A 72089-nucleotide genomic window follows, 5' to 3' on the forward strand; every position below is an offset into this window, starting at 1 on the left:
GATCATGAAATAAATGATGGTGTGGAGAATGGAAAGGCCACTAGTTTACTTTCTGTGGCAGAAGATGCCAAGGATCAGAAACAGGCTGAAATCATATGGACTAAGTACTCTCTGGAGACTCCGAAAAAGAAAAATCAACGCAAGAAGAAGTTCTTCTCCAAGTACTTGTGCAATTTGTATGGTTTATTTCCTACCGAAGAACCCGACAATGAGCCTCATTCTGCCACCGTAAAAACGGGAATTACCGGAATTACTCCTGGTTCTTTGGCAACAGAACAAGAAGGCGAAGCTCCTCTAAAGACTCCGGTAGTGGTGATTCTCATTTTCCTGAAGATTACAGCTCAATTTCTCTCTTTTGATTGTAGATTACAAGCATCCCGAGACATTAATATTTTTTGTTTTTAATTGTAGGGAACCATTGACGGGGTCTCAAAAAATCCTGCTTCTACCCCTCCAAAGAACAGAAGGTGCGCGATGGAACGAACTCTTCTCCATAAATCGACATTGCATATTGAAAAAGTGATCTGAAAGTGTTTGTTTTACCATGTCTATATTGCACAGAAAGAAAACGCCAACCAGTCCCTCAGCTCCTAGATCCAAAACAACTCACCGTAAATGGCTCATTTTCTCTTCAGTGTAAGCATTACATGTGTTGAGATATGATGATCTGTTGCCTGGTTTTCAAATATGCCAATAGTTGTTGGATCTAGTATAATTGTCTTAAGTTGTTCGGCCTGAGTTGCTTACAGAGGTTCTTGTCTTTGATTAGCCCCAAGTCATCAAGAAATCATCGGTCGCAAACTTCATCCAAATGATTCAATCCAAGAACAGAAGAAAGAGTTAGCAAACTCAGAAGCGTCAGACTCAACCACCTGCTATCCTTCATCATGTCCCTGTGATCTGTTCTAGGATGCTAGAATCTTTTCAAGCAAGAGTACTACTACTGTCCCAATCTTGTCTACCCCAGCAATTGCTTTTACAATCCATGATTAATGATGGCATTCAAAATCAATAATCCAATGCCAGAGAGAGTCTTTATCTTACGAGCAAACGACTTACAATTAGTACATTATATATGGAAGGTATCATCTTTACATATGATGTAAACAACTCTTGTTCATTTTGTGCATTCCGTCGTTGAAATGTGGCTATTTGTATATGTCCATGGTTGTCTCTCACGCCTGGGGTCCAGGCTTCGTATCTATGTTCGTTCTATAAAAATGGTTAACCTAAATTGTCATAGTAGTCGATTGTTGTAATCTATTTTAAGCATTTATTTTAAAATGCTGTGAGATATAGGGGTACTGCATACAATTCACGTGTATTGTTTATTAGTTGGCGTTCTATCATCTATTCAACTAGCAATCATTAAAAGCTTGCTGAACTATGAATCTCGGGCGAGTTTGGATATAAACTTGTAGCTTAAAAAAACACTCATTAAGTTTGGTGTTTGGATAAATGTTGGAAATTATTTTGTTTTATTTTTAAATAAATGTAGAAAATGTCCGGAAGCCATAAATTCTAGCGCTTTTTTAAATAGTTTTTGTAACAAATAATATACTTATTAAGTTTTTTTTAAAAAAAATCTTCGTCGACTTCTCCAGTCAAACGAACATTCCCCACAACTAAATATATATTGAGATCCAAATTTATATTTAGGGACATTTGGATCTGCCACTATGCCTCCCTGAAGAGTTCAATTATTTGTCCGGCGTGTTATTTAATGTAACTCAGAAAATTCAGTCACTTGGTCTTTGTTTGATCGACATTTTGTTATAGTATCTCAGTTTAAAAAAAATTTCTAGTTTAATGTTATATATATCTATGACTGCTCAATTTCAAGTATTCTCCTACCCGTTGAACCATGTATATATATATATATTTATGTTTATAACATTCTCATTTGCAAATATATTTATATATATATACATATATATATATATATATACATATATATATATATATTTTTGCAAATGAGAATGTTATAAACATAAAATTATTCAAAAATATATTATAAATGAAAAGAAATATTTGATCTGTTGTATTTCTAACAACTAGGTAGGTGCACGTGAGGATATATAATGAGATATATGTGTCGATAATTGTGTAATAATTATTATGATACATTTGTCCCACATCGTAAAAATTAAAGATTTAAAATGAGTTTATAATGGGCTACGATGGAGTTCTATAGCAACTTGAGTTAATCATTTTCGTAAAGCGAGGACGAACACGAATTAGTTGCTATAGAGGCCCATTGTGCAGTCACGCAGGCGTGAGTCTGGGCTCTGGGTGTGACAATTATTATAGATATGTAAGCAATTCATAGACAAAAGTTTTCAGACTAGATAACAGAGAGATAAATCTAAATTATAATAAAACATCATGTCTATATAAGATATTATCATCAGTTTGTTCAATTCCTCTGCCAACTCTCAGAAGGAACTCACAGAACTACCATCTATAGTTTGTTACACAGTAGCCTTGGGGGTAACAGGTAGAATTTGCATGAAATTCCCTCCTAACACAACTACTTTGCCACCAAAAGGTTCTTTATTTCCAACAAGATCCTACAAAGTGCGGTCCACGGTCTCGATAGCAAACCGTTTGCACATAGGAGCCTCATCCCAAATAATAATAGCCGCACGCCGCAACAGTTGAGCTAGACCACCCTGTTTAGAAATAGAGCAGTAACTTTTGGCATGTAAATATATTGGGATTTTGAATCTCGAATGTTCGGTCCGACCCTCAGGTAAAATTGAAGCTGCAACACTTGAAGTAGCTGTTGCCAAAGTAATCATACCTTGGGATCTAATGGTTGCAAGCAAAGAACGATACAAAAATGTTTTTACAATCCCACGAGAACCATTTATAAAGAAGGCAACACCATTTCTCATTTTTAGACTTTCAATAATCATATTGCTTGTCAGCCGTTGGTTATCATTAAGATCAAGATGTGCGACCAAGTCTCCTGGAGAAATTGAAATGGACAAATTATCCATTATTTCTCTAGAATCATGTGGCATAGATTCTGCATATGAATATGGCAACCTGGGAAGATTGTACATATCACAAGTTTTACCCATACTTTCCAAAAAAGATCCAACTGATTGGAGTGTCTCAGACAGAACTTCGTGATCTTTAAGAAACATATTGTGAAGACTCAAAATTTTACTCTATAAATAGACAAAATACCAAGTTGTTTTTTGTTCTGCATTGAAGATAAATTATGTCATGGAGGAGAATAAATACATGCAACATTTGACATGGAGGGGGAAGGCCTAAAGTCACATTGGTTATTACATGCCATAAACCATGCAACCTTTGACATGGAGGGGGAATGCCTAAAGTCACATTGGTTATTACATGCCATAAACCATGTAACATTTGACATGGAGGGAGAAGGTCTAAAGTCACATTGGTACCTATAAATAGTGGCAAAAGAATGAGTGAAATCACACCAAAACAACATCAAAAGTTCTATCCAAAAGTTGCAATTTTCGAGTACAAAAAATTCTGCCCAATTTCAGAAAGTTTTTATCATTGTTTTACACTTCCAAATCCGATCTCCGCCGTTCATAATACAACTACACGTGTTTTGTGAAACATATCAAAAATTCAGATCGATCCAACTGTTCAATTAGGCGCAAACATTTTTGCAAAGTGACTGGTTTTTCGGTGTCAAACTCCAACTTGTTCATTCCAAGATTTTGAAACAATCTTTAAAGTAAATGAGTTTTTGCTATACTCTTACGTACACTTGCATTTCATAAGTGTTTTACTTGATATATATATCGACATACTTGTTCTTCGTAAGTATGTCCACATTTGCTTAAAAATACCTTATTTATGTTTTTTTTGAAATTCGATCGGCATGGTATATTCGTTCCTATTTGTTATGAACATTATTGAACAATTTGTTGGATATTAGTTATAATATTTGAAATCATGTTTGAAATCTTTGAAATGCACTGTAATGATTCGAATTAGAAATGGCAAGGAAATTTCGATATTTGATATGTTTTGACCCTGATGCGGTGGGATATAATAACCGTTCTTTTGGCCTCGCCCCTTAGAGGAGTAACATATAGGAGACTGATTAGTAAACCATGAAAAAAGAGATGATTTTCAGTGCTATGTTTGTATCTTGTTCATATTCGATTCAACATGCTTATGATTGAGATTATGATAATATATTCTTAAAATTATCATCTTGATATTTGTTATGCCTGATCGGCCTCCATTTACTGAGTATTTCTCAAGTACTCATCCCTTACATTCCCATCCCAGATAAGAACGATGAACAAATCGAAGATAAAAAACAAGAATACTTTTGGGGATGATAATCTGATTCAAGACTAGTCTTGTTATTTTATCTTTTAGTTAGATTATCCTATTTTACGCTTCCGCATTTCGTTTCAATCGCATTGTAAAGAATATTATTGATTTATGTAATAGAATGACTTTTGATTATTTGATGTACTACGTGACTTGTTGTTATACGATTTTAAATTGTTAAACAACGCTGATGACACGTCTCGGTTTTGGGGCGTGACACATATTGTTTCGGAAATCTTCAGAAAGGTGTGTGTAATATGTATCCCACAAATTGTGTACATCGAATGGCTCATAGTGTACTAAGATCGTAGCAAACAACCTACGCAAAGCAATGGGCATGTGAAAACTTGTTGCCTCATTCAAACACTCAAAAGTACTCTTATCACTTTCTAATAGCCCTAGGTTGTGTTGCCTCCTTGAAAGTGAAACACAATCTCCTACCAACAGTGAGCATATCAAAGTAGGACTCAGAGCCTCGAACATGAAGAGTTAATAAGCGCCGATGATATCTCTCACCTTCTTCTGTCAGATTTGCCGAGTTAACACGGCCGTTAACATCTCTTTGTTTCCTTGGTTTCCAAGTTCTAGTCGGTTGATCCCAAACAAAATGCACATGGAATTCAAAATATAAGAACTTTGTTGCTTCCAAAATGTGCGAACAAGTCTTAAAAAATTCAGTCAATATAGTTTTAGAGACACATTCGGCTTCAAAACCATTGCCCAAGTTCTGGTAATTTGATAAGGTGATCATGTGTCTGTCCAATAAATGTAGAGACAAATTGATTACTGCATGAGAGATTTCATTCAGATCAAATTTAAAAATGCTCCACACTGCCTCCGGAGCAGACACCCAGCAGGCATCCTGAAATGCCAGTATTTCATCTACAAATGAGTTAGAACTATGTGGTGATAAATGAACACTCATTTTGTCACGACCCTTGTAAATATATTTGTATAAATATTTTACAGCCGTTAGCCCAGAAAAACTTCAATATTGATATGAAAATCACAGAGATAAAATAGATAAGGATTACAAAGAACAACCCATTGAGGATTCAATGTACAATTCCGAACCTCAACAGAGCAACCATCGTTTCTCCTTCTATACATAGGGTAACCGTCATATTGTTGAACAACATGTTCTAAAAAGGGCGAGAATAATAGTTTTTCCATTTTCCATTAACCATACATAGGCATTTTAAATTTAACGTGCTACAAGGTCCATGCATCATATGTCGTGAAACCAAACCAAACAATCGAGGAAAAAAATCTTTATTTGGAAGCTCAACAATAACATAAGAGTCAAATTTTTCGGGCGAGTTAATCTTATAATTAGATCGCAGGATAAGAAGCATATGGCAACGAGGTAGACCTCGTCTCTGGAACTCAATAACATAAACATAAGCAGCAACAAGATCAAATATAGACTTTTTAACAATCTGGTCCTTAAGATCAAGTAGTTTTGCACGAAACACTCGAGAGACTAAATCTGGATGATCATGAGCAAGCTGACCTTGAAATAAATTTTCTTGAATCTATTTCCAATCCGGATTGCAAGTCACCGTAATAAACAAGTCAGGTTTTCCAAATTTGCAGACCAATTCAATTGCATCAAGATATCGACGACGCTATCTCTTGGACCACCTATGAAAGATGCGGGCAGAACAACACATTACCCGACCTCACTCCCACGTGATTCACCATTGGCCACTCTGATGACGTCATCATGGTACAATTACGACCTTATCTCGCATTGGTGTCTCTTGTAGTAATCTAAACCCGTTGTTTGCTAGTTTAATGTATATATCTACAAAAAATTGCTTCAATAATCGACCACCATACAACATTACCAAAGCTGCCACGAATTTGCTACCTGTAACAATAGTAGTCCATATAAGAAACCGTCCTATTATGTTTTCCACGAACAACTGCAGTAAACAAATAAAAAAAAACACAAATTATTTGCATGACAAAAATAAAATATCTACAGCCGATCATTCCTTTTTTTGTTTAGTCCAAAAATTTAAGAAATAATTACTATTAGAAACAGTTTTAAAGTTACAACGAAATTAAGTTTGAGGAAAAAGAGTCAAAACACACAAATTTCACCAGCAACAATACGATCGAATGAATCGAAATCTGCAATTGGTAATAAACTCCCAATCACGTCAACAGGAGCAGAAACATTTTTAACCTTGGGAATATTCTGCTGCCACCCATTGTCCTCATACATGAAAAAAGCGGATGAGCTATTATAACATCTCTGGTCAATAGGTACATTTTTTAAAATATGCAATCTTAAGTTTTTGATTGAATAATATTGATAGTTACATTTTTTGAAATATGCAATCTTAAGTTTCTGATTGAAGAATATTGATTTATCTTCTTTAAAAGTTATGCATAAGGGTTTAATTTCATTATCTCCATCAACAAAACATACAAAACATATTGAAGTTGATTATCACTTTGTTTGTGGCAAGATTACGCATGGAACTCTCAAATTTCTCCATGTTCGTTCTCAGCACCAGCTCCCCGACATGTTCACTAAGACATCACCGTCCACAACTCTCCTTCTATTATCCAATTTGGCCGTTCGAGATCTCTAACGTCCTTCTTGAGGGGGAGTAACTAAGAATGTTAATTAGTATAGTAAAATCCAGTTGACACAATTAGTTTAAGATATTTTATCAATAACTTGTTTGTATTTATATACATATAGCCATGTAACTTCTGATATTTTCAATGAATGAAGTATAAAATTTCTTCCCATCTATGATAACTCTCTAGAAGTAATACTAACCAGCCCAAATTATCGTTACCATAGGAAAAAAAACCGATTCAATCATATCAATTATGTCCAGCTCTAATGTAGTTCCAAATTGCCCAACCCTTGAACTCAAAGATTTGAACCTCTTCAAATCGAAAATTTGCAACCCATGTTCAGATTTGTGACAATCGAAATTAAGGCTTTAATGGCATTAAAATTACAGTCATTCAGCTCCTCATTTCATCCTATAAATACTCTCCCATTCGGCTCAAAGAAGCTACACCAAAGCTACACAAAATTCACATATTTTGTAGCAATATAAGCGATAAGAACTAGGCGGAACTCTGCTGAAATTTCTTCACATCGTCCAGCAAGAAACAACACATTTTCGAGCAGAAACCAGGTAACAGCTTTCGTTAATCAACCACAACCGAAATTCTTGTTAAAAAATTTTTTGTAAGTGGTTTTACTGTTTTTAAAAAATATGAATGTTTTAAATCTATCTGAAACGTCTATTATTTTTTTTGAAAGCTAAATCTCGAAATAAACATTTTTAAGCATGCATTCAATAACTGCTGCAAAACACACATTTTAAAATAAGAGGAATTCAATAGTGGATAAAAGAAAAATACTGCAGTTAAAAATATTCCAAAAAGTCCTGTCAATTCATCGACATCATAAAATGACAGAGTATGAAAATATCCAATATCACTCCTAACTCATAAACATAATGTGTGGAAAAATATGGTCCTCGGGTTAGCATGCGCACATCCAGCCCCGCCTACTCAGTCTTCGGCGCCTCCAGGCTCCTCATCAATATGCTCACCTGCATCATTCACGCTAGTGAGTCTAAAGACTCACACACCATAAACGTTATAACAAGTACATATACATAACATGCAACAGTGAAAAGTACTGTAATCAACATACGTTTCATGAACTTAAAAACGTGAACTTAAACATATCATAACGTGTCGAAACACGTCTCATCATATCGTCATATACGTGTTCATTTTTTTAATTGAATTCAGTTCATTAGCTTGTGACTATCGTATCAGCTTTATTCGATGGATCCATCTACGTTTAACAGTGGTACCCGGCGGCGAGGACATCAGCGACAATATTACCCATCCACCGAGCCTTGGCCTTACATGTCATCGTATTCGTATTAGTCACAACCTGAAAAGTCTACCCTTTTTATTGCTTAAAAAGTAATAGAAATTTTTTTTATTTTTATTTTTTAACTTAGCTTAATTAAGCCGATCACTCATACTACATAAAAATATTTCTATAAACTATTTTACCCATTAAACTAAAACATCAACAAACTAATATTTAAAAATCAAATGAAATAGTCATAAAATGAAATCGTCAGATGTTTTACCAAACCTAAAAAGCAATAAATTTGAAAAGTATAGCTCATACTAAACCTCTCAAAAATCTCTCAAAGGCATAAATAAATAGTCTTAAAATCTTTAACGTAAATCATAAATCATAAATCATAAATGCGGAAAAGTAGAAGCGCTGGTCCTCGGGTTGTGTGCACCTTCAGTCCAGTCAGGTCAACCATCAAGACCTCCATCAGACTCACCTGCATCCATCACACCTAGTGAGTCTAAAGACTCAACACACCATAATCTTTATAACAAATAATACGTATAAAAAAATCATAAGCAACAGTGAAAATACTTTTACGTAAAGATAACATTTTCATGACATGCAAACATGAACCTTAATCCTTTTCTTTTTCCTCAAACATAACATAACATAAAACATTTTATCATGATCGTAAACATTTTTCCTTTTCTTTATTGAATTCAGTTTGTTAATTGTGATTTTCCTCAAACCTCAAAAGTCGATGGATCCATCTACATGAAACCGCAGTACTGGACGGCGGGGGACACCAGCAACACTCTCACCTGTCAACTGGGCCCTGACATATCTTCATCGAATGAAAATACGATCGTCGGGCTCCCTCTGGGGTCTTTTCCCATAAATGGGCCCCCTCTGGGGCCTTTCCCATCACGACATTCTCATTCTCACCTCAAACCTCATAACCTCAATAGTCACAATTACTACACTTCTTCAATGTTTTACATTCTCATTACTTTATAAAAATCATGCATAACATGTCATATTTGTTTTTGAAACCAGGCATGCAACATATCTTTTAAATGTCTTCCTTAAATCATAAAAATCTAATAGGCATTTAAACCTCATAATTTAATCATGTAAAATTTCATAAACATTTAACAATAATCATAATATCATAAAAACAGCATTTAGAGTACTGCCAAGACGTTTACTAATTTTTAGGTGTAAAAAGATCATTTTACCCCTAGACGTAACATTTTATGTTTTTGACTTTTTCTTGATTTATTTGCCTCTAACATGTCCCAATTAATTATTTAAGCTTAAATTAAAATTATCATAATTTTATTTAGCTTAAAAGCTAGGTTTTTTAATTAATTCGTAACTAGTCATTTTGAAGGCATTTTAATCCCGAAAAATTTCAAAATTTAGTATAAAATTCCTAAATTCAAAAATTAGTCTTTTTATATTATTTTAGCCCTCGTGAACCATGACTTCCTTCGGATTGAGCTGACATCCGTTACGGACCCCCCTGTGAGCCTTTTTTTTATTTTTAAACCAAAAGGAAACCCTAATCGAACCTTATGTGTTAACCTTGAGCCATATGTGTTTTTCCATGAGCCACGCCCGAACCATCCTAAACCAACCATGAGCCAGACCCCCTATGGAACCTACTGGACCCTTAGAACCCCCTAGGACTCACCCCAAGCTCGAAACCTAAGTTGCATATCAAGTAGCAAGCCATGGCCGAGAACTTTACTTGACATAGGACACTCCCAACTTGCTAGGACTCTAACCAACCAAGTTAGCCCCTGGACCAACCTGTCGTGCACCCTCTTAGGACCCTAGTGAGACACCTTAGCCCAGCCCAGTGACCCCTGGCTGCACCGCAACGTTGCCTGCGCGCTGCTGCACCAAGGAATGCAGCAGCAACTCTCTCGGGTGGGAGTTTTAGCGTGGCTAGGACTCCTTCCCCAGCCCTTGACTCGAGTCCTATCATGGCTAGGACTCTACCCTTGACCCTTCCCAAACCTTGGCTAAGCCCTGACCCCAGCCAAAGCCGAGCCGAGCCCACATGTCCCCAATACGAACCATCTTGAACACATGACAGGAACTTTCGCACCAGCCTTTGTTTGCTTGTTCTTTGTGATTGCCGTTAGTCTAGTGTGTGCTAGGACCTTAAATCATGTATAAAACTTACTTGATCACATTCTAACATCATGGCAGCCCCTTAATCGTATAAGACATGAATTTGAACACATAAAACCATTAGTTTATCACATGTATATGCATAAATCCGAAAATAATTTATAAGAACACCATGTTTGCATTCAACGTAATAAAAAAACGATAGTACGATGTGATAGACGAGAAAAAGGAGATGTATGGCGTGCCTTTGCGTTTTAAACGCAAGAAAAACTGTTGGTGATTGAAGAACGGCGATGGAGAGACGATGGCTTTGATGTTCCTTTGAAATTCCGAAAATACTTCTTCAATTATTGAGTGTGTATCATGTATAAGGGGGTGGGGAGAGTTTGAGTTTGTTTGAAATTGTGTGGTCGTAATAAGCCCTCAAATTAGGCCCAATAATCTTTAGTTAAATAATAAAAATTATTTTGTTTAGGATAGTTTGTGAATTTATTAGCCGGGTAGCCATTAAGTTCATATTTTTGTTGAAAAACCAACACCGATAAAATTTACGTCCCGGCGTATAAAATCACCTCAAAACTCCTTATTTTCAAAAATATGAAAAATCATCACACATATTTTAAACAATTAAAAATAATTATTTAATAAAAACATTTTACGTTTTTCACCCCTTGGTCTCCGTCCCTCGATCGCAACTTGAATAATCCTTGAAAATACAGTTTTATGCGTCATGAAAAATAAATCCTATTTAACATATAATCATGCATGTCACATCATCAATTAACCAATTAAATCAATTAATTACTCATTTTTCATATTCCTTATAAGATTTGCAAGCAGTTGGATTACATCGTCTTAATTTTGGACCTTACGATTCCTCTCCCCCTTAAATAAAATTTCGTCCTCGAAATTAGAACATACCGAATAGTTCTGGATAGCGACTCTTCAAGTCCCTCTCGATTACCCAAGTAGCTTCCTCTTCTGATTGATTCAGCCACTTGATCTTGACCATTGGAATGACTTTGTTTCGCAGTCTTCTTTCTTGTCTTGCCAGGATTTGGATAGGTCTTTCTTCATAAGTCATATTTGGAGTTAGTTGTAGAGGCTCATAATTTAGTACATGTGATGGATTCGACATGTAATTCCGCAGCTATCGAAATATGGAACACATTGTGAACTCCAGAAAGCGTCGGTGGCAATGCCACTCTATAACCTAGTGTCCCAATCCTATCCAATTTATCAAACGGACCAATAAATCTTGGACTAAGCTTGCCTTTCTTGCCAAAATGCATTACACCCTTCATAGGTGCTATTTTCACAAATACATGGTCGCCAACTGCAAACTCTAAGTCCCTTCGTCTTTTGTCTGCATAACTCTTTGTCGGCTTTGCGCAGTCTTCATTCTATCCCGAATTTTGACTACCAGCTCATCAGTCTCTTCAATCACATCCGGACCAATATCTCTTTTTTCCCGAACCTCGTCCCAATGAATAGGAGATCTACACTTTCTTCCATAAAGTGCCTCAAAAGGAGCCATCTCGATTGATGATTGATAGCTATTGTTGTAGGTGAACTCCACTAGAGGTAATTTTGGTTCCCAACTGCCTTGGAAATCAATAACACATGCTCGCAGTAGATCTTCCAAAATTTGTATAACTCTTTCGGATTGACCATCGGTCTGAGGATGGAATGTTGTACTGAATAATAACTTGGTTCCCATCGTTGCATGCAGACTCTTCCAAAAAGATGACGTAAATCTCGGATATTTGTTAGAAACAAGAGACACTGGAATCCCATGCAGACGAACTATCTCGCGAATATATAACTCTGCATACTGAATCATAGTGAATGTCGTCTTAATAGGTAGAAAGTGCACTGATTTCGTGAGAAGGTCCACTATCACCCAAATGACATTTAATCCCTTAAAAGTCTTCGGTAATCCCACAACAAAGTCCATAGTGATGTTTTCCCACTTCCACTCGGGAATAGGAAGTGGCTTAAGCTTCCCTGCTGGCCTCTGATGCTCTGCTTTAACTTGTTGACAAGTCAAACACTCGCATACGAACCTCAGAATATCTCTCTTCATGTCTGGCCACCAATATAAAAACTGCAAATCTTTATACACCTTGGTGCTTCCCGGGTGAATGGAGTATGGTGTGCCATGAGCTTCCTTCATAATAAGATTTCTCAAAGAATCATCACTAGGAACCCATAAACGATCTCGATATCGAACTATACCATCCATCTTAGAATATAGCTTCCGGCCCTTGGCTTCATCTCTAGCTCTCCACTTTTGCAACTGCTTATCAGTAGACTGCCCATCTCGAATTCTATATGTCAAAGTCGACTGTTTTGATAGTGTGGCAAGATTAGGGGCCTCGCCCCTAGCATAAACTGTAAGCTCAAACCGCTGTATCTCGGACTGCAACGGTCTTTGGAGTGATAATTGAGTGATAACTGCCGCTTTTCTACTCAAAGCATCTGCCACTACATTAGCTTTTCCCGGATGGTAACTAATGTCACAATCATAGTCCTTTACCTATTCAAGCCATCTATGCTGTCTTATGTTCAACTCTTTTTGGGTGAAGAAGTATTTCAAACTTTTATGATCGGTGAATATTTTGCACTTCTCCCCATATAAGTAATGTCTCCAAATCATTAGTGCAAAAACTACTGCTGCAAGCTCAAGATCATGAGTAGGGTAGTTCTTCTCGTGAATTTCCAGCTGTCTCGATGCATAGACGATAACTCGGTCATTTTGCATCAGAACTGCGCCCAAACCAAGTTTAGAAGCGTCGGTGTAAAGAATATACTCCCCTTGCCCTGATGGCATAGATAACACTGGCGCTGAAATCAAGGCTTGCTTCAACTTGTCGAAACTGTCTTGACACTCGGGTCCCCAAACAAACTTTACATTTTTCTTTGTCAAGGCGGTCATAGGTACCGCTATAGATGAGAACCCCTGAATAAACTTGCTATAATAGTCAGCTAGTCTCAAGAAACTGCGAATCTCGGTAACAATTTTCGGTACTGGCCACTCTTTCACTGCCTCCACTTTACTCGGATCAACTTCAACGCCATCACTAGAAATGATGTGGCCTAAGAATGCCACTCTATCAAGCCAAAACTCGCACTTGCTGAATTTTGCATATAGCTTCCTGTCTTGCAGTACTTGCAGTGCTATCCTCAGATGACGACTATGCTCCTCTCTGCTCTTGGATTAGATTAAGATATCATCGACGAAGACTATAATAAACTGATCCAGATACGGCTGAAATACGCGATTCATGAGATCCATGAAGATCGCTAGCGCATTGGTCAACCCGAATGGCATGAACAAAAACTCATAGTGCCCATATCTCGTGCGAAATGTTGTCTTGTGAACATCTGACTCCTTTACTTTCAATTGATGGTATCCAGATCACAGATCAATCTTAGAAAATATCGATGCTCCTTGCAACTGATCAAATAAATCTTCAATTCTTGGCAGTGTATACTTGTTTTTGATAGTGACCCTGTTAAGCTCTTGATAATCAATGCAAAGACGCATACTACCATCCTTCTTCTTTACAAATAATACCGGCGCGCCCCATTGAGAATAACTAAGGCGGATAAAACCCTTGTCTAGTAATTCTTGGATTTTATCTTTTAATTCTTTCATTTCAGCAGGGGCTAGACGATAAGGCGCTAGATATAGGAACATTGTCCCGGCATAAGATCAATAGAGAATTCCACTTCACGATCGTGTGGAATACCAGTTACGTCCTCGGGAAAGACGCTAGGAAAATCTCTGACAATATCAACATCCTCCAATTTCTGACTGATAGGATCATGTGTGGTAGTGACACATGCTAGAAAAGCTTGGCATCCTCGTTTAATAAGCTTCCTCGCACATAGACAAGAGATAATGTGCGGCATTTGCTTGTTCCTTGCCGCCTCAATGACAAAAGATTTACCACTAGGTGGCCTAATAGACACTGATCTCTGATGAAAATCAATCGAAGCTCCATTCGCTGATAACCAATCCATCCCAAGTATAATATCAAATTCGGGCATAGGAAGCACAATAAGATCTGCCCGAACAACATCTTTGAATAAAGGAAGATCCAGATTTTTGACAATTTTAGGCGTGAGCATTTGATCACCGGAAGGAATAGAGACTTCGAAACCCAAACCCATATCTTGAGGAGTAATATTCAGTCTTTTGATGAAGGTTTCATATATGAATGAATGTGTAGCCCCTGAATCTAGCAATGCGTAGGTAGCTACCCCTTGAATGTTAATTCTTCCAGCGGCGAAAATATCTTTTAAATCTTTCCATGTTGAAGCTAAAAGAATTTCTATCATTAATTTCCCAAATTTATGTGAAGATTGCGTGTCGAACTTAAGCATTTCTTGAAAAATTGCATTTAACCCCTTCCATCTTTCGAAACTTGCATTCTAGTCCCCAAATTTTCGAATTATTACATTTTAACTCTTATATTTTTTGAAATTTCTTATTTTGATCCCTTGAGTTCGAAAATTGGATTTGTGGTCCTTAAGAATTCGGTAATTTCATTTAGGTCCCTTAAATTTTGGTTAATTGCACTTTGGTCCTTGAATTATCGAAATTTAAATTTCAGTCCTCAAACTTTCGAAAATTGTACATTGGACCCCAAAAATTTCGAAACCCATATAAATCCCTTAGTTATGATTTTCTTTAAACTTTGGCCCTCAAACTTTTTATTTGGAATCAAATCATCCCTTACATAAAATAAGGCACAAAATTAATATCATTTTCTATGGTTTCTAAAATCATATCTTAAATCCAACTAAGTAGAACATGCAACCTAATTTCCACTAGGTTAATCCCAATTTAATTCAATAACCAATTTAACATTTCATGCAATACTAAGCAATATAAAAATGTTAAATGACTAGGTTACCTGTGATAAGTGTAGTGTCTGCCTCCTCATCGGCTTCTTCTGCATTCATGACATAAGCTCTCGCCATAGTAGATGCTTTCTTCTTTGGGCAATCAGCAGCTTTGTGCCCAACATCCTTGATGTAGAAACACTTAAATGATCCCCATTCACATTTGCCAAGATGTAAACGATTGTACTTCTTGCATGGTTGTCTCTCAGCAGGCTTTGGTGCTCCAGGATTCTGTGGCTTTTGTGGTGCTTGCTTCTTGACTTGACCTTGGGGCTTTTTAGGCCCTTGATGTCTAGGAGGACCTGTATATGGCTTTTTATTTGGCTGATTATTGTTCTGAAAGTGCTGCCTCTTGCGCTGAATCTCTAAATCAATGTCCCTCAAAGGCTGCTCAGACTGGAAAGCATAAGCAGTAGCGGTGGCATAATCCAATGGACGCATCATCATAACATTGTTTCAAAGGGTAGGTCGTAGGCCATCCATGAAATGCCTAAGCTTCATTGCAGGATCCCCGGCAATAAGGGGTACAAAATGACAATCCCTATCAAATTTCCTCACAAATTCAGCAACAATCGAGTCTCCCTGGCGGAGGGTCATAAACTCCCTCATCAGTCGCCCTCTAACATCGGCAGTAAAGTATTTCTCATAGAATATTTTCTTGAAACGAGCCCAAGTAATATTAGCAAGATTAACGTTGTGCTCGGCTCCTTCCCACCATAAAGAAGCATCATCACTAAACAGATAAGTGGTACACCTAACACGGTCCGCATCCCCCATATCCAGATAACGAAAGTGTACCTCAAGTGAATGGATCCAACTATCAGCAGCAAAGGGATCTGTGGTGCCAAAAAATTCCTTCGGCCCTAGCCTCCGGAACTGATCATAAATGTCATGATGTGGCCTAGGTGCCTGCTGAAACTGCTGCTACTGCATCTACTGTAACTGTTGCTGTAACTGCTGCTCGAAGAGACGAGTCATCCCCTCTAAAGCACGAGTAGCAGCATCCCCTGGAGGTGGTGGTGGTGCATTCCCTTGATGATTCACACTGTTCTCTTCCTGATTCTCAATAACAGGGGCACGTCTAGGAGGCATTTTATCTGAACGTTTTCCAAATTCTAACGTAACCAACATGCATTTAAATCTAAGTCCTCTAATCATGTGACATATCCTAACTCATTTAGCAATTAAGCATGCAAAGCATAAATACTCCAAAGTTCGTAAACACGTAACGTAAACATATCATTCAAGTCATCATGCATGTAACATCATACTGAATCATATAAAGCATGTAGAAACTTACAAATTTGAGGCTTGATGACTGATCTTTCCGGTGCTGATGGTGATGAAAATCATGCAAATACGTAAATTTCCTTAAAATCAAGCATACAATGTATTTTTCATATTTACATAAAAAGTAGTGTGAGGACCGAATATTTTTCTTCTTAATCAACCTTGTAATTAAATATTTTCAAGGAAATTTTAGGATTTTTTTACTATATTTTTGGGTACTTATATTTTGATGATTTATATGGGGATACTTTGAAAATACAATATTAAGTCATTAAATTATGCATATCATGCATATTTCGAATTTGGGGAATATAGTGCAAGACTGGAAGGTAATATATTAGACCTATAAGACTAAGGCATAAATATTGCATATTTTCGAAAATCCCTACTAGGATAGATGCCTAGATATCTTGATGCATGAATGCATGGGAACCTACAAGAAAATTTGGAAGCAAATCCTTACACCTAGCCACCATATTTTTGAATTAATGAAGGGTAATGGGATCAAGAAATAAATCTCTTAACTTAGGAAGCTGAATTTTCGAGAATGACAAGGATATTTGGAGTCAATATTATGAGATTTTGCATGATTTTTGGTACGATTTGAGTACCAAATTTAGCTCCACCCTCCTCCCCTATAAATAGTGCATCAACCCTAGCCATTCTCACACCACAATTTCGAGATCTCTAGCTGCAACTTTCAAAATTCCAGCAGCCTCCCCTAGCCAAAATCTTGCACCAAAAATCGTCCCAAGTTAGCCTAAAATTCAAGCCGAAGTGCTGCCCGATCGAGGTGCAAGAAGCAATCTAATCCAAAGTCGTGCACCTACGTTTTTAGCGTTCAAACATACTGTAAGTGGGTTGTTTTAATTGTTTAAATTTTCGGATTATGCATGTGTCATTTTTTTTTTTGAAAAATTCGGTCGAGCACCGTCCTTCTGTCTCTACGTTTTTATGAAATTTGGTACGTTTACGTGTTGGCACTGTGAGGATTCCCTGAAAATGGGTGGAATTTCAACATATGACCCTTCACGGTGGGATAGAACCGTCTTAAGGCCTCGCCCCTTAGAGGATTAAAACTTAGGGAATGATATCAGTAAACTATAGAAGATGGAAAAATCGCAGTACTGTTATGTTATGAATATGATGTTACGTTACGAAAAGCATGATGTATTATGTGTTGTTTTTGAAAATGGAGTAAATATTTTTGTGTTGTGCTCGATACGCCTCCACTTGCTGAGTATTCCCAAGTACTCACCCCCTTACAAACCTTTCCCAGATAAGCCTGAGGAAGAACTCGAGGAGGAAAAGTCTGATCAATTTTGGAGATGGTGAATGTTCGAAAGTTTAGTTTAAGTTTAAAGTTTATTACGATTATTCAGTTTTTACGTTTCCGCATTTAAACTCTGTCGTTTGGGTTTTTGAGTTGTAAAGACAATGTTATTTCGTTTGAATTATGATTTATAAACTGGTTTCGGTTTATACTGTGCTACGAGGCTGATTGCTTACAATTGTGTGATTGTTAAACAACGCCGATGTCAATCCCGAGTCTCGAGGCGTGACAAGTAGTGTTCATGATAACATATACATTAAAAACGTGTAGTTTTGTGATCAGGGCGCTGTCAGGACTGCTAACTCGACTCGGGTGCAAAATGAACATTTTGCCCCTGAAAACCCTAAATGACCAATTTACCCCGGACCTCAAAATTTCAACCCGAAACCAACCAAACTACTTAAAACACCTCAAAACATAATTATAATTGTTCCTTAGACGTAAATTCGAGCTCATGTAAGAACTTCTATAACTCGTTTTAAAACTTGGATCGGAGTCCCGGTTTTAATCTGAATTACTCCAAAACTCAACCGAAACTTTCCAAACTTAAACCATGACTTAACAACACCTAAATAAACCTCAAAAACCCAAATTCAGACCACATGAATCCCTCGGTAACCCCTAGCGAGCTGCTGGAGTTTATGTATGTACAACACTTCAACCCTACTCGGCTATTAGGTGCTAACCCCTCGGCCCCAGCCCAAAAACCACCAAGACACGACCCTAGCTAGTCACCTTAGGACCATGACCTGACCACTTATGACCCCTACTGGACTAACCCTAGCCATGCCGACAACCCCAAGCATGCACAAGGCTCGGCCTTGCCAAAAAAACCCTAGCCATCCCAAACCAAAACCGATCGGCCCTCATCCAAACCAACCACGACTCGACTCCAGCATCGTGTCCCCTTCACTCTCATCCTAAGCAGTCCCTTAACACCACATTTTGGCAGCCCCTTGCACAATTAGCAACAAAACCGTGATTTACAAGCAAAAAATGTGCATATTTCATGTCAACCCTTAAAAAAAAGATACCACATGCTTGATTAAATAATTTCTTATGCACACACACACAAAACAGCAATAACTAGCGTGAATGATGGGCAAAACAAGATTTATGGCTTGCCTTTGCGATTAAACGATCGAAAACTTTGATATATATGCGTAGGACGAGCACCGAAGAGACGGGGAAGGAACTTTCTTGAAAGCTTTGAAGAATTTTTGAGTTGGCTGCTGTAAATTCAAAGGGAGGATGCTGCTAATGAGAGGGAGGGGGCGGCCGTGCTTAGTGTGTAGGGTTAGGGTTTGATAAATGAGTTTAAGTAAATAATATAATACAATAATGGGCTCTTAATAATAAATAAGGGAGTTAAAAAGGATTTTAGGCCCATTAAGCAAAAAATAAACCCGACAAGCCCAAAAATACTCCCGAAAAATATTTTGTTTGGTACGTTTTTGAAAATATTGCCCGAACCCTCAAAAAGTCCTCCGACTCGTTGAAATTTGCATACTGGTTAAAAATATGACCCTGATGAGTAAAAATACCCAACCGAGACCTATTTTCGAAAATCACACTTAACTACACCATATATTAAATAATTAAAAATAATTATTTAATAAAAATATTTTTCCTGATTATCCCCGATTTTCGTTCCTCGTTCGAGTGCGAAATACAACTTAAAACCCTAATGCATGAAACTTTAAATGAAACATGATAGTACTAACTCACGAATCATGCAATAAACATTCATTAAATATAATCAAATACATATTTTAGTAAAACCCTAGATTGCATGCAGTCATGTTACATAGTTCAAATTCCTAGATCTTACACGATCAATGATGATTGTTGCACTATTTTGCTAAACGTAAGTATATGGTGTCAAGTTTTAGTACTAGGTAGAGCATAGATATCGTTCCCACAGGGAGTGTAATTTAATAATAAATTAATTACCACAATTAAAATAATCAGACTTTATTTAGACAATTAAATCAAATTTTGGATTTTCTCTTATAACCTAAAATATATCTAAGCGCGCACACGATTTGAATTCACTGAGAATAAAAATCTAGATGTGTGATTTCACTTGATCGTGACTATATTTAATTATCACTGACATCAATATCTATAATTTCTACTCATTTACTACTCAATAATTCTCAACTATTCCTGCTCTCTTTCCCATGTGGTGCGTAGGAATTAATCATCTAAAGCTTATTTCAATATGCCCTAGCTATTAAAAATCAAATAATAAATAATTTTAATAGCGCAACAATTCTTTTAATGAGTTCGTTGGAGTTATAGGCCTCCCGAACTCAATAAACATTGACGATATATTTTCTTACGGTCCTAAGCAAATCTCATCCCTCGAGTGATAGATCTCGAATAATTATGATACTCTAATTATTGATCAAATAATTGAACGCAATAAGATCCGAAAATTATTAATAAACCAAGAAGATATCCGAATATGTAAATCAACAATTCAACAACATAGATCCGATCAAGCTACGTCGTCCTCTAGATTCAATAAATTAGTTCATGAATGAAAAAAGATAAAATAAACTCATGTTTTTCAACATCACTAATTGACTAAAAAATTAAATTGAAGAAGAAGATAATGATCGAACCAGATTTGCGACACCGTCCACGGTAGATGTGCTCTTTGTCTTCGTTCTTCGTTCTCGCTCCCTTTCTAAGTATTCTCTATCTTTTTTGTGTGTGTCTGCAACTCTCCTTCTTTATGTGGCTAGGGTTTCAATCTTTATACCTGCAATCCAAATTCCTAGAGCCCACGAAAAAGCCCGTATAGGTTTGCATCGCACGTGTGCACAAGATTCTGCATAGGTGTGCGACTGGCACTGTCTTTGCTCTTCTGTGAGTGTGCGGTTGCGCAGGATTGAGCTAGCTTCTGGTCTCTTACGCAGACCTCTTGCGTGTGCGCTGGGGCGCGGGTTTCCGGGCGCAAGCTTCTATCTTTTTTTTTTTTGCATGTGCGTCTGCTTCTATCCCACATTTTATCCGCTTTCTTGTTCACTTCATTCTTCTATTTCGGCATTTAATTTATTCCTTATTGGTCGCAAATTATGCGCTCATGCTTGTTCCTGCAATAACATAAACAATTGCCAAAACACGTAAATCTGCACGATATTCGTACACTTTCATGCCAATTCCTTGTGTAATTTAAGTGAAAAACTTGCACTTGTCAATAATATATTTGTTTCAATAGATATTTGTTCGTATATTTTGTTTTGATTCATTATGTTTATTGTTTTCTGTTTCGTCACAAATATGTTCAAAGACACTATTATTATTCAAATTTTATATGATATAAAAATTCTGAAACATGAAGATAATAATCATTATATTGTCTCAGCCATTATATAAGTAACTAGCATATAAGAGATTGATCAGAAAACTATGAAAAATAAGATGAATTCAGTATTATATTTTTATGTTATATTAACAATAAGTTATGTTTCATGCCATGTTATGTCCTTTTTAAAATCGTTATGTAAATATATTTGTTAATTATTGTGTTCAATCATCTCCTACTTGCTTAGTCTTCAACAAAATACTCATCTTTTACTTCTCCTGGGGAAAAACGTGACATGTTTTAAAGCTAGTGACGAAGATATGTTTGCGTACACTTTAGATTATGTAAAAGTTATTCTTACGCCGCAATTTATTTTGTTTTTGAGATTTCACATTGTCAAGACAATGTATATGTCATGTATATCTTCGAGAGAAAAATGCAAGATTTTCTCTTTAAAGTATGCTAACTTTCATCATGATCAAAATTTTGTGTTTGTAGATTTTGTTGACTTTTTAAAAAAACCGAGACCCGTTCTAATGTACAAATGGGATATGGTTTAGAAAATAGCAAAAGGATATCATTGTAGAATGGCGGATATTAATCTCAGATAATGAAGGGCAAAAATGTGATCCTTCATGGGGTGCAACTACTAAGACAACAAACCTTTTCTCTCTTTCCTAACCTATTGTATTCTATTTATGGTCAGCTCTTCCTTCCCCTCTTCTTCCTGAAGACTTGTCCTGGATTCCTATCCACCCCTCTTTCTTCTCTTTCTCCCTTCAAAATATTCATTTGCTTTGACCAAACTGTAATATCTGATGATGTCGGTAAGTTTTCGTCCTTCTGTGATTTCAAACGTTTTGATTCATTTGTAGAATGATAAAATGTTGATTTGATTTCATGAGGATTTTATGGAAATGATTTTAATATGAATGAAGTTATTGAAAATCAATATTGCCGTCCTACATTACATCATTTGGAATAGATCTGTTAAGAAAATAGAGAGCATCAAAGATCGGATTTGTTTGAATTTTTGTACTGATCACTATCCGTTGCATAGATGCCATTTGCTGGGTAAAATTTGTCGTCCTTGATGATCAAACATATATATGTCCTAACATAGAATATCCCTTCATATGGAATATAATTCTACGTATTAATAATGAATGCAGCATGCAAAAGGAGGGGCACTGCCAAAATTTGGTGAATGGGATGTGAATAATCCAGCCTCGGCTGATGGATTTACAGTGATATTTGCCAAGGCCAGAGATGAAAAGAAGGCTACGGGAACTGCCGCGCATGCTGCCTCCATCCCTCAGCCTCAGCCAGCGAATCCCATCATGCCTCAACCAGACCAAGATTACCAGTATCAACAAAAGGTTTTGTTTTATTACTCAGCCCTCGATTATTTTTCTTGGTTTCCTTTCAATGCCATGCCTTTTTTTTCTAACATATTCAAGATTTAAACAACCACGGAGAATCCTATTACCCCCTTTATCCTCCAAATCGAATAAACCTCAAATTTCATATTATGTGATTTTCCTAAAATGTTAAGTTTTTCCTTTATATCATGTTAATTTGCTCGTTCCTGGAAATTTATTTATTTTGGGTTTTGGTTACGCAATAAATTGTATTTCTCTTCTGCTTTCACTTTTAGTCTTTTTTCGTTAGAATCCTGACATGTCGGCAATATACAATGTTATATCAGCAATATCTAATGTCATGTTAGCAACGTCCGACACCGCTTCAACACTTAGGGGAAAAACGAATAAAAATGAAAAATAATAAAATAATTATTGCACCAAGATCAAATTTTGACTGCTGAGATTAGCAAAACTTAAAATAAACTAATTTACACGATAATTTTGGTAATCTCCTTTAGAGTTACAGAACATAAAATGTCCGAACTGTTGTTGCTAATGAAAATGGTTGCATGGATGCAGAGGAAATGGCTGTGCTGCTTTTCTAAATCTTGATGGATCTTGGAGCAATGGGATGAAGAATGAAAAGGGTGCAAAGAGGTTAATACAGGAATGGAGAGCAAATGCAATCATTTCATTTTATCGAGATGAAAATCATATGATGTATATTATATTGAGTACTGATACCATATTTTTTCCAAATGTATTATCAGTATAATCTTCACGAGCGAGTTAAATTGCTCTTATTATATGTGATCTCGTTAAAATGGGTGAGCCGGGTACGGGGCTCCAACGGACCAAATCAATAATTTAATAATGTTTGGGAATTTGAGTGAAGATAATGGCTTGGATCCACACCTGCAAACAAGAAAATAACTCTTGAATGGGCGCCGGAGAGATGTCAGGCGTGGCCACTCCGATGCTTAAGTCAGCAGGCTTTTTTATGAACACAAGCAATATTTGAGAGGAAATATGTAAGTGCTTCTAGTTCAAGGATTTCAGAATCAGTAAATGACTTTAATACCCGCTATTTATAGTGGAAGAATGGGTAGTTACCTTGATTACCACACCACCTACTAAGTCGGTTTATCATACTAGCTTCTGATGACTTCTCGGACACTCCAAACCCAAGTGGTTCTGACGGATTGGACTGCCCGTATCGATCACACTCGAGTGTGGTGCAATTCTCGAGGTGGCCTGGGTAGTCGGTTACCTGGGTACCTGTATGAGAAACTGGGTGGAGGAAAAGTACCCGGGCAGTTGGCTTCTGATCCGGGCTATTCAACCGATAACCCGGGTCATTATTAACCCGGACCTTTACAGGGGTATCACCACACATCCTAAAAATAGTCGGGCTAGAGCTTGACTCGCTGTCCCGATCAGTCATGCATGTTTACTCCAAAACATATCCCATAGTGAATAAGAGCATTGGGTCTCTAAATATCCTGCAGAAGTGATGAGGTGTCAGGCTTCCATATCTCTCAGGTTTTGAACATTCATCGTTTAGTACTCTTCGGGAAATCCAATAAATGTCATTATGCTGCATGCGTTAACAGTGATACCGTCGAAAATTGTTCGTATTCCGAGGTAATAATGAGCATGTTTCCTCGATACCCGTACACGTCTTTTCATCTGCCTGCTCAATTTCCTAGATTCCCTCTGATCGTCCGATTGGATTCGGATCGACGATGGAGACTGATTCCTTCCTATATATATATACAGTAACCTGCTTACCTATTCTCCAACATTCCATCAATTCAGTCCTCAAGAAGTGCAATGGCGGGTTCCAGTGGTTCGAAAGCTCCCGACATGGCAGCAGAGTTTATGCAAGCAGCTTTTGAGAAACGGAAATCTGAATTGGAAGATGAAGTCTTCCAAAAGATCCTCCATTACTGGGAGGAGCTGCAAGGACTTCAGCTTCTACACGAGTGGGAGGAGGCTATCACTCCTGAACTGGTGGCCAAGCTTGCAAAGTATCGGGAACGCTTGCAGATTTCTGATACGGAGGACCTCTTTGAGGACGACTTTATCCTCCAACTATTGCTTCATAAAGAGAGGAGGATGCTGCAGAAGATTGCCGACTCCGCTAGCTTTATGAAGGTGTTCACTGGTAGCTTTTTCCCGGGATTAAGATAAGATGCCGGGGCCTCAGACCTCCCGGGCTTAAGATGAGATCTTGGGTAACCCACGGGGTGCCATGATAACGCGTGCCCTTTCTATCAACGATCAGGAACGTTTCGTATTTCGAGGAGCCGATAAGTCTGATATTTTTAATTATTGTGTGTGTCCCGTCGTAAGCCTGGTACAATTTTCTAGGCAAATTGTGGTCGTCCACGCGTGCTTTTTAAATAAACGGCTGAGATCTTCCCCCACCGCCTATATATACTAACTAACAGGTTTTCCAAAAATTACTCTCAAATTCGAAATTGCAGCGAAGCTCTTGCGAATTCTCTTCTCGAGACTCTATTTGTGCGAGATCATTTCCGGCAACCTTCCACCGCATATATCGTCGTAAGTTTTCTTCTTTTAAAATGTCTCACTCCACTTCTTCCACCTCAGGAGCGAATGCGCGAGGCTCTCCTAGCGCTGAGTCTTCCGCACTTCGTTCCGATTCTCCTCCCTCTCCTCCACGTCGCTCCATCACCCAACCTTCTAAAAAACCAGTGGCACTTCCAACCAAACCGCTTTTTTCTAAACCTTTATCTTCTGGCCACTCCCGGGCCCGAGCTCTTGCGAAGAACAAGGGTAAGGGTAAAGCCAAGGTCTCGAGTCCTCGGGCGGTCGAGATCCCGGGAACTCCCTGGTTATCCTCTATGCGAAGCGCCTTACGCTTGAGGGCAGATGAGGAACTCCGAGCGCTGGGCAATATTCCTTCTTCTATTTCTATCTTGATACCTGGGCCCTTTGATAGGGCCGATAACCCTCCTCCTAGGTACACAACTTTTTTTCGGGACCAGGTTAGGAATGGTCTTCGGTTTCCCGTTCATCCCTTTTATATTGATGTTGCCAAATTTTTTGGTGTACCTGTCAATCAATTTCATCCCAATTCTTTCAGGATTATGGCCTCGGCCTATGTCCTTTTTAAAATGAATAATCTTCTCATCACCCCCTCATCCTTCACTATTATTTTTCTTGCCATTTCGGGGATAATGCATTTTCCCTTAAATCCCGGTTAAACGTCCGATTCCTCGATGACATCCCTTCCTCTCAAAAGGGATGGAAAGGAAGATTTTTTTATATCCAACTCCCGGGTCCTTTACCCTGTCTAACTCGGTTTCTCCCTTCCCTTCCCCAACAACCTTCCCTTCCTCCATCCTATAAATTTGAGGAGCCTTTTCTCCTGAGTCAAACCCTCGTGGAGGGACACAAGTACTCCTCTTCCATTCTTATCTCAGAAGAGAACTTAGTGGCCTACGGGTTGAGTGCCCGGGCTGAGGACCCCATAGACCGGGTAATTGATGAGGTGGCTGGCTCGGGATCTCAACTCGGTACATACTTTATCTTCTGTGCTTCCTTATTCCTTTATCCTGTTTATTTAATGTATCATAACCTTGTCACTCCTCTATGCAGATAACTTTGAGATGCAAGCAGCTTTTGCTAAAAGGCGTGCAGCTGAGAAGGCAGCCCGAGAGAAGGAAATGGCGGCTCGCCGGGCAGCTGCGGAAGAAAAGAAACAATGGGATGCAGAAGCGGCAGCCTTGAGAGCTGAGGTGTCCCGGGAAGAACCTCCCCAGGATGGCGCTTCCCGGGCGATGATTGAGAACTCGGAGGAATCTGAAGATCTCATTCCCCTCACTCAGAGAAAACGAAAAGCTACTGCAGAACCCGAGCTGGTTATTCTCGAAGACCCTTCCGAGGGTGACCAAGGCGCCTTCCGATCTGCTCCACCTCCTCCTCTCCCCCCCCCCCAGTCTAATGAAGAACCTCGCCAAGAGCTCCCTCCAACCGACCAGCTTTCTCTGGCTAACATCTTCTTCGAGGGAGCTTCCGCTGTTGGTGTTAAGCGTTTCAAGAAGGTGCTCAGCCCTACTGAGATAGCTATCCTGAAAAGCACTCCTTCTAGTGTGAGGTTTTTGGAGGGGTCCAACCGTCTTCTGTCTGTAAGCTTTATTCTTTTATTTCTTTTCCCTCTCTCTCCCTTCCCCCTTTTTTCTTTTTTAAGATTCCTTCTTGTCCAGGCTGCCCAGATGCTAGTTTCGGCCTTTGAAGAGGTGGCAGCGGTGGCAACCAAGAAGGGTAAGCAAGCCGGCGGCTCAGGATATTCATGACCATCTCCAAGGAGAGATGGCCCGGGCTCAGAAGCTTCACGAGGAGACAACTGCCAGTCTCCAAGCTTCCTTGGAAGCAGCTAATCAAGAGCTGGCCGCGGCTCAACTTTCTCGTGATGAGAGCATAGCCCGGGAGGAGGCTTCTAAGAGGCAAACTGCGTTCCTGGCATCTCGGATTAGCTATCTCGAGGATGAAGCCAGTGCCCAGCAACATCGAGCCGAAGTTGCTGAAGATAAGCTCAGACTTCTTCAGCTGACCCATGAAGAATGGAGGACTATTTTTCTTCAATCGGCGGAATTCCAAGCAGCTGTTGAAGATAGGGCCTACAAATACTTTTCGATTCGCTTTTAGAAATGCCAGGAGCAATTTGAGGAGATAGGTTTGATTCCGACAGATAAGGAGGGCTTTCCTGATATTGATAAGGCCATTGCTTCCCTTCCCAAAGATGATGCTATCGAGAAAGAGGCTGAGAAGACTCCCGGGGAATCCGGAGAACCATCAGGGCAGCAGACTTTAGAATAGGCCTGTAATTTACTCTGTATTTTTTCCTTTGTATTTCTTGCCTTTGAACTTTGTAAGGAAATGTTGATTTCTTTCCGTCGCTGTGCTTTTTTCAATATGATTTTTGACAATTTTTCCGCAACCCGGGTAATGCAATAACTTATGAGTATTTCTTAGTAGGAGAAAACGGTAATTTCAATCGAATACCCGGGGTCCCGGTCCATACGTTAAATAAGTAGCTTAACTAATACTCCAGATGTAGAGATTTAAACCTGAACTCAAAAGGAGTATTTCTTGGATTCCACAAACCAGGGTGTAGTGCCCTGAGCTTTTAAGAACCAAGGTACGGAGCCTTGGACCGGGGATCATGTCCCAAGACTTGGGAATGGTCGAGGTGTGGTGCCCCGAGCCAAGGTGTAGTGCCCTGGGCTTTTTAAGAACCAAGGTACGGAGCCTTGGGCCGGGGATCATGTCCCGGGACTTGGGAATGGTCGAGGTGTGGTGCCCCGAGCCAGGGTGTGTGCCCTGGGCTTTTTAAGAACCAAGGTACGGAGCCTTGGACCGGGGATCATGTCCCGGGACTTGGGAATGGTCGAGGTGTGGTGCACCGAGCCAGGGTGTAGTGCCCTGGGCTTTTTAAGAACCAAGATACGGAGCCTTGGGCCGGGGATCATGTCCCGGGACTTGGGAATGGTCGAGGTGTGGTGCCACGAGCCAGGGTGTAGTGCCCTGGGCTTTTTAAGAACCAAGGTACGGAGCCTTGGGCCGGAGATCATGTCCCGGGACTTGGGAATGGTCGAGGTGTGGTGCCCCGAGCCAGGGTGTAGTGCCCTGGGGTTTTTAAGAACCAGGTCATAGCAGCTCCCAAGATATATAACAAACGCAATACTCTGAGAAAATATATATTTTTATTGATTTCTTCCATCAAACAATTACATCTATTATGCATAGTACTTCTTTAAGTTAAACACATTCCAAGGCCTTTTGAGGGGACGTCCCTGCGCATCTTCTAAATAAAAGGATCCCGAGTTGACTATTCGAGTGATTTTGTAAGGTCCTTCCCATTCGGGCTTCCAGCTTCCCAACTTCCCCAGCAGGGTTGAATTTTTTCATGACTAAATCCCCAATTTGGAAGTCTCGAATGCGGACCTTCTTATTATATGATTTCATCACCCGATTTCTGTATGCCTCCATTCGAATAAATGCCCTGTTCCTTTTTTCTTCTATTAAGTCCAACTCCATGGCCCTGCTCTGATCATTGTCCTCCGGGTAAGATTCTATCCGGGAAGAAGTTTGCCCGATCTCTACTGGAAGAACTGTTTCAGAACCATATACCAAACTGAAGGGAGTTTCTTGAGTAGGTGCCCGGGGAGTAGTTCTGTAAGCCCATATGACACTAGGTAACTCCTCCACCCAATTCTTTCCTTTACCCTGAAGTCTTGCCTTTAATGCTTGCACAATGACTCTATTGACAACTTCTGTTTGACCATTGGCTTGGGGATATGCAACAGAGGTAAAAGATTGAGTGATTTTCATTTCCTGGCACCATGATGTAATTCCTTTGCATTGAAATTGTCTTCCATTGTCCGAGATTATTCTCCTGGGCACTCCGAACCGGCACACAATGTTCTTCCACAAAAATTTCAGTACTTCCTGCTCGGTGATCTTTGCTAAAGGCTCAGCTTCAACCCACTTGGAAAAGTAGTCAACAGCTACTAGTAAGAATTTTTTCTGAGCCCGGGCAACCGGAAAAGGACCCACGATGTCCATGCCCCATTGATCAAAAGGGCAGGATGCCCAAATAGGCTTCATGAGAGTGGCCGGGCTGTAGCTGAAATTCGAATGATGCTGACAGCCCTCACAAATCTGGACCAAACGAGCAGAATCTTGTTTTAAGGTGGGCCACCAGAATCCAGCAAGCATTGTTTTTCGAGTTAAAGACATTCCTCCGAGGTGCTCGGCACAACACCCCTCATGAATCTCTCGGAGAACATAATCCACCTCTTTTTCATTTAAACACTTCAAAAGCGGTCCTTGGAATGATCTTCTGTACAAAATTTTATTTAAGAGAACAAACCTGGGAGCTTGTCTTTTGATCTTCTGAGCTCGGGCTTTATCCTCAGGGAGCTCATGGTTCGTAATGTACGCGATCAGCGGTGTCATCCATGAATCTTCAGGCATGGGTGATGCTCCTTCCTCCGTAGAGAGAACCAGCCGAATAATATGCAGCACCTCCCGGGTATTAACTTCTGATAAGGAAGCAGCCATTTTAGCCAAATCGTCTGCCTCACTGTTTTCTTCCCGGGGTACTTGTTCAATACTCCAATCCATGAAGCTTTCTGCTTGGGCTCGAATGAGCTGTAAATATTTAAGCATCCTGTCATCCTTAGCCTCATAAATGCCCTTTATTTGTTGAGTGATGAGCTGTGAATCAGAATATAGAATAATACGAGAAGCTCCAACTTCCTGGGCAGCTCGAATACCTGCAAGAACAGCCTCATACTCAGCTTCATTGTTGGTTATCCGGGAATCAATTCTTAATGCTAATTTGACCTTTTCTCCCAGGGGAGACACTAACACCACCCCTACTCCGCACCCCACAAGGCTAGATGCCCCATCCATTGATACTTTCCATACCTCCTCCTCGCTGGGCTGGATCATTTCAGATAAGAAATCTGACAAAGTCTGCGAGTTTAATGGCCACTCGGGGCTTGTACTCGATGTCATATTCACCCAACTCTACTGTCCATTTTATCATTCGCCCGGATACTTCAAAGTGAGTCATGATCCTACCCAGAGGACTATTGGTAAGAACAATAACCTGATGTGACAGAAAGTAAGGTCTTAGCTTCCGGGCGGTCATGACCAGGGCCAAAGCAATTTTCTCCACTTCGCTATACCGGAGCTCGGGCCCCCTCAGAGCATGGCTGACATAATAGACAGGTTTTTGATCAGTTCCTTCCTCTTTTATTAGAACAGAGCTGACAGCATACTCTATAGCGAACAGGTAGACATATAATTTTTCTCCAGGTTCTGGTTTCACCAACACCGGGAGCCCGGCAAGATGAATTTTCAAGTCCTGGAAGGCCTGTTCACGTTTCTCATCCCATCCGAATTGCTGGGCCTTCCTTAAGACTTTAAAAAAAGGATAACTCCGGTGTGCTGATCGGGAAATAAATCTGGAAAGGGAAGTAATTCTCCCAGTTAGCTTTTGTACCTCCTTGACAGATCGGGGAGATGGCATGCTTAGCACAAATTTGACTTTCTCTTGATTCACCTCGATCCCTCGTTCTGTCACAATGAATCCCAAGAATTTGCCACTCTTCACACCAAAAATCACTTGGCAGGGTTAAGCTTGATTCCATAATGCATGAGAGTCGCAAAAGTTTCTTCTAGATCACTAATAAAGCCGGCACCCTCTCGGGATTTGGATAGAATATCATCCACATAGACTTCCACATTCCGTCCCAGCTGCTTCTCAAAGACTTTATCCATCAGACGCTGGTAAGTAGCCCCTGCATTCTTCAACCCGAAAGGCATTACAATATAACAAAATGTACCTCCCGAGGTGATGAAGCTGGCTTTGTCTTGATCCTTTTTAGCCAGAGGGATTTGATGGTACCCCTGGTATGCGTCCATGAAACTTAGCAATTCATAGCCCGAGGTGGAATCCATCAGCTGATCAATCCTGGGCAGAGGATAATGATATTTGGGGCACGCCTTGTTGAGATCGCGGAAGTCTACACACATGCACCACCTCCCGGTGGTTTTGGGTACCAAGACCACATTCGAAAGCCATGTGGGGAATTGAATTTCCCGAATGTGGCCAGATTTCAGAAGCTCCTTCATTTGCGCATCAATTACTTTGTCCTTTTCAGGGCCAAAGTGCCTCTTTTTTTGTTTTACTGGGTGAGATCCAGGGAGGATGTTCAATTGATGTTCTGCTATCAAGGGAGAAATCCCTGTCAACTCCTGTTGGGACCAAGCAAACATACGAATATTAGTTTTTAAACAATGAATCAGACTGACCCGAGTGGGTATACTGAGATCTCGGGCCACCCGGATTTGCTGGCCTGGTCCGATTTCTATTACTTCTTGTTCTTCTTCTGCCACAAAATGCACCTCTCCTCTCCCCATCGTTCTTTCCCCGTCCACCCTTGCCTTCTTCCCTTCCTTCCTTGTTCTACTCTGATCCGCCCGGACTGCCTCCACATAGCATTTCCGAGAGGATGGTTGATCTCCTCGGACTTCTCCCACCCGAGCTCCTACTGGAAATTTTATCTTTTGGTGGTATGTGGATGCTACGGCTCTCAATTCGTTCATAGCCGGTCTTCCCAAAATGATATTATATGATGACGGGGAATCCACTATGGTGAATGAAGTCATCACCGTCCTCTTAAGATCCTGAGAACCCAAGGTTAATGGAAACATGATCTCCCCTTCCGGGTAAACCATATGGCCAGCAAAACCAAAGAGGGCAGTCTCCACAGCCTCTAGGTGGTAGCCCTGCAAATCCATCTGTACAAAGGCATCTTTAAAAATTACATTTACAGAGCTGCCTGAGTCCACAAAGACCCGTAGAATATCATAATTCGCCACTCGGGCTTGGATCACCAGGGCGTCGTTGTGGGGCAGATTCACCCCTCTCAAATCTTCCGGGCCAAAACTAATGATCGCCTCATTCCTTCTTGCTCCTTCTACCTCCAAACATTCCCTCCTGCTTCTCCCCTTCCTCGCCCGGTTAGAATCTCCATCAGTAGAGCCTCCTAATATCATTTTTGACCATTCCTGTGGCAGGGGGCGAATTCTTTTTTCTCTCGGGCTCAGGCTCCCTTCTTCTACTGGGCTCAATCCTCGGGATATTCCTCACACTTCCTCCTCGGGCGCTGGATCCTGGTGGCTGAGATGTCCAAGGTGGCACTCTCGGCCTCTGGCTATTGTTACTGGGTCCCGGGATGAAGGGTGAGGCATAATTCCCCTTTAGTGCCTTGAAGTTTTCAGTGTTATGGTGGCATACTTTGTGAAAAGAGCAAAATCCACTCTTTTCTGGCCGGGATAACTGATGATCCGGGGCCAAATCTCTGCTGCACTCTTGCACTTCCCTCTCCCGAGCAATTTTCAGAGGCACGTGGTGAGAAAAATGCCTTGTATTGCCTCTTTTCTGTCCCCTCTCCTCGGGCTTAGACATCCGGTCTCCTTTTTCCTTTCTCACAGCGTCCCTCTTTTGTTTCTGGGCCTCCTCCATATTGATATATTTTTCTGCTCGCAACAATAGATCCTCGAAATCTCCCGGCATCTTCTTAGTCAGTGACTTGAAGAACTCACCCTCTCTCAAACCCTGGGTGAATGCAGTAGTCTTTGTTTCGGTGGCACAAGTAGGGACGTCTAGGGCCACTCTGTTGAATCTTCTGATATAGGCCCTTAAACTCTCTTCTGGGTTCTGATTAACTTCAAAAAGACTAAAAGCAGTCTTTTTGTACTTTTTACTGCTGCTAAAATGGTGTAAAAACACCTTCTGGAAGTCTCCAAAGGAACTGATACTTTGGGAAGTCAAGCCTTCGAACCACCTCTGAGCTGAATCCACCAGTGTTGTTAGGAACACCTTGCACTTGATTCTATCAGTGTAACAGTGCAACATGGCTATATTTTCAAACCTGGCCAGGTGTTCCTCCGGGTCTGCATTGCCATCATAGTCTTTCACCTTCGCAGATTTGAAATTTCCAGGAAGAGGCTCCCGGACGATGATATCAGAAAACGGGCATCCTCTCGGGACTGCCCGGGCAACGCTCCGTCTTTCCAACTGTCCTTCCAAGACCTTCATCTTCTGCCTTAATTCCATCAATTCCTCTGCCACGGTAGGAGATTTGGACCCAGCGCTGGATCCCTCGTCTTCTCCTACCATCTCGTTATCCCTCCTTCCCTGCCCCTGCTCCTGCTCCTGCTCAAATCCCTGATCACGTCCCTGCTTATCACCGGGTGGTGTGACAGGGTGAGAGACCTCCTTCCTGGCCATAGCTAGCACAACGGCATTGGCCATCATTTTCTTTAACTCTTCGGGGTCAGGGTAATGAGGTTTGTTCCAATGTTATTAACATAAGCTTGTCTTGAAGTTTGCCCCCCATCACCCTGGGCGTGAGAATTACCCTGGTTGGTTCTTCTCGTACGAGCCATATCAACGTCTCGAACTCAGTGTTTTCCCACAGACGGCGCCAATGATGTGATCTCGTTAAAATGGGTGAGCCGGGTACGGGGCTCCAACGGACCAAATCAATAATTTATAATGTTTGGGAATTTGAGTGAATATAATGGCTTGGATCAACACCTGTAAACAAGAAAGTAACTCGTGAATGGGCGCCGGAGGGATGTCCGGCGTGGCCACTCCGATGCTTAAGTCAGCAGGCTTTTTGATGAACACAAGCAATATTTGAGAGGAAATATGTAAGTGCTTTTAGTTCAAAGATTTCAGAATCATTAAATGACTTTAATACCTGCTATTTATAGTGGAAGAATGGGTAGTTACCTTGATTACCACACCACCTACTAAGTCGGTTTATCATACTAGCTTCTGATGACTTCTCGGACACTCCAAACCCAAGTGGTTCTGATGGATTAGACTGTCTGTATCGATCACACTCGAGTGTGGTGCAATTCTCGAGGTGGCCTGGGTAGTTGGTTACCTGGGTACCTGTATGAGAAACCGGGTGGAGAAGAAGTGCCCGGGCAGCTGGCTTCTGATCCGGGCTATTCAACCGATAACCCGGGTCATCATTAACCCGGAATTGGGTCACCATTAACCTGGACCTTTACAGGGGTATCACCATCTACTATACAAGAATTAATGGACGTTTTAGATGTCCCTTCCCCTCATGTAGAAGAACTGGGTCCATCCAAATCTATATAAGATAACCCCGATCGGCCTTTTCCTGAGACCCGAGCAGCTAAAACCAAGATACTGAGGCGATTAACAGCTAAAGAAGCTAGATTGAAAGAGGAAGGGTGGTCCTGGTATGAGATAACAGCCTCCCATTTAACTTCTGACCTAGGACCATCCATTAGATAGGGGTCAAGTATGCCCCGTAATTATGAACTGATCATCCCTGGTCAGACAGACAGAGCCCATCTTCCCTCCGAGGGCTTTCACACTTTTTATGTTGAACAAATAGAAATGGGTCTTAGGTTCCCCATGCCCAAACTTATCCAAATCACTCGTGACTATTTCCAAAATTTGTCCGAGCCAGTTGACTCCCAATTATTTCAGTTTTTTTAGCTCTAGGGGTTTTGTTTAAGTACTTTCAGGTTCCGTTAAGTATTGGGAATCTTATAAAGTTTATTCAGATAAAAAGGAAAGAGTCGGACCGATTTTATCTATCTATTTACATCGAAGGCCAATTCTTAAAGGAGAATATGGAATCCCATAACGGGTGGACCAATAGGTATTTTTTCGTGAAGTCCACCAAGCCCTGGAATTGTAAAATGGGTTGGGTTGCAAAATTCACCACTTCCCGACCCCTTGGCCATGTCGACCCATTATTTTACCAACTTTGGTCGTGATGAGTGTTTGGTGTTTTAACATCAACAGTTTAGTCGAGGATGATCATCTTTGTAAATACAAAATTTTCAAGAAAAAAATAGGGATGGAGGGGGACTTTGGTAGGATCCTCCGACCCCTTTCCCTTTATTTGCCCAATTTGCAGAACACTCAACCTTGTGTGTTTTTCGTGCAGACGATCGCATAATGAAGGATGAAATGAAAGGGAAAATGTTGAAGCTAAAGAAATAGAGGACTGAGGCCTTTTTCGAAGATGTTGGAACCGAACCATCACCCCCCAAAATCTCAAAAAAGAAACCCTCCAAAAAGGGTGAGGGATCTGGATCAGGCTCTTATTCCTCCATGCCCAGGGCAGGTCCCGAACCCTCTGCCCCTTCCAATGGTAAAACAAAGTGGGCGAGACTTCTTCTCCCCCTCCCCCGAGCAGGTGGCTCAAAAGGACGTCGACTGCCCCCGCCGTCTGGGGATCTCCATCCTAGCTAAACCCAACGGGCCAGTGCCTTAGGCATTCTCCAGAAATTGGTATAATCCATAGATCTAGGGATCCTTCAGTCGGCCTCGGACTCGTTGGCTGAAGAATCAATGGCTCTCAGCTTCATGCAGGTAACACTCTTCCCTGGTCCTTTGATCATTTAATCCCCCTTCATTTTCTTGTAAAATTATGTTTCTTTTTAACATACAACAGGTTGGGCCGGGGAGCATTCCCTCCGAGCCCAGAAAATCCGATCCTCTGCTCAGGACAACTCCAAGAGCCTTGATTATATCCTAGCTTGGCATGGTGAACTAACAAAGCAACTGAAGGACATTAATCTTGAGCGTGATGAAGAACTTCACTCATTCCGGCTTGTAAGGAGTGCTCAAGATCACCTCAAAGAGACCGAGCTGAAGATCTTCAGCTTGACAGAGAAGGCACAAAGGCAAGCAGAAGAGGCCGAGGCCACTTGGGCCCAAAAAAAAGAGGAGTTCATTCAATCCTTTGAATTTGAGAGGCTCTGTGCGGGAAAGGTCGTGATAGAGGAGGGCTTTAAATGGTTCCGAGACATTGTCTATTCCGAGACTGACCAGGTGGCCTCCTTCTTGGACTCGAGTAAGGCCCTAGAAGATATGCCAGAGGAAGATCAATTTTTGGACCATGAGGTCCAGGCTGGCACCGAGGGATCGACTAACCCCAGAACCCCTTAGTTTAGGTTTTTTATGCCCCGTTCGATATTGGAAGTTTGCAATGAATATTTTATTTTATGAAAGTTCCAATGCATCAGGATTAATTACATGCTTTGTGATCGCACAACTTGCCCAAGTCATAATCCATTCGTATGACCAGTGTAAGTGTTCGAACATATACACCAAGTTAAAATAAAAATCAACTAAGTAATAGTTTGCAAACCCGGACACCATGGTTACCCGAGCTTGTACAACTTGAAATCAAAATTAATTACTGATCTGTAATATCCAAAAAGTTTTGCTAGCCAAGCCCATATAACTTGAAACCAAAATTAGATAACAAAATGAAAATTCGAGCATGATTGCAGCCCGACCACATATAACTTGGAACAAAAATTTGGCTAAGTAACAAAATGAAAAGCCAGGCAAGATTGGCGCCCGAGCACATATAACTTGAAAACAAAATTTGGCTAGGTAATAAGATGAAAATTTTAGTAGGATTACCGCCCGATCACATATAACTTGAAACCAAAATTTGGTTAAGTAAATGGAAACCTGAGCAGGATTACCGCCTGAGCAAATATAACTGGAGGCCATATTTTGTTAAATACTAATCTGAAACCCGAGCAGGATTGCCGCCTGATCACATATAACTTGAGGCCATATTTGGTTAAGTACTAAATCTAAAACCCGAGCAGGAACGCCACTGGGGCGCATATAACTGGAGGCCATATTTGGTTAAGTACTAAATTTGTAACCCGAGCAGGATTCTTACCCGAGCCAAGATAAAGAATCATAAAATATACTTTACCAAAGACCGAGCTCAAATAAAGAGCTACTGGGCATGAAACCCACCAATGATGCTGAGCGTAAAGTCGGGCTTCTTTTTTACGACCAAAGTTTAACAAACTTATGAATATTGAGCTGGTCGGGCATTTGTGAATGATACATTAATGGACTTACATTGCGTCGAGCTGGTCGAGATTTTGTTGATTTCACATTTGTGGACTTACATTGTGCCAAGCTGGTCGAGCTTTTGAAAATTTTTAATGCAAAATGATAAATTTTATTATATTAAGTTGAAAATGGATAGTTCATAACCATGTAGATTTAAAGGCTGAAAATAAACATAATAAAGTATCTCATAATGAGACGAGCGAGCTTGAAGTGCATAATATTTCTTCAAGTGTTGAGCACTCCAAGGTCGTTTTTTTTTCTTCCCTTCTGCATCTTCCAGATGGTAGGCTGCAACTCCTGCTTTTCCTATTCTTTTAAAGGGTCCTTCATACCTGGGATCAAGCTTATTCTTTTTCCCGTGGTGTTCAATATTTCTCATGACTAAGTCCCCTTCTTCAAAATACCGAGGATACATTCTCTTATTATAGGTTCATCTCATCTTTTTGCGATAAATCATTCATTCTTACCATGGCTTGTCCTCTTTTTTCTTCTACTAAGTCCAGTTCCATTGCCCGTACATTATCATTATCTTAGCTATATCCGACTATTCTTGCACTTTCATGTCCAATATCGATGGGTAATACTCTTTCAGTTCTATAAACCATGCTATAGGGTGTCTATTTTGTTCCAATCTGAGCAGTAGTTCAATATTACTAGATTATGCTCGAGATTTCATCCGCCAAATGCCCTGATCTGTTTGTAACATCAACCTGTCCATTACCTTGCGGGTAGGCCACAGAAGTGAAAACCTAATCAATCTTCAATTCTTCACACCAAGCTCGGAATTTAGATCTATAGAACTGTCTTCCATTATTGGAAATGAGTCTTCAAGGTATCCCAAACTGACAAAAAATATTCTTCCATAAGAATTTCAACTTTCGTTTTCTGTGATTCTGGCCAGGGGCCTCCGCTCATCTGGAGAAATAGTCTACAACTACTAATATAAATATTCTTTGATCAGGAACGACTGAAAAAGGACCGAGGATGTCCATTCCCACTGGTCAAAGAGGCACAATACAATGACTGTTTTCATGAATTCCGTCAGCCTCTTCTGAAATATTGTGTGTTTCTGAAAATTATGAAAATATTTTACCAGAGCTTAGGCGTTCCTCTAGAGGGTCGACCAAAAGAACTCGGCTTGAAGAGCTTTGCGGGCAAAAGCCATACTTCGAAGATGATTTATGCCGCACCCTTTGTGTATTTCTCAAAGAACATAATTGACATCCTATTTCCCTAGTCATTTAGAAGGAGTTGAGAGAAAGACCTCTGGTATGTCACCAATCATTATGAATATGATAGCTATTCTTTTGATTTCTCGGGCTTCTTTTCTTTATGTGGAAATTTTTCATATTTCAAGTATTGGTAGATGTCATACCTCCAAAGCCCTTCAAGTATCCCTGCTACATGCATCCAAGTATTCTATTTTAGAAACAAGTTCTTGGCCCCTTAGGTCGGGGGCTCAATGGGTCAGACAAGAGAGTTGGCCAATTGGCCAACCGATCCACCTTCTCATTATCCTTGCGAGGTATCAACTTCAGAATGAATTAGGAAAATTCCTCTTTGGTTTCATCAAGTGCTTGAGCATACTTGATCATTTTATCGTTCTACACATCAAACTTTTTTTTTTAGTTTGTTGTATAGCCAATTGAGAGTCGAATACAGAATAGCTTGAGAAATTCGAAGATTGTGGGTTAATTTGAGGCCTAACAGGAGTGCTTCATACCAGACCTCATTGTTGAGATTCTGAAATCCTTGTTTCCTCTCCCCAAGGGAAGATGATCACAATGCCGACTCCACTTCATGTCTGATAAGAAGATCCATCCACAAAATTCTTTCATTTTTCCTCTTGTTCTAGTTGCACCATTTCTACCAGAAAATCAGCTGAGGTTTTTGCTTTTATTGTTGTTGGACTCATATTTAATATCTTATTCATTGAATTTTTCACCCATTTGATCAATATACCCTAAGTGTCCGGGTGGGCTGCAATCCTTCCTAGAGAGTTGTTGGTGAGGACCGTGATGGGACATGAAAAAAATGAAGCCTTAACTTTCTTTCCGTGATGACCAGAGCCAGAGCTAACTTTTTCTGAGTGCTATAATCGAGCTCCAGCCTCTTCAAAGCATGGCTGAAATATATACTGCCTAATGAGTTGTTCTTTTTTTCCCGACAAGGATTGAGCTGACAGCTCGTGTTACTAATAAGTAGACAAGCAAGCTTCACCCCGAACTGGTTTGCTAGGGACTGATAGTTCTTTCAAGTATGATTTTAGTTCTTGAAATGATCCTTCACTGTGCTCATTCCATTTGAAATTTTTTCCTTGTGGGGCGCTTTAAAGAAATGGAAACTCCGATCAGCCGACCTGGCTATGAGTCGTGCTAGGGTAGTTATCCTTCTCATTAACCTTTGGGCTTCCTGAATATTGTGGGGAGAGCCCATCGAAGCCAAGGCTTACACCTTCTCTAGGTTGGCCTTGATTCCTCTCATTGTGACCATGTAACCCAAGAATTTTCTAGTTTGTACCCCACTATACACTTGGTTGGGTTTAGCTTCGGACTGTAATATTCATTAATTTCCAGGGAAGTTTGTTCCAGGTCAGCTATGAAATGATTGGTTGTCTTAGTTTTGATTAGAATATTGTCCATATATACTTCAATATTCTTCCCGGTCTTTTTTTCAAATACTGATCCATAAGCCTTTGATAGGTGGCCCCGACATTCTTGAGTCTGAATGGCATGACAACATAGCACTAAGTTCCAGTGGATGTGAAAAACTGAAGTTGCTATGATATTCCTTGGCCAAGGGAATTTGATGATACCCTTGGTAAGAACCCAAAAAACACAGAAGCTCGTGTCCAGATGTAAAGTCGACCAATTGATCTATCTGGAGCAAGGGGTAGCAATATTTAGGATATGCTTTGTTTAGATCACGGAAGTCGACGCACAAGCACCATTTTCCCAAAGACTTGGGTACTAGCACCACATTTAAAAACCAGGTCGGGAAATACACTTCTTGAATGTGCACAACCTTCATCAATTTTTGCATTTGTTTTTGTATGATTGCGTCTTTACGGGCCCAAAGTATCATTTTTCTATATGAAAGGTCGGAACTCGCCCGATGCATTCAACTTATATTCCATCACTTCTCTTTGGACGTCGATGAGGTCGGCTATAGACCAAGCAAAAAGTCCATGTTCTTATGTAAACATTCTAATAGCCAAACCCTCAATGGATCTTCTAACGTTTTGATGGCATTGATGCAAATGGGGCATCAACTATTATGGAACTGATAATTCTGGTATTTCGAGCGTGTGCCTCCCCTAGTGTAAAGGGTAAATATATAATGCCTATGAGACAGATAGCATGCCCAGTGAATCCAAATAGTGTGGTTACCACCGGTTCAATTTTATACTCTCCCCAAGTCCATCTGATCCATCGTATCTTGGAAAATTACATTAACGAAACTCCCAGAATCTAAGAAAACCCGAGCCACTTCATAATTAACCACCATGGCTCGTATAACTAAAGCATCATTATGTGGATTGGATAACCCACACAAGTCCTCTGGCCCAAATGATATAGTGGGACCAGTTCGGATTTTTGGATTGCATTGTACACATATAAGTCTAATTGAATCAACATGGTAGTTGATAATTATTCAATATTAATTAATTGACATGATTGATTAGGACATCCTGTTTCAATAATGATGCAAATAATTATAGAAAATACACATGGTCATCTGCTGAAAGGCCAAAAGATCTTTCAAGATAATAAGTTTCAATGTAAATCATGTTCTCTTGGAAAACTTATTATAAGATCATCACCAGCTAAAATCCAAATTGAATCACTCATGTTTCTTGAATGTACTTAGGGTGATATTTGTGGGAAAATTCATCCACCATGTGGACCATTTAGATATTTTATGGTATTGATCGATGCCTCCAGCAGATTGTCACATGTATGTTTATTATTAACTCGGAATGTGGTATTTGCGAGATTACTTGCTCAAATAATAAAAATTTGTAATCAATTTCCCAATTATACAATCAAAAAAATTAGACTTTATAATGCTGATGAATTTACTTCCCAGACTTTCAATGATTATTATATGTCGATGGAAATCACTGTTGAGCATCATGTTACTCATGTATATGTACAATTGGATTAGCTGAATCATTGATTAAACGTCTACAATTGATTGCTAAAGCAATGACTATGAAAACAAAACTCCCTATTTCTATATGGGGACATCCAATTCTACATCTGCTGCATTAATTCGCATCAAACCAAGTGCATATCATAAATACTCCCCATTTCAGCTTGCATTTGGTAAATAACCAGACACTTCTCATCTAAGATTTTTTTTTATGTATGGTATATGTGCCTATTGCACCTCCTCAACGAACAAAAATGGGACCTCAAAGAAAGATCGGAATTTATATCGGTTATGATAGCCCATCAATCATATTATATATTGAGTCTCAGACAGACGACATGTTTACATCATATTTTAATAATTGTCATTTTAATGAGGAAATCTACCCAATGTTAGGGGGAGAAAAGAAACATATCGAAAAGGAAATTACATGGTATGTATCATCATTGTTACATCTGGATCCAAGAACTAAACAATGTGAAAAAGATATACGGCAAATTATGCACTTGCAAAGAATAGCAAATCAAATATTAGATCCATGTGCAGACACAAAATGGGTAACTAAATTATATATACATTATGTAAATGTCCCTGCTCGAATTGAAAGTCCAAAGACACAAACTGGAGACAATAATGATGTCATAAAACGATTGAAGCGTGGAAGACCAATCGGTTCCAAATATAAAAATCCCCGAAAAAGAAAATTCATAGAGAAACACGATAATCATAGAATAGATAATGATATTCCGGCAGAAACAGATGATGAAAATGTTATGTTAGAACCACAAAATGATGATAATCATGAAATCTCTATCAATTATATTAATACTGCAAAAATATGAAACTTAAAAGATATAAAAGAAATTGATGAGATATTTTCTTATAATGTGGCATTCGACATCATAAATAACAACGAAGATAATGAGCTAAAATCTTTTGGTGAATATAAAAATCGACAGGACTTGATAAAAAAAAGACGTCATCCATGTTGAATTGCATTCGCTAAATAAATGTAACATTTTTGGACTTATATTCGAAAGCGATATGAGAAAAACGAAAAATAAGATATAAAGCTCGACTTGTTACACAAGGTTTTTCTCAATGGCCTGAAATTGATTATAAAGAAACGTATTCTCTCGTTATGGATGCAATTACGTTTCGGTATTTGATTAGTTTGACGGTATCTGAAAATTTAGAAATGCGTCTTATGGATGTTGTTACAGCTTACTTATATGGATCACTCGATAGTAATATATATATATATAGTTCAAAACCCATAGAATGTTAATATGTGAAATTGCAAAGATCATCATATAGATTAAAGCAATCCGGTCGAATGTGGTATAATCGACTAAGTGTACACTTAATGAAAAAGAGATATGAAAACAATTCAATATGCCTTTGCATTTTCATTGAGAAAACAACATCAGAATACGTAATTATTGCTGTATAGGGTGATGATTAAACATCATTGGAACGAATAAGGAAATTCAAGAAGTTGTGTTGTACTTGAAGGAAGAATTTGAAATGAAGGACCTTAGAAAAACTAAGTATTGTTTGAGTTTGCAAATTGAACGAAAATAATGTAGAATATTTTTTCCCAGTAAAATTATACAGAAAAGGTCCTTAAACGCTTTAAAATAGATAAGTCAAAACTTTTAAGTACTCCAATGGTTGTTAGATCATTAAACATAGAAAATGATCAATTCCGTCCATGTGAAGATGATGAAGCTATTCTTGGTCCAGAAGTATCATATCTAAGGATATTGGTGCTCTTATGTATCTTGCAAATTGTACAAGACCTGATATATCTTTTGCTGTAAATTTATTGGAAAGATTTAGCTCATATCCAACAAAGAGACACTGGAACGAAATTAAACATATATTCCGTTATCTATGAGGAATGACAGACTTGAGACTTTTTTATTCAAAAGATACCAATCAAAGTATAATTGGTTATTCTGATGATGGGTATTTATCTAATCCATACAAGGCACATTTATAGAAACAAACACTCGAGACAACTTCATTAAATCACGCCAAGATTATTGCACTACATGAAGCAAGCCGTGAATGTGTGTGACTAAAATCAATGACCCAACATATCCAAATCTCATGCGCAAGAAGCATGTGACACTATATGAAGATAATGCTGCATGTGTTACTCAAATGAAAGAAGAATACATAAAAAGTCACATAAATAAATATATCCCAACTAAGTTCTTCGCATTCACCTAAGAGCATGAGAAGAATAGATATATTGATATTCGTTACATTCAGTCAAATAAAAACTCATCAGATCTCTTCACAAAGACACTTCTTACGACAATATTCAGAAAGCATATATATAACATTGAGTTGCGCAATCTACGAAATTTGTGAAGAATCGTTCATGTTAATATGAGGGAAAGTTTACGTGACTGCACTCTTTTTTCCTATACTATGGTTTTTATCCCAATGAGTTTTTCCTAGTAAGGTTTTTAACGAGACAATATAAAAACATGTAATAAAGACAATCATTATATCATGATCATTATCACAATGGGGAGTGTTGAAAATAAAAGTTGAAAATATTGAAAATTAGTGTGTGATGATGTATGTAATGATGTAATTAGTTTTGGATTATTTACAAAGACATTCTATAAATAGGTCTCTCAATTTGTGAAGAATATATACAATTGAATGGAGGAAATTTTATAAAATGTGTAATTTAATATATTTTGTAAGTTTAAGATTTTATTTTACCGTAAATTTTTAACAGTTAAAAGCTTAATAGTTTGAAATCTTAGTATCAATTTGGACACAAGTCATCATTCAAAGAACCGGATAAGTACAAGTGAATTTTAAGTGGAACAATAGTCTTTTTTTTTCCTTGGTCCTATACCGGGTAGTTGGTGAAATTTCCCTGTTAATTGAACGACAAAGCCAACTTTGTAAGATTATGTTTTATATACATGGGCAATATATATGTCCATGTGCAAAAAAATGATAAAAAGGACATAAATGAAAGATCTCAAGGTGTTTAGGTACAAATAAAGAAAAATTAAGTTACATAGATTGAGTTTACATGTGGAGTCGAGGTTATCTAGTAAAATAATCAAGAATAATAAGCTCTATGTATGTCAAAACTTTCACATGACTAATTAGATATTGATCCAAATTATATATATTTCAAAATTTGAGGTATTTTTCTTTAGGTTCCATCCTTTTCTATTAACTCATACTTGTTAATCATTCAATGAGAAATCAAGACACATAAAGCTACTTTTTTTTTATTACAACACACGCAGGATGAGAAATATAAAACTACTTTTAATATAACAAAATAGAGGATATATACTACACCGGACAAGACCCGCATCTCTTAATTGGAGTCTCTATAGATGTCTTTATATATGATCATGTCATCTTCGACATATTTCTCTCAATCTGTGGAACCCAATTTTTCCTCTAACATTCAAAATCTTTCCAAACAAAATTTACTTTGTTCTAGCTCATGCTACATCTGTAAACGAGTGGAGCTAGAATGATTTTGTCTCTTGATCATTTCCAGCATAAGCTGATTCCAGGTATCGATCGGGCCTGGCAAACACCAGTGGATACAATCACTGTAACCCTTCATCCATACATTCCCCCAGTGCTGGCCAGGGTGCCCGTCCGGCCTCATTAGCATAATCTCCGTAACATCCAGTACTTTGAAAACATGATTCCCACTTCCCTTCCCTCCAATTCTTGCAGTTTCGACTTCCTCCATTTGAATTTTCCTGTAATCCAAATCAGGCCCGACGTTGTTGATGAACTCCTCCTTTCCCACAGGTCCGGTTTTGTTGCAAACCCCGCCAGTATTCCACTCCCCATTCTCGAACTGAGAAGGAGAATACGTCCTCAATATACTAAAAATGTTCCGGCAGTTCATGCAGTCGTTGAGTTCCTTAAACGCGGCCCGAAACGCCATTCTAATGGCAAAATACGGCCCGAGGACAGTCACGTTTGGTGCCTGGCAGTAAACACAGCCAATGAGATTCCCATGCTCGTACAAATAGTTCTGTCGGAAAAACCAGTGGGCGCCTGAGAAAATGGCATAATCGACTCCCGCTAGTTTCTCCGACCAGTTGCTGTCTGTTCTATCCAGATGCAAATCAAAACTGCCTGTGGCGGAGCCATTGATCACTCTCTCCGTGGCGGTGACGAGGAACTGAGACCAGAGCACCATTAGAGTGAAGTTATGTTTCTTGAATTCCCATGTTGTGAATCTGTCTTCTGCGTCTTTATATATCGCTTTTGGAATCTCTGCCTGCAAGATTTTGTGATACAGTATTAATAAACCGACTAACATGTGGAAAGCAACCACGAAAAGCATATTTTTCTCGCTCTCTTTAGACAAAATCAGACGCCATGCTCTATGCATGTTTGTACATTTCAAGTATCAGACCTATTTAACAACTCATTTCTTGCATTTAACTTGTAACCAAAATGGGTTTCATTCCACAATTAGGTGGGATAATACCTAACCCTGTCGTTGCATATCATTCATGTAATAAGTATCTAACTAGTCAATTTGTGACTTGAGCTTTGATTGATTCTTACTGTAAAAATGATCTTTATTTTAATAATATTTTACTATTTTATCCAATTATGACATTTACTTTATATGTATACCTTGCAAGCTGCATATATATATATAAAGTCTTTAAATATACTATAGATATCATAAGGTATGCCTCTCAATGTAAGATCATGCAACTCATTATGAAATTTATTGTATATTCTAAATAAATTCCTAATCGATTAAATCGCCTAAAATAAAGATAAAGGTCGATTGAGTTTGAGACTAACATCTATGATATAAACGTCACGTTTTATTAGTAAGGACATAGAGATATCTATTCATATATGTGAGTGATCATTTGATGATACAATAAACAACTCTCCATCGGAACGTCCAAGTGGTTATTACTTATCGAGTAGAATAGTCCGCGATTATGATTGTACACATTAGTCATTTGACTTGGAACAATGTAGAGGCTCTACATACTAACATGCACTTAGATCTGTTTACCGACTCCATTGAGGATCATCAAGTGATGAGGTTGGGTGTAGTTTTGAAATATGTAGGAATCAATGTATTGTAGTCGGGGAATCACCGCTCGCTTACAGCTGAAGATATCCTTTGTGATCTGATGAGTTAATAATGCAAGGAATCTCTTCCTATAGTAAGAAATGTGAATTTTGGAAAGGTGTTTTCTTAGTTGCACATATCATGTTACTGTTACTACTCAAAGATATTTCATATCATTATTGAATTCATTTGCAACTTTCGATGTACCAATAGCTGCAGATTCGATCGGGATATATGAGTTGAAGAGACCGTACTGTGTGCTAACCATAACTTACGGTTCTTGCAGGAACTATCAGTGATACATATGAGATCATGAGGTGATGCTACTAGACGTTCTTATCATGATCCGATGGATGCAATCATACTTAAGTTATGACATTCTTGATCAAGGGATTGATGAAAAAGATGTGACTATTTAGGGTAAGCATGAATAAGAACAAATGTTGTTATAAATCACATGAAGTTGTGCACCCACAGCTAGTTATATCCCTGAACCATTGAGGGTCACAAAAGTATTAAAATTTGTATTCACGTTGAGATAGTAAAGTTCAAGGAGTTGAATCTGGTTACTATAGTTTGATGGAGATCGAATAGTTTGATGAAGATCAAACAGATTGTTTATAAAGGAGTTTTTAAATCGATTCCATGTAATAAAGATGTGGAAGTTAGCTTAATAACTAATTAAGTGAGAAGAGTGAACTGTCTGTTCTAGTGAAAGAATTCACAAAACTGGCATCTACCAAAAATGGATCAGTGCAAAATTGTCCATTTGAAATTTTCAAATTTCATTATGAACGAGATTTGTACGCTCGATACATCAGCGCAGTCTGATATTCGATCGGGGTTATAATGAGTTCACAAGTTTTTTGTAATATAGAATCTATTAATTAAATAATAATATCATATGTTTTGATAATAATTTAATTATGCATGATATTTTCAAGAATAGAAAATTCATACATTAAGGATTTTGAATAATGGACACTCCGTTGTCGTATTCTTTTTAAAACTGTTGTAACTGAGGGTGTTGTTGAAAGTCTTTTCAACGACAACGGTTTTTATTTGTTGTGGTAGGTAGAACTTACGACGGTTTTTGAAAATCGTCGCTAAAATTAGCAACGGCTAGCAATCAAGATCGTCGCTAATTTTAGCGACGGTTAGCAATCAAGATCGTCGCTCATTTTAGCGACGATCTTTAATCAAGATTTCCGTCGCTAATTTGTTTCGAAAAATAAAAAAATTTCTTTTAATAATTTAATAAATCTAAAAGAAACTAACAATTGAAACTAAAATCGTGTAAGAGAGAAAATTTTAAAATGTTGTGAAGTAGTAAAATCGTGTAAGAGAAAAAAAATTTAAGTGTTGTGAAGTAGTAAAATCGTGTAAGAGAGAAAAATTTTAAGTGTTATGAAGTAGTGAGAAAAATTTTAAGTGTTGTGTGAAGTGATAAAATCGTGTAAGAGAGAAATTTTAAGTGTTGTGGAGGAAAATGGACCGAAAATGGGGTCATTTGTAGAGAGTTTGCGACGATTTTTTGTTAAACCGTCGCTAAATTTAAATTAGTGACAGTTTTTCATAAAACCGTCGCTAAATGTAGCGACGGTGTTAGGAAAACTGTCGCCAAATGTAGCAACGGTTTTAGAAAAACCGTCGCATGTTTTAATGATGCGACGGTTTAGCTTTAAACCGTCGCTCAATGTAGCGATGGTTTATACAAAACCGTCGCTATATGTAGCGACGGGTGTTGTAAAAATGTCGCTAATTTTAAACATGCGACGTTTTTACTTAAAATCGTCGCTAAAATTAGCGACAGTTAATACAAAATCGTCGCTCATTTTAAATTAGCGACGATTTTCATAAAAATGTCGCTAAATTCAGCGACAGTTTTTGAAAATCCGTCGCTAAATATGGCAACGTTTTTCAAAATCGTTGTTGTTTTTTCAAAAACCACGCGCTCAAAGACAACGGTTTTTATGTTGTCTTTGACCCCCAAAAGAACGGTTTTCGCTAAAATTGTTGTTAAAAACGTAGGACAACGGTTTTTCACAAAAATCATTGTCATGTGTGCGTTGTTGTATGCAGAATATCTTGTAGTGGGAATTACAATATCTTGATTCAAATAGGATTCTTGATTTTATGAGAAATTAAAACTTATAAATATTTCATTAAGGTTACATGAAATAGCATAATTTTTACAGAAATGTCTCTTTTCTCTGCTCAAAATAAAAATTGGCCATCCCATATTTTGGAGAACAAAATTTCAGCCACCACCCTTCCACCATTCCGCCACTGCAACATCGTCGGATTTCTGAAATTCCAGCGATCCAATCTCAATACAAACTCCGTTTAGATCTCTAGTGCGGTCTATACGATAAACAAAAGTTCTAACAGTGGACTTGATTTGATGATCGAAGAAGGATGAAGATCTGTTCGTAGCGATTTACAAGAACGGCTATATCCACTTAAAATCCGGAATAGTTGGATCTAGCGTTATATACACAAAGATAAATCAGATTTAAACATCCTACTAATTGGTTTAAATCATATGATGCCCAAGGAATGTTTTAAAGATTAAAATTAAAATTTTAAAAATTTCGTTGCGCCTTGGGTGCAAGAAAACTGTACTCCTACAGTGGTATCAGCGCCAAGGTTTCTCGATTGTATCATTTTCTATAGTTTAAATAGTGTTGAACGAATTGTTTCTAACTCCATAAAAAAACCTAAATTTCATGCCCTGAAAGTTTTTTCAAAAAGTAAAAATAAAAAATTCCACGCCTTCTTGCCTCGAACAGTTCCAGGAAGAACACGTGTGCGCACATGCGCGCAACCATTGCAAATCTGGGCAACAGAGACTTTCCAGATGTGATTTTTTAAAAATAAAATTAAAAAATTAATACATAGCAATTTCGTGCAGGAGCAGTGCGCTTCCCTTGCACGAAACCGGGATGCCCGTCGGTAGCTGCCCGAAAATTTGGGGTAGCGGGTATAGCTGAAGTGGGGGATTCCCGGATGATCTCGAGTAGTCCTTCGCCCATGGGCTTGAAAAGTTTGGGCTTGGTTGCAATTTTATGATTTTTAAAATTATTGGTCAAAATTGATATTTTATGAAAATTGAATAATATGCTTTTGAAAATAATTTTATTATAATTGTCACGCCTCGGAACGGGGGTTAGTTGACACCGGCGTTGCTCTCAAATTTACATTCGAAAACAACAAGCCTCAGAAGTACAAAATTCAGAAACCAGTCTTTTATTCATAATACTGAATATTCAATGTCTGATACAACTCAATTAATAATGTTTTACAGCGGAAATGTAAAACCAGAATTACAATATCTAAACAGATGCAGCGGAATTTAAAATATAAATCAGAACTGAGAACAACAATCTTCATCACCAGCCCCAAAATTGAATCTGCTCTTCTTCTTCTAACTTTTCTTTCTCGTTCTTATCTGATATGAGTTTGGTGGGTGAGTGATATGATTGTCACTCAGTAAGCATGGGCGGGAATAACTCCCAGTTTTCGAAATCATTTTCAACAGAAACAGTAATACAATAATATACAGAAACTCATCTTCTCATAACAGAAATTAGAATTCAGAAATCACCGGTTTCAGAACAGAAATCAGAATTAGTAAGCACTGAGCACGTTAGTGAATTTCATGGCTAAACTGATATCAGTCCCCTATATGTTCTCTCCTCTAAGGGGCGAGGCCAGAATCAGAATCAGAATCAGAATTCAGAAATGTTCAGAATATATATTCCTACCATTAGTTCACTAGGGAGTTTCAGTGCTTCAAAATCATATATCAGAAATACACATACAGAAACTGTACTTTAAAACAGCATTATCAAACTGATTTCAAGATATTTATATATAAGCCCACTTACTGTGATTTGCTATAAAGTTTCGGTTGAAGTCTACTGGAATTTGGCTGCTCTCGCTACTGGATTTTACCGCTTGACAAAGGCACTCTCTCTTAACTCGAAATTTAAGTGATAATCTCAAAGCTTGTGTAACTCATTTCAGAGACTTGAGGGTGTTATTTATAGGTCAAAATCTGACTGTTAGCCTCCCTATTAATGACCATAATCTGCCATTAACAGCCTTTATTCCATGTTAATGCTTCAGTTACAAGTCTAAGCTGAGTCAGTAACTGTCTGCTGGAATTTGCTCTTCTGCTGCTGGATTCTAATCTGCTGGAAAAATACCAGCTTCTGAAATAATAGCTTCTGCTGGAAATCCGTCTGCTGGAAAATATCATCTTCTGAATTATTGACTGTTGCTGGAATTGTTAGCTGCTGGGAATTCGGTTCTCACAATAATCATGAGATTTTCTTTTAAAATAAATTAATTAAAATATGATTTTTATTATTTATGGTAAAATGATTTTCACAAGAAATTTAATTATCAATAATTGAATAGTTAAACAAAGGTGTTTATTTAATTTTCAATTTAATTTTTAATTAAGACGGTTAGCGACATATGTAAAACATAATATCAAATATTATCAAATCATATATTTTACAAGCTGGAGGCCATCCTTGAAGAGTTATAAACATGCTTACTACCTATGAAGTTGCTATCAAAAAAGAAAATATTGTTTTCCTAGTGGGCTACTCATCTAGGATGAAGAAATGCCCAAAAAAAGGGAAAAAAATGTTCTGCTCCTTCCAAGAAAACAAACCAAGTAAGAAGCAAGCTCCAAACACTTCTAAAGAGCACACAAAGCACGATAAATTATAAGATTTTTGCTTCCACGGCAAGAAGTCTTGACATTGGAACTGCAGTTGAGAGGAATATCTAGCACATAAGAGTTCTGTTAAATGTATGTTTTATATTGGAGTAAATGTCTCAATCAATTCAACTTCTTGGATATTAGATATTGGATGTAGATATCATCTACACAATTATTTGTAGGTGATGACAAGAATTAGAATATTAAGGAATGGTGAGACCTTCCTGAGGATGGGCAATGGAGCAAGAGTTGCTTACGAATGCCGTATGAGATATTTACTTAGTATCAAACAATAATTTTAAGTTACTTTTAAGATATGCTTTATATGTTGATGACTTAGTTAAAAAATTGTTTCCATTTCTATGCTTGATAAACTACGAATTTTCTTGTTTATTTTCTAAATGTGTTTGAAATATTTACCAAAATGAATGTTTAATTAGAACAGATGAATTACAAAACTATATATATAACTTAAAAATATAAGATATTCCAACTAACGATGTCCAAGTAAACACGATATCAACAACAAACTAAAAAAACAAGATAGTCTAAATAAAGCTCATTTGTGGCATGTTAGGCTATAACATATTTCTCAAAGAAGGTGCACAAGCTAGTGGGAGAGAACATGTCTGATATGTCATAGATAAACTCTCTTGAAACATGCGAGTCATGTCTGAAAGAAAAGATGACCAAAACACTTTTCCCAATAAAAGTAGAACGTGCACATGATTATTGGATTTGATTTACACTGATGTGTGTGGCCAACTAAGTATTAGCACGAGATATAGCCAATCCTACTTTTTTTACTTTTATTGATGACTTATCGATATATGAGTATGTGTATTTAATGAAATACAAGTCTGAAACTATTAAAAAGTTCAAAGAATTCAGAGTTGAAGTAGAGAAATAATACGGAAAGAGTGTTAAAACACTTCGTTCTAAAATTCCGGCGATCCAGTCTCAACTTAAATTTCGCTTAGATCTAGTGCGATTTACGATGAACAAAGTTTCTGATCAGTGAATTTGATTTGACGACCAAATAAGGATAAAGATCAGTTCGTAGGGATTTACAAGAAAGATTAAATAATTGTAAAATCCGGAATATTTGGAGTCAGTGTTATATACGTAAAGATAAATCAGATCTAAATATCTTATGCATAATTTAAATCATACGACGCTCAAAACATCGAAACAAAAATTTTTAAATTTTTTATATGCTTTGAGTGAAAAAAAAAAAAAAAACAATATTCCAACAAATTCAAAGGTATAAGCCAAATATTTATTCTGACGTTGGCCCACGCGTTGTTCCACGTGAAAAGACATATTTAGCTTTGGCCAGCCGTGGAAAATTGGATCTAAGGGGTTGGCCCGAGTTTCCATGTTTGAAGATCAAATTTTGAAGAAAAATGTTAAATTTGAAGTACTAACCATAGACAAGAGACAAAGTAGTGATTCCATTTGATTCCGGGCAAGTGAGTCTCCAATAAAAGCCATTGTCTTCCCTTGCAGGATAGTAAGAAAATTTTGGGGGTCGAAACGGGGTATTTCACACTGGTACGGTTTCCATTTCCAGTGCAGAAAATCTCTGTCCTTCCTTCCATGCATGAAACAGTTTCTTTGAAATGGGATTGTTTTGCAGCTGTGATTTGTGTACAAAGAACCTCTCCGGTGCCGCACCCATTTCCCTTTGAACAAGTCGCAGTTCTCTCTATCCGTAAACGGATTCGTCAATGTTTTTGTCAAAGGATTTAATGTTTTGGGTTGAAAAAAAGTGCGAGTTTGGTTGTGTTCTTGAATCATATAGGCTATGTATCTGATGTTCAAGGGGTAAAAAAGGAGGCAAAGAGTGAAGAGGGTGGTGAAAAATGTCGAATAAATTAAGCAAGAAACTGCTGTATTTGTTGAGCCCAAAAATCTCTCTTTCTTGAACATCATAGATTTATGGTCTTTCCAACATGAAGTTGGTTTCATTTTTCTGGTATTCTGTATAAAGGGGCGTGAATGTGACGATGCTTTTTGAATTGGAACGATGATATATAATGATTAGTGTTCATCCTGTCTATACGCATAATTATTTCCTATTTCGTAAATAGTTCTAGGTTGGGATCCTCGATTAAGGTGATCAATTTTCGTTGAGGGAATAGATTAATAATTGTAATAATAATAATAAGTATTGTTTATCTAACGAGGCAAGTTTTCTATATAAAACGATATATTTTTTTTAATCTTATTTATTGGAATGTTGATTTGGCACTAGAAAAATTGTAGATATGTCTGATATCACGTCAATTTTTTAACTAAACATGAGTACAAAAATAAAAGTGGGAGGTAGTTTAACAAAATTAATCTTTGATTATTAAAATACTAAAATTAAAAATACAAAAACTTTTGTTAGACAGATTTTTTATTTGAGTTACTAGTACAAAAATATTACTTTTTATGCCAAAATTATTACTTTTATGTCAAAAATATTACTTATTATCATAAAAATGGACATGCTTGATTCGTGTCACGGATAAAAATCCATGAGATCATATAAAAAAAACCTATGAAATTGAAAATAAGCAAACTGGTAGGATCAAGTATGTTATTTTTTTTCTTTATGTAAATGTCGTGGTTCAACTTTTATAATAAGTTTCTTGTGAGACGGTCTCACGAATCTTTATCTGTGAGACGAGTCAACCATACCGATGGTTCAAATTTTATAATAAGTCTCTTGCGAGACGGTCTCACGAATCTTTATCTGTGAGACGAATCAACCATACCGATATTCACAATAAAAAGTAATACTCTTAGCATAAAAAGTAATATTTTTTCATAGATGACCTAAATAAGATATCTCTCTTATAAAATACGACTGGTGAGACCGTCTCACGTAAGTTTTGGCCCAACTTTTAAAGTACAAGCCAGCTAATGGTTAAGAAAGTCTTTTGAATATTTACTTATCTAAACGTTGATTTAAAGAACCTTGCTATTACTTTACAATTATTTATGGGGGTTTGTGCTAGTCACGTTGAAAAGCTAATGGGTTTTGGTGGCCTTTGCCCCACATTCACTTTGGTGCTTCAACCACTAAAGTCCCTGTCCTTCGTCATACCACTCTGATTTTATTTCAGATTTTACCGGATAAATTTGAATTCGAGTCATTTTCATTTTTCACAGTATGATTTTTGAAGTAAGATGTTACTAAGCTTATATATTTAGCTTGTGGCTTACGACTATGATTTTTGTATTATAGATAAATTGAGTGTCAAATCTGTTTATGCACTCTGTTACGGACACACGAATTTAAACTCATACGAATCATTTGTCCCTTGACTCCGCCTTCGGAATATTAGTGAAGTGGCCTCATGAAGAGTGTGCTTTCCATGGGTAGTGTTATGCATGCTTACCGGATCGGTTTAGATCGGAATCAGTCTGCTAAGCCCGAAACCGAGTCTGTTATGTGTGAGAACCGAATTCCCAGCAGCTAACAATTCCAGCAACAGTCAATAATTCAGAAGATGATATTTTCCAGCAGACGGATTTCCAGCAGAAGCTATTATTTCAGAAGCTGGTATCTTTCCAGCAGATTAGAATCCAGCAGACAGAATCCAGCAGCAGAAGAGCGAATTCCAGCAGACAGTTACTGATTCAGCTTAGACTTGTAACTGAAGCATTAACATGGAATAAAGGCTGTTAATGGCAGATTATGGTCATTAATAGGGAGGCTAACAGTCAGATTTTGGCCTACAAATAACACCCTCAAGTCTCTGAAATGGGTTACACAAGCTTTGAGATTTTCACTTAAATTTTTGAGTTAAGAGAGAGTGCCTTTGTCAAGCAGTAAAATCCAGTAGCGAGAGCAGCCAAATTCCAGTAGACTTCGGCCGAAATTCTAGCAAATTACTGTAAGTGGGCTTATATATAAATATCTTTAAATCAGTTTGATAATTCTGTTTTAAAGTACAGTTTCTTTATGTGTATTTCTGATATATGATTTTGAAGCACTGAAACTCCCTAATGAAATAATGGTAGGAATATATATTCTGAACATTTCTGAATTCTGATTCTGATTCTGGCCTCACCCCTTAGAGGAGAGAACATATAGGGGACTGATATCAGTTTAGCCATGAAATTCACTAACGTGCTCAGTACTTACTAATTCTGATTTCTGTTATGAAACCTGTGATTTCTGAATTCTAGTTTCTGTTATGAAAAGATGAGTTTCTGTATATTATTGTATTACTGTTTCTGTTGAAAACGATTTCGAAAACTGGGAGTTATTCCCGCCCCTGCTTACTGAGTGACAATCATATCACTCACCCACCAAACATATCTCATATAATAACGAGGAAGAAATATTAGAAGAAAAAAAAGCAGATCCAATTCTGGGGCTGGTGAAGAAGATTATTATTCTCAGTTTATGTTATGTTAATTCCGCTGTATCTGTTAAGACAATGTTATGTCTGGTTTTACATTTCCGCTGTAAAACATTAGTATTCGAGTTGTAACAGACAATTGATTTATTTCGTATTATGAATAAAAGACTGGTTTCTGAATTCTGTACTCTGAGACTTGTTGTTTTCGAATGTAAATTTGAGAGCAACGCCGGTGTCAACCAACCTCCGTCTCGGGGCGTGACATTGAAGTGGTATCAGAGCGAAATCGGGTTTCATAATCTGGGGAGGAGGAACTAGAAATAATAAGTTCTTATAGACTTCTGAAAATAAGTTCTGAAAGTTACTGATAATAAGCTACTGTAATAGACTACTGAAAATAAGCTACTGAGATAGACCACTGAAATGATAGACTGAATACGTACAGTAGGAAAATCAGTAGGGAAACAAATCAGTAAACCAGTAGATCTGAAACCAGAACCAGTAGATGGAAACCAGAACCAGTAGATGGAAATCTGTAGACCCAAAACCAGTAGCCTGAAACCAGAACCAGTAGACGAAATCAGTAGGTCTGAATGCAGAAGACTGAGTCAGTAGACTCGAAATGCAGCAGACTGGTTCTGACAGTGCTGGAAAAGCAGCAGATTGATTGCAGTAGCTGCAGAATTTCAGTAGACAGTGCACTCCAGCAAACGAATGCAGTAGACTTTGTTAATGGCATGGAAGTTGAGGTGTTTTTCGCGCAAACTTCAAACGGCCATAACTTTTGATCCAGAAGGAATTTTTACTATTAAGAGTAGGCGTTGGAAAGCTCTCGACGAGGATAACCTAACCTAGAAACAGTCAATCGTTCTAGCACCGCCGACGAACCCCAAAATCCTTCTTTAAGATAGTGATATCATCATGACATTGGTGGAGTATTCATCCAAGTTCCACTCATTGGGAACTTACTCCCCAACCATCATGGGAGACGAAGCCTTGAAGTTGCATCGCTTCAAGATGGGATTGAACAGCCGTATTCAATCTGCCCTTGCTGTTATCGAGCCCAATAGTTTTGATGAATTGATGGGAGCCGCCATCAGGGCTGAGAATGACATCAAGAGGCGTGAAGGCGAGAACAAACCAAAACGTCCTCAGCCAAGCCAGTATCAATCGGGCCAGCAATTTAAGAGGCATAGGTTTACAAGCAACCAATTTACCAGTGCTCCATCCAAAGGAACCACTTCTTCTCAATCAAACAAAGAAGGAGTCAAGTGTCAAACTTGCGGATTCACACACACTGGTGAATGTCGTAGGAATTCTGGAGCTTGTTTCCGTTGTGGAAAGATGGAGCATCGCATTGCTCAATGTCCTCTTCCAGACCCAAGGAACGGACCAGCAGGAGGAACAACTCCAAACAAGCCTAAGGAGAACAAGCCAAATGCTCGAGTTTATACTATCACTCAAGAGGAGGCCGACAACTCAAATGATGTCGTAGCTGGTACCATTCTAATCAATAATATACCTGCTTATGTGTTATTTGATTGTGGTGCTACGCATTCATTCATGTCTAAGAGATTTGTCAAGAAGTTAGGAGCTAAGCCTGATAACTTAGAAGAACCATATAGAGTAGCAACTCCTGCTAATCGAATTTTAGAAACTCGCACTCTATATCCGAATATTGGTGTTCTCATAGAAGATCAGAATTTCAAGGCAAACCTGATTCAACTAAACATGGTGGAATTCGACGTAATTCTTGGAATGGATTGGTTAGCCAAGAATCATGCTTTAGTAGACTGTCATGGAAAGACGGTAACCATCCAAGCTCCACACCAAGAGAAACTTTTATTTCATGGCAAGACTAAAGAAAGAAAGACTCTCCTTTCTACTTCTCAAACTTGGAAAGCCATGAAAAGTGGAGAAGAAGTTTACATAGCTATGTTAAGCGAGGTAAAGAGAGAAACCACACTTACACTAGAAGAGATTCCGGTAGTACAAGAATTCCCGGATGTCTTTCCTGAAGAACTCCCTGGCGAACTTCCCGACCGCGAGGTGGAATTTGAGATTAATTTAGTGCCCAATGCTGCACCAATCTCAAAAGCACCATACCGAATGGCTCCGGCAGAGTTGAAAGAACTCAAAGAGCAACTTCAAGAATTGTTGGACAAGAAGCAAATCCGACCAAGCACATCTCTGTGAAGAGCTCCTGTCCTATTTGTAAAGAAGAAGGACGGAAGCATGAGAATGTGTATTGATTACAGAGAGCTGAATAAGATCACATTCAAAAACAAGTATCCACTTCCAAGGATAGATGACTTGTTTGACCAACTCAAAGGAGCTTCAGTCTTTTCCAAGCTTGACTTAAGGTCAGGCTACCACCAACTGAAGGTCAAGGCAGACGATATTCCGAAGACCGCCTTCAGAACAAGATATGGACACTATGAGTTCATGGTAATGCCATTCGGTTTAACCAATGCTCCGGCAGTATTCATGGATCTCATGAACAGGGTGTTCAAACCATTTCTTGACAAGTTTGTTGTGGTATTCATCGACGATATTTTGGTATATTCATCAAGTGAAGAAGACCACAAAGAACATCTTCGTCTCACCCTCCAGACACTGAGAGAAAAGGAACTGTACGCCAAATTCAAGAAATGCGAATTCTGGCTAGAGAGCGTCGCATTCTTGGGACACATAATATCAGCAGCAGAAGTATCTGTGGACCCTAAGAAAGTCAAAGCAATCTCAGATTGGCCTAGACCAAAGACTGTGACAGAAATTAGAAGTTTCTTGGGATTAGCAGGCTATTATCAAAAATTTGTTGAAGGATTCTCTTCAATAGCCATACCCCTCACAAAGCTCACATAGAAGAACTCTAAGTTTCAATGGAATGAAAAATGTGAGCAAAGCTTCGAGACTTTGAAAAAGAAACTTACTTCCACGCCAGTGTTGGTACTTACCGAACGCATGATCTCGAACTAGCTGCAGTGGTATTCGCACTAAGGATTTGGAGACATTATCTTTATAGAGCCAAGTGTAAGATTTTCACCGATCACCAAAGTCTCAAATATTTGTTCACACAAAAAGAACTAAATATGAAACAAAGACGATGGATCGAACTCATGAAGGATTACGACTTGACAATAAGCTACCATCCAGACAAAGCCAACAAAGTAGCAGATGCTTTAAGTCGAAAGAATATGAGTAAGGTGATCCTGACATCACTTTCAGCACAACCATGTCTTCGAGAGACAATCAAGATGAGTCAAGATAGAGATTCCGCTTTGGTGAAACTAAAAGAGCAAGTTAAAGAAGGGAAACCACCAGATTTCGAGACGGATAACAAAGAAATCTTGTGGATGAAAGGACGATTGTGCGTACCAGACATCGATAACCTTCGACAAGAAGTAATGTCTGAGGCACATAAGTCGAAATTTTCAGTCCATCCTGGCAGTACCAAGATGTACAGAGATTTGAAGAAAAATTTTTGGTGGAGTGGAATGAAGAAAGACGTGGCAATATTTGTTTCCAAGTTTCACGTGTGCCAGCAAGTCAAGGCAGAGCACCAAAGACCTGGAGGACTTCTGCAACCTCTAGAAATTCCAGAATGGAAATGAGAACATATCTTCATGGACTTTGTTGTCGGGTTACCAAAGTCTAGACAAAGTCATGACGGCATCTGGGTAATCGTAGATAGACTCACAAAATCTGCACATTTCTTACCTGTTCGCATTAATTATAATTTGGACAAGCTAGCCACATTGTACATGAATAAGATCGTACGATTGCATGGAGTTCCAACTAGCATACTGTCAGACAGAGATCCGAGGTTTACATCCCGTTTTTGGAAGACCTTTCAACAAGCTATGGGGACCAAAATTACTCTTAGCACGGCCTATCATCCTCAGACCGATGGCCAAACAGAGACGACAATTCAAACTCTAGAAGATATGCTGAGAGCATGTGCTCTAGACTTCAGTGGTAATTGGAGCGAACATCTGCCCTTAATCGAGTTCGCATACAATAATAGTTACCACAGCAGCATTGGAATGGCACCATACGAAGCTTTGTATGGACGAAAATGTCGATCACCACTGTATTGGGATGAAGTAGGGGAAAACGCCATCAGTTGGACCCGAACTAATCCAAGAAACAGTGGATAAAGTTGCTTTGATCAAAGAAAGATTAAAAGCTGCACAAGATCGACAGAAAAGTTGGGCTGACTTGAAAAGAAGACCCGTGGAATTCGAAATTAGAGAGAAGGCATATGTGAAAGTGTCACCCATGAAGGGTGTAATCCTGATTCAATAAGGCTGGGAAACTGAATCTCAGATACGTCGGACCATTTGAAATTCTTGAGAAAGTGGGAACACTTGCTTATAGATTAGCACTCCCAACCGACATGTCAAGAATTCATAATGTATTCCACGTCTCGCAGCTGAGAAGATATATTTCTGATCCGAGTCACATTCTGGAAGCTGGACCACTTCTGGTTGAGAGCAATCTGAATGAAGAGCTGAAGTATGAAGAAATTCCGATTTGAATTGTGGATTTCAAAGACCAAGTACTGAGGCGACGAACTATTCTATATGTCAAAGTACAATGGTCCAACCACACCGAAAGAGAAGCTACTTGGGAGTTGGAAGAAAAGATGCGAGAACAATACCCTTATCTCTTTGAAGATCATGTATAGCCAAGTTTCGAGGACGAAACTTCTCATAAGGAGGGAGGGATGTGAGAACCGAATTCCCAGCAGCTAACAATTCCAGCAACAGTCAATAATTCAGAAGATGATATTTTTCAGCAGACGGATTTCCAGCAGAGGGTATTATTTCAGAAGCTGGTATCTTTCCAGCAGATTAGAATCCAGCAGACAGAATCCAGCAGCAGAAGAGCGAATTCCAGCAGACAGTTACTGATTCATCTTAGACTTGTAACTGAAGCATTAACATGGAATAAAGGCTGTTAATGGCAGATTATGGTCATTAATAGGGAGACTAACAGTCAGATTTTGGCCTATAAATAACACCCTCAAGTCTCTGAAATGGGTTACACAAGCTTTGAGATTATCACTTAAATTTTCGAGTTAAGAGAGAGTGTCTTTGTCAAGCAGTAAAATCCAGTAGCGAGAGCAGCCAAATTCTAGTAGACTTCAGCCAAAATTCTAGCAAATTACTGTAAGTGGGCTTATATATAAATATCTTGAAATCAGTTTGATAATTCTGTTTTAAAGTACAGTTTCTGTATGTGTATTTCTGATATATGATTTTGAAGCACTGAAACTCCCTAGTGAACTAATGGTAGGAATATATATTCTGAACATTTCTGAATTCTGATTCTGATTCTGATTCTGGCCTCGCCCTTAGAGGAGAGAACATATAGGGGACTGATATCAGTTTAGCCATGAAATTCACTAACGTGCTCAGTGCTTACTAATTCTGATTTCTGTTCTGAAACCTGTAATTTCTGAATTCTAGTTTCTGTTCTGAAAAGATGAGTTTCTGTATATTATTGTATTACTGTTTCTGTTGGAAACGATTTCGAAAACTGGAGTTATTCCCGCCCCTGCTTACTGAGTGACAATCATATCACTCACCCACCAAACATATCTCATATAAGAACGAGGAAGAAATATTAGAAGAAAAAGAGCAGATCCAATTCTGGGACTGGTGAAGAAGATTATTATTCTCAGTTTATGTTATGTTAATTTCGCTGTATCTGTTAAGACAATGTTATGTCTGGTTTTACATTTCCGCTGTAAAACATCAGTATTCGAGTTGTAACAGACAATTGATTTATTTCGTATTATGAATAAAAGACTGGTTTCTGAATTCTGTACTCTGAGGCTTGTTGTTTTCGAATGTAAATTTGTAGAGCAACGTCGGTGTCAACCAACCCCCGTCTCGGGGCGTGACATTATGTGTGAACCGGACACGAGACCTATTTAATTGCCTTGTTAATGGATTGAACTCACCTGGAACCAGATTTTTTTAATAAATAAATAAATAGATATTTGTAATTTGGCTCCCAATTTTAGGGGCCAAATTTCAAATATATTTTTTATCCCACAAATCATATATAAATATAAGATCATTTTTTTATATATATTTTTATACATCAATTTTCTCTCAACTCTACATTTCTTTATAATCAATTTCTCTCTTTCTATTATTTCTCAAAATATATTCAATAATTGTGTTGTAATTTTATCTACACTCAATATTCTCTTTATTATTATTTACTTACTATTTTGCAATTTAATCATATAAATAATTCGAATGTCAATAACGTCATCTTCAAAATATGGTGGTGGTGGAGGCGAATACGTTTTTTTACTTTTGTGAATATTTTGGCTACATCCCGACTTTGATGAAGTCGAATCTAACCATGAGGAGGAAGAAGCCATGAAACTCCACAAAAAAGATCTAGGAACGCCATTGTCCACCCGAGCAAGCAACACGATGACAACCCGAGAAAAGCGAAGCCAAATTTGGGATCACTTCGATATTGAACAACAAGGTAGGAATAACTCTTTTTGACCCTGATACGCTCCAATCATTCGGTAGGGAATCAATCCAACAATAAATTAATCTTTCAAGTAGTAAAACTTTCACAATTATAAAGAAATTTCTCGAAAACCATTGTAAAAGTTGTTATCAAATGTTATCAACCTTTTATAATAATTGAACACGAAGGTTTTGTTGAATTTAATAGTACTATTCAACCTAGTTATCATAATATTTCTAGGCACACACTTAACAAATATTGTTTTGATATATATAAAGAAATACTAAAATCGCGTCTTTCAAATACTTCTTGTAGAATTAGTTTGACGACTGATATTTGGACTAATTTGAAATATGAATTTTATCTTATTATTATATTTCATTGGATTGATGAAACTTGGATATGCAAAAAAAAAAAAAAAGAATTTTACTGCTAGATCATTTAGAATCGTCACACAATGCATACACTATAGTTTGATATATTTTAAATATTGTTAAGATTTATTTCATACAAAGTAAAATAATGTCGATCAAATTAGATAATGCATGTGCCAATACTCTTGTGATTAAAATTTTTAAAGATTCACTAAAATCAATTTTATAGTAATTTTCTTAATGTTAGTTATGCATATCATATTATCAACTTATGTGTTAAATGTGCATGTGATGTACATATGTCTACTGTAACATAAAAATTAAAAGTATGTGAGAAATTATTACATGAAAGAAGAAATGAACGTGATTGGGAATCACTAGTAGAGTCAAACCAGATTAAATTTAAAAAAATTCATCTTCCTATTGAAACTATATGCAATTATTTATATCACTTGTTTCATACTTTGTTATATTTTTTGTTACATTTTCAAGATTTAGTTACTACATATTATAATAATATTGCGGTAGAGTCTTTAATGTTGACTGACGGTTATTGAAATATTTTGAGTATATGTGTTTCTTTGTAATAAATTTTTAAAGAAGCGACATAGAAATTTATGTCATTAACTACCCTACTTCAATCATGTTTATACCATTGTTTTTCAATATATTTTTATAAATTTATTGAATATCGTGATGATTCTGTTATGCGTGATTTTGTTTCAAACATTAAAAAAAATTTAAAATATCGAAAGAATATCCAATTGTGCCCGGTTTAATAACATTATTTGATCCTAGTCAAAGTCAAGGTAGGTTAGACATTTTTTTTAATATTATACTAAATTTCTTCGGAAGAATAATGACGATCAAAATAAATCAATCGTGCATTCTCTCCAAGAATTGTTTGATTTGTATGCTACTGAATAATGTAAATCAAGTGCGCAGCCAAAGGAAAGGCCTACAGATAAAAGCAACAGTGGAGTACTCAACTTCTTTCAAAGTTTGAAACGACAAAAGTTCAAAGAAAAATTGGTGAAAACAACAAATTATAATGAGATCCAAATTTATTTAAGACAATGTTTGAGACTATAGAGAATTCCGATGTTCTTGATTGGTGGAAAAGTAATTTCCCAACTTTATCCAATGTTAATAGCAATTGCAAGAGATGCCCTACCCATTCAAAATTCAAGTGTTGCTTCCGAATTAGTATTTTCCATATGTGGAAGAATCATTGGCAAACAAAGAAATAATTTAAAGTAAAAAACACTTAGCATGCTAACGTACATAGAAGATTGGTTTGCAGCCGAAAAAATAATATGACCGCTGGAGCGATCGACGAATTTCAATGCTCAAGTTTTGACAAAAATCTGGAGTATTCAAAATATATTTTAATAAATCGTGATGAATTTTAGATGTTCAATTGTAAAATCAATGTTTAATTATTTTATTTTTATGATTAGTTGGTAATGTTTCAACTTAAAAAACTAAATAAAAAAATGTCTATTAATTAAAGTGATTTTATATTAAAAAAATAATATAATCGGACCTGAAACCCAGAACTGGTTCGATACGGATCGGGACTGGTCGGTCTATAAAGCATGAAACAGGTCTAAGGTTCAGATTGGTTCCAAAGTTTTACCTTGGCATCTGAACCGGATTGGAACCGGTTTCGAACTGGTTCTGCCCGGTTCCCGTACCACTCGATCCGAAACCGAAACCGAAACCGATAACCGATAAGCATGCCTACATAGTGAACAAGTAAAACACAACGAACTTCAATAAAAATTTAAACAATTAAAGTATCACAATACTCTAATTTCAGAAAAGAGATATTCATTTTAAGTACTTATTGTTAAACAATCGTTCTCCATTTCCAAAAGACATTATATTTGATGAATTACGGGTCACCTAATTTTGTAGAACATCCAATTTAAACACTCTTCAAATTCAAGGTTAAATCTCATCAAAGCACATCTCAATGATTTTAACAAAGTTATAATTGATAAAAAAAATATAGATGTTAGTATCGAGGACGAAAACCAAGACATTATTCTACTATGCTCACCAAATTCCTATGGGAACTTCATCGATACTATGATGTATGGACGTGAAACTCTTGCTCTGGAAGAGGTCAAAATAGCTTTAAATTCAAATGAGTTGAAGAAAAGAGTATCAGAGAATAAAAATGATGGATTACAAAAAGTTTGTTCGCAAGAGGCATGATGAAAAATACAAATCAAGCACGTGGAAAGAGGTAGTCCAGGTCTAAATCTAAACTCGGTCCTGAAAAATTCAAATGCTACCAATGCAACAAAGAACATCATATAAGAGAATTTCCAGTCTGCAGAGTGCAAATGCACTGGAAAGGACATGACTTATGATTTTGGAAATACAACAATTGTAAATGACAATGCAGATGTTCTTATGGTTTAGAACATGACTCAAGCAAGGATCCTTGATTCGGGTTGCTCATACCATATATGTCTGCGAAAGGATTTATTTGAAAATTATCAAACTTTTGATGGTGACAAGGTCTTTTTACGGTGACAATAAAGCTTGTAAAGTTGTTGGTAAGGGCACAATAAGGATAAAAATGTTCGACAAAATTGTGAAAACTTAGACAAATGTCCGAAATGTTCCAGAGTTGAAGAAGAACCTGATATCCTTGGGTATGCTCGATCATATTGGGCATACTTTCAAAGAAGATAGCAGGGTCATAAAAGTTTGAAGAGGTACCCTAACTTTTATGATAGGCAAGAAAGCTAATGGAATCTATATACTAGAGGGAAGCACGGTTACTAGATTTGTTGTTGCTTCATCAATATTTGATTATGATATCACCAAATTATGGCATATGCGTCTTGGGCATATTAATGAAAAATGTTGGGCATAACTGAGTAAGCAAGGAATGCTTTGTGACCAGAAAACCGGAAGATTAGACTTTTGTGAACACTGTATATTTGGAAAACAGTGTTGAGTGAAGTTTTACGTTGGACGAAGGGTACTTTAGATTACATCATCTCTGATCTATGGAGTCTTTCTCGAGTTCATTTTATTAATAGTGGCAGATATATATTAACCTTCATTGATGATTACTCAAGGAATGCTTGGATATTTATCTTGAAGCATAAAGATTAAGTCTTTGTCAAATTCAAACAATGGAAAGCAATGGTCGAAAAACAGACTGAAAGATGAATAAAATGCCTGAGAACTAACAATTGTTTGGAATTATGTGAAGTAAAATTAATAATTATGCAAGGATCATGGGATCATGAGACACCATACTGTGAACAGAACTCTGATAGAAATAACATGATGCATGCTCTCATACACTGGTTTAACAAAAGAGTTCTGGGCTGAAGCAGTTAATAAAAATTGCTACCTAGTATATATATGTTCATCTTTAGCAATAAATTTTAAGACTTCTCATGAGATGTGGTGTAACGATCATGGGCCATTAGGTTGAACCAACATGCACATCGGCCCATACCCATGCGCCACTACTGATCATGGGTCGTTAGGATGGTCCAGCATGGACTCATAGAATATCTCACTCCTGAAAAGTGGTTTCTTTTGCCTTCCTCAACACTTGAACCCAGAACCTCCAAGCTTAAGTACCTAGATTCTTGAAGTGTTGGTACCAATTGAGATTCTTGCTTATATTATTTTGTCCAAATTTCATCACCTCAAAGTTCAACATTTATTATTATCCAACACCTATACATTTGGAGAAAATTTCATATGCAAGAAATACATTAAAGTTCAACATTTATTATTATTCAACACCTATACAATATTTTATTATAATTAAAACAATATTTTGCATGGGAATGTAAAATTATAATTTGAAATTATTTTTTTCGCATACTAAATATTAAAATTATGAAATAAAAGCCTTTTTCTCATCATGCACCATCATTTTTGTGATTCTACTATATATGGGCATCCATCTTTGATCTTACCGAATGTTTCCTTTTCTTTAGTAATCTCTCCACTATGATAGCTCGTACAGTATTTTTCATCCAGAAAAAAGGTGCACGGTAATTAATAGAAAATTATTTATTGTCAGTTGCTATTCAACGTTGATTTTAATTAACAGAAAATATATATAAGATTTAAAAGAATATACAGAGAGACACACACACATGTATGTTTTCAAGATCAAGATTTTGAAGAAGACTATGGTTTCATGCCTTATATGTTTTAGACATAGAAAAAATGGTATCTCATTTATTCTTTTAAAAAAATTAATATTCATGAAGAATGGAAATTTAACCTTCAAATTACAGAACTAGCCTATTTTGATAACACAAAAAATCTTATGAGACAGTCTTATTAGTCAATTTTGTGAGACATGTCTTGTATTTGGGTCACTTGTAAAAAATTATTACTTTTTATGTCGAATCATTAGTTTTAATTATAAATATGGTTATTATTGACATGTCTCACGAATAAAAATCCGTGAGATCGTCTTGAAAGAGACCTACTATTTTGATAATGTTGAGGCAACCATCTCGAACAGAAAGAAACAATATAGTTCAAACAATGATTTAATAAATAAACTACCCTTCATTTTCTTAACAACTTAGAACAAGAAGAAACCTGTGATAGCAGCATAGACAGTCAAGGTGGTGGCATCACCCTTGGGTGTATATATATATATATATATATGTGTGTGTGTGTGTGTGATGCTCGGGTAGATTGGGTGAGTTAGTGGGCAATCTACCGAGCAAATAAGTGTAATTTCCCTATGAAGATTTTTGACCTGATGGGGGTAAGAATGGTGACCTGGCCTGGCCTCATGGGATGAACCTAGTTGACCTGGCCTAGTCTTATGAGATGAGCTTGGGTGGTCTGGCATGACCTGATGGGATGAGCCCGAGTGGCCAAGTCTGGCATGTGAGTACTCTTGACCAGATAGGATGAGCTCGGGTCAATGGATCTGCAAACGCTCAACAAGAAAATGTCAGTGGGACACTGGAAGGGTTTGCGGCGTGGGCACTCTGACGCTCAAGTCAGTACATGGTTCACTAAGTAGAGAAAAAAATTATTGAATTTAGTAGAATGCAATATCTCATCCTCCTAACGAATGAACAAACCTGGGTATTTATAGAAAATAAGATGACCTTGATTATTATGCCTGAACATTGTTCGTGATTAGACATGTAACGTCTCAAAAATTTGAAGGTCCACGTGAACCACGTGCATGCAAGTTATTAAATTTCTTTGGTATTTTATTAAATTGATTTAAAGCCTAAAATACATGTTTATTTCATTAATTTATGTTTAATTATTTTTATGCATTTTATGCGTAATTCATGCATGATGGAATTTAATTCATGAAATTTTAAAAGTTCGTGCATTACGGTTTATTGATGCTTTTCACGCTCGATCGAAGAACGGAGACCGGAGAATTTTCAGGAAAATTATTTTGAATGCACGATTTATTTTTATAAATTAATTTAAAATGTTTTTAAGCGTATTTTTCAAAAATGAGAATTTTTGGGTATTTTTACCTGTAGTATTTTAATTGTTAACGGTACGTGAATTTTATCGAATCGGAGGACTTTTTAATGGTTCGGCTATTATTTTCAAACTCTTTCCAACACAAAATATTTTTCGGGAGTGTGTTTGAGTTTAACAAGCCAACTTTAAAGCTCATCGGGCGTAAAGATTCTTTTAAACCACTAATTGTCAAGGTTATAGCCCATTAATCTTTTTAATTATCAAACCATTAAAACCTAATCAACCCTTGACCTCCCGTAACCCCCTCCCCCACAGCCGATACTTATCCCTCCCCTTCAGAATTCCCAACCTCGGTTTCAGAGCTTAGCAGTTGAGGAATTCGGTGAGCACTTGTTTTGCAAAGAAAGACTCCTTCGGCTCTCTCACTTCATCCTTGTTCTTCCACTCATCAGGAATGCCTTACACCATTGTTTTTGCATCACACTTGTATTTGTGCCTTAAAGCGTGTAGGATTCTCGATCCAATCGGCTATACGAAGGATTTACTGTTTTTGTTCATAACATGCACTCTTTTAAATGTCACTTACGTGTTTCTGAAATAAAGTGCAAGGGGCTGCGGCTTAGGACTCTCCTGAGTGAGATGGTGGTGTTGTGATGAAGTCTTGGAAGGAAAATGGTTCGGCGTTGCTGTAGGGGAGAGATTGTGAGTTTGGGGCTTGGGTTGGTTCGAAGGTTGTAGGGCAAGGGCTGCGGCTGTGCATGGGCTCTAACCCAGCCATGTCTCAGCCTTTGTTATGTCTGGTAGGATACTAGGAGTGGACCATAGGCACTTGGACGAGGGAGAAGTTCGGATCTTGGAGATGTAGCTTGATAGGGAGAAGGGCGATAGTTGCTCGGGTTTTTACGTAAGATTTCGTACAGCAGCATTCCGCTTTGAGTTGGCTTAGTTTAGGAGGTCCCTTATGGTCTTAATAATGAGATTTAAAGGTTGGACAGGTGATAGGTTTAGAGGGGACCGAAAGGCTATGGGTTGGGGGTAAGGTGAATGTAGGAAAGGGGTGGCCGAGAGTTGTTATTTCCTGGAAGTTTCAGCCGTGAGTTTAGGGGCTTGGTTACATTGGTCTAGGACTTATAAGTGTTTGTAAGATATGGTAAAAGTTGGGAAAAATTTGGTTGAGTTTCGAGGTGATTCGGGTTAAAACCGGGACTCCGATCCAAGTTTTAAAAAAAATCAGTTAAGTTTGAGTTTGGACTCGAGTTTACATCTAGGAACACTTTTAAAAATGTTTTGGAATATTTTAAGGAGTTTGGTAAGCTTTGGGTCAATTTTAGAAGTTCATGGGTGAAATGATAATTTTTGGGTTTCCAGGGGTAAAATGGTCATTTTGCACAGATTTTGGTCCTGGCAGCGCCCTGAGCACAAATATATGATATTTTAAATGTTCATGCATCATTTTCACGATCTTTACGCAATTATGATAAATACGTTGCATGCCATAGTTGTCAATCGCGCGTATCGCCCTGTAGCTCAGAGGTTGCCTGTGGCTATAGTGCATAGCGAAGCGCGTAGCGAGGGCTATTTGAAAGTAAAGCGCCACAAACATATAAATATATAATATATAGCATATACTAATATCAATTCAATCTTTCATTGTTAAATAACAAATATATAAGTTCAAACTTCAAAGCATATAAAACCTCAATTCTAAAACTAGAAAAACATAATTGAAAATTCATCTTCATCTTCTTCATCAAGATCGAGACCATCTTCTTCATTTGAAATTGCATAACGTTCAGCGTCATTCTCTTCTTCACTTTCTTCATCAAAGTCAAATTCATCATCATCTATAAAATTAAGTGTGGAAGATGTTTCTATTGGCCTTTTCCCTCTAGACTTAGATGTGGCCGCCTTCGAGCTTCCTGTAGATGTAGGGGTCGCCTTTGAGGCCTCTTTGGATTTCCTCAATGTATAAGAAGCTTCATCTACTCCAACAACATCTGCAACATCTTGCCAAGTCAAATCATCACCATCATGAACAAAGTTAGACTCTTCATCCTCCAGTCTCCCTAGCAGCCATTCATTGTCATCATCCACTTCAGTCAATATGATAGGATCGATGGTATCACGACTATCGTATCTACGCCTCAGAGCTCTTTTGTATTTGATGAACACCAAATCATTTAGGCGTTTTTGCTCCAATCTATTCCTTTTCTTGGAATGAAGCTGCATTTATTTATATATGTTTATCAAGGCACGTGGCACGAGAACAAATTCTTAAAACTTCACAGTAATAGAAAATAAAAATTGTAATATTATAAAAACTTACATATTCAAACACGCTCCAATTGCGCTCGCAACCAGAGGAGCTACAAGTGAGACTGAGTATCTTTTGGGCAAGTTTTTGCAACTTTGGTGTCGAAGCTCCATATGAGTTTCACCATGCAGCTAGTTAATAACAACAGTTATATTAATATTTCTCATTGAATTTATTTCAAAAAAATAAGGAAATACTTGATTTTCATACCTGGTGATACAACCTCTCTCATTTCGATTGCAACTTCCTTCCCAAAAATACCTTCGGCTTGTTTGTATTTTAACAACTCTGTATGTATTTTTCTCTCCCGTCTCAGCATCAAAAGTCAACCTACTGATTGCATTGTACAACCCCGTAACTACTTCCTCATCTTGTTCTATCTCAGAATTTGAGTAAAAGAACTGAGGGTTCAAGAAATAACCCGCTGCATGCAAATCTTGATGGAGTTGCAACTGCCACCTATTGTCGATTATCTCAAAAACCTCTTTGTACCTATCTTCGTTATTACCAAAGGCTTTTGCTATTTTCTCCTTAGCCCTATCCATTGCCTCGTATATATAACCCATGGCAGGCTTCTTCTCCCCATCCACCAACCGAAGTACCTCTAATAATGGGCCACCAACTTTCATAGCAAAAATGATAGAATTCCGAAACGAAGGCATCAAAATAATTTTCTGTGCTTGCTTATCAGTCTGTTCCTTCACAAATTTGCTTTTACTCCAATTTTCTGAAGTAAACATCTTTCTCAAATGTTGCTTATGCTGCTGAAAGCTTCTCATAGTCAAGAAAGCGGTGGCAAAACGAGTTTTAGCCGGCCTGATTAGGTCTCTTTGGCCGGTGAACTCTCTCATCATGTTCAACAACATAGTTCGGTTGTAAATATATCCGTTAACATTAATCGCTCGCTAAAGTGCCCTCTTCAAATCTGGCATTTTGAATATGTCCTCAAACATCAAATCCAAACAATGTGCTGCACACGGGGCCCAATACAAGTTTGGATATTTATCCATCAACTTCTTTCCTGTAAAGAACAAGAGAATAAAATGATAGTTAATGAAAATGAAACTAATCAACGAAAGTTAAAAGTAGTTGTAACTTAGTATATTAGATTTTCTAACCCGCATAAACATTATTTGATGTACTGTCGGTGACCACTTGAACAATATTATTCACCCCAACTTTTTGCACAAACTTGTCAAGCAACTCAAACATCTTCTCACCCGTGTGAGAGTAGCTAGATGCATCAATTGATTCAATAAACATGCTACCTTCTGGGGTATTCACCAAGAAATTGATTAGTGATCTCCCTTTTCTATCTCTCCACCCATCAGCCATCAATGTACAACCATTCTTCGCCATCTCCTCTTCATTTTGTTTCAAAATCAGCTTTGTATGGTTGATCTCCTCCTTTAAAAGTGGTTCTCTCACCTCATGGTAACTAGGTGGTTTCATCCCAGGATCATATTGTCCAATAGCTTTGATCATTGGCTTGAAGCTGTCATATTTGACCGCATTGAATGCGATCACAGCATCATACATCCACCTTGCAAATTTTTGAACTGCATCAGACCTCAACTTTTTCTGAACTTCATTAAATTGGGGTGCTTTACCACCTTGATTCTTTGCGTCTAGCTTAAAGAAAGCATTTATAGGACCCAATGACCGTGGTTTTTTGGGCATTAACATTGACGTGTTTCCCGAGGAAGAAATAGATGCCGACCGCTTTCCACGAGAGGATGGATCCCCGTGTGGATCAATATCATCTCCTTGCTCTTCTATATCAAAAACATCATCAAAGTGAGGCATGGAATCCATGACAGTTTTTTGGGCTAACTTTTCTTTAAAGTGTTCTTTCATTTCTTGCTTAACACATGCAGGGGCTTTTGGACAAAGTTTTGTATTTTTAAATCCTCCCGCAAGATGTTGTTTGAGCCTTGTTATCCGACCTTTTGCAACTTTTTGGCAAAATTTGCATAATATTCCATCAGAAATCTTGTCTGGA

General features: G+C 38.0%; 7 protein-coding genes across 9 annotated transcripts in view; 2 read left to right on the forward strand and 5 right to left on the reverse strand.

The window, feature by feature from the left end:
• LOC142532007 (uncharacterized) overlaps positions 1-849 on the forward strand; it is a 1640-nt gene extending 791 nt beyond the window's left edge. The window contains exons 2-5 of one of the 2 annotated variants that reach the window (XM_075638304.1): positions 1-312; positions 412-467; positions 562-636; positions 770-849. The exon at positions 1-312 is cut by the window's left edge and continues 354 nt beyond it. In XM_075638304.1, coding sequence (XP_075494419.1) covers positions 1-312; positions 412-467; positions 562-636; positions 770-815 — 489 coding nt within the window. In that variant the 3' untranslated portion in view covers positions 816-849. The remainder of the gene's footprint in view (positions 313-411; positions 468-561; positions 637-769) is intronic. The other variant, XM_075638305.1, reaches the window with a different exon arrangement.
• Positions 850-21817: 20968 nt separating this feature from the next.
• Positions 21818-23249, forward strand: LOC142531802 (protein NOI4-like). The gene is made up of 3 exons (XM_075638064.1): positions 21818-22025; positions 22371-22577; positions 23142-23249. The coding sequence occupies exons 1-3, from the start codon at positions 22017-22019 to the stop codon at positions 23172-23174; spliced, it is 249 nt and encodes an 82-aa protein (XP_075494179.1). The 5' UTR covers positions 21818-22016; the 3' UTR covers positions 23175-23249.
• Positions 23250-28352: 5103 nt separating this feature from the next.
• LOC142530631 (uncharacterized) lies at positions 28353-30011 on the reverse strand. The gene is made up of 2 exons (XM_075636455.1): positions 28820-30011; positions 28353-28705 (listed from the first exon to the last, which is right to left on the reverse strand). Exons 1-2 carry the CDS (start codon positions 30009-30011, stop codon positions 28353-28355), a joined length of 1545 nt encoding a protein of 514 aa, XP_075492570.1.
• A 714-nt stretch (positions 30012-30725) lies between these two features.
• Positions 30726-31907, reverse strand: LOC142530632 (uncharacterized). Its single transcript, XM_075636456.1, has 3 exons — positions 31482-31907; positions 31167-31361; positions 30726-30911 (listed from the first exon to the last, which is right to left on the reverse strand). Exons 1-3 carry the CDS (start codon positions 31905-31907, stop codon positions 30726-30728), a joined length of 807 nt encoding a protein of 268 aa, XP_075492571.1.
• Positions 31908-44506: 12599 nt separating this feature from the next.
• LOC142531166 (xyloglucan O-acetyltransferase 3-like) lies at positions 44507-53115 on the reverse strand. Its single transcript, XM_075637229.1, has 2 exons — positions 52497-53115; positions 44507-45505 (listed from the first exon to the last, which is right to left on the reverse strand). The coding sequence occupies exons 1-2, from the start codon at positions 53037-53039 to the stop codon at positions 44711-44713; spliced, it is 1338 nt and encodes a 445-aa protein (XP_075493344.1). The 5' UTR covers positions 53040-53115; the 3' UTR covers positions 44507-44710.
• Positions 53116-69308: 16193 nt separating this feature from the next.
• Positions 69309-70992, reverse strand: LOC142531331 (uncharacterized). 2 transcript variants are annotated; one of them, XM_075637431.1, is made up of 3 exons: positions 70298-70992; positions 70100-70218; positions 69309-69996 (listed from the first exon to the last, which is right to left on the reverse strand). In XM_075637431.1, exons 1-2 carry the CDS (start codon positions 70951-70953, stop codon positions 70140-70142), a joined length of 735 nt encoding a protein of 244 aa, XP_075493546.1. In that variant the 5' UTR covers positions 70954-70992; the 3' UTR covers positions 69309-69996; positions 70100-70139. The 2 variants fall into 2 exon arrangements, with proteins under 2 accessions (XP_075493546.1, XP_075493545.1); XM_075637430.1 differs by having other exon boundaries at positions 69309-70218.
• The window catches only part of LOC142530633 (uncharacterized), a 1105-nt gene continuing 8 nt past the window's right edge, over positions 70993-72089 (reverse strand). The window contains exons 1-2 of the mRNA XM_075636457.1: positions 71206-72089; positions 70993-71108 (exon numbers count right to left, since the gene is read on the reverse strand). The exon at positions 71206-72089 is cut by the window's right edge and continues 8 nt beyond it. Coding sequence (XP_075492572.1) covers positions 70993-71108; positions 71206-72089 — 1000 coding nt within the window. The remainder of the gene's footprint in view (positions 71109-71205) is intronic.

Source organism: Primulina tabacum, chromosome 17 (assembly GCF_025594145.1).
Source record: "Primulina tabacum isolate GXHZ01 chromosome 17, ASM2559414v2, whole genome shotgun sequence".
Classification (NCBI taxonomy): domain Eukaryota; kingdom Viridiplantae; phylum Streptophyta; class Magnoliopsida; order Lamiales; family Gesneriaceae; genus Primulina; species Primulina tabacum.

Bases quoted from the DNA above. Each gene is read 5' to 3' on its own strand.
- LOC142531802 (XM_075638064.1), top strand. The intron at 22,578-23,141 runs GTTTTGTTTTAT...GCATGGATGCAG, and splicing joins ATTACCAGTATCAACAAAAG to AGGAAATGGCTGTGCTGCTT.
- LOC142530631 (XM_075636455.1), bottom strand. From the start codon at position 30,011: ATGGATGGGGCATCTAGCCTTGTGGGGTGCGGAGTAGGGGTGGTGTTA. The intron at 28,706-28,819 runs GTAAAGGAAAGA...GTTCTGAAACAG, and splicing joins ATTAAAGGCAAGACTTCAGG to TTCTTCCAGTAGAGATCGGG.
- LOC142530632 (XM_075636456.1), bottom strand. From the start codon at position 31,907: ATGGATTTGCAGGGCTACCACCTAGAGGCTGTGGAGACTGCCCTCTTT. The intron at 31,362-31,481 runs GTAATAGAAATC...TGGTCCCAACAG, and splicing joins TGGCAGAAGAAGAACAAGAA to GAGTTGACAGGGATTTCTCC. The intron at 30,912-31,166 runs GTACCCAAAACC...TTCGGGTTGAAG, and splicing joins GGCTTTCGAATGTGGTCTTG to AATGCAGGGGCTACTTACCA.
- LOC142531166 (XM_075637229.1), bottom strand. From the start codon at position 53,039: ATGAAACCAACTTCATGTTGGAAAGACCATAAATCTATGATGTTCAAG. The intron at 45,506-52,496 runs GTTAGTACTTCA...AAAATCTTGCAG, and splicing joins TACTTTGTCTCTTGTCTATG to GCAGAGATTCCAAAAGCGAT.
- LOC142531331 (XM_075637431.1), bottom strand. From the start codon at position 70,953: ATGTTGTTGAACATGATGAGAGAGTTCACCGGCCAAAGAGACCTAATC. The intron at 70,219-70,297 runs GTATGAAAATCA...GTTATTAACTAG, and splicing joins GAGAGAGGTTGTATCACCAG to CTGCATGGTGAAACTCATAT.